Below are 72089 nucleotides of genomic sequence, written 5' to 3' on the forward strand. Positions count from 1 at the left end.
ATTCTCCTTAAGCATAGAAATCGGAAGCTGTCCATTGTCTTTTTTTCTTCCATTTTTGTCACTTTTCAGCTTGCACATCCATTGAATAATAAAGGTCAGACGAGTGTCTTGAACAGCTTCATTTTGCAGATTATACCTTGGCTTCTCCATATACCATTGTTAGATTGTAGAATGTTCTCTGAACTTTGGATATTCCCTTCCTTATATCTTCCCTTTCCCCTCTGTCTTTCTTGACTGTCATCCCAAGGTAAACAAATTCTTCAATATCTTCCACTTCATTGTTGCCAATTCTTACACAATCTTGCTGTCTGGCATTATTCCTTAATGTTTTACATTCTTCTGGGTTGAGTTTAAGGCTAATTCTGTCAACGTTCTCTGCCAGTCTGTGTGTCTTGCTATAAATGCATTTGTAGGTGGATGATAGCAATGCCATGTCATCCACGAAGTTGAGATCTTTGAGCGTGCTCATCAGGTTCCATCTAAAGCCATTTGTACGTCTTTCTGTTGTTCTTTGCATAACCCAGTCTGTTGCCATGAGAAACAGGAAGCCTGATATAACACAGCCTTGCTTGACTCCAGTTGCAACCTTAAACCAGCTTGTCTTTAGTGTGCACTGGTGCTTTCTTCATGCCCCTGACGCTAGTGATGTCAGCTTGTAACTTGCAAGACAAGAAAAAAAATATAAGAAAAATGTATGAGAAAAGAAACCCTGTTTTACCGTAAGTCAGGAATTAAAACTTGAAACCTTTAGCTCCAAATGTTTAGACTCTAAACATACAAATATGAGAAGAGGCATATTTGGCTGTTGTTTTAGCAGTGTCAATACTCTTACACAACAGATTCCTTCATTGCCTTTGGTGACGTTATACTGGAAAGGTCAGCTGGTGTGAAGTCATGACACATCCACTTTACCTTCAGCTCTGATGTAGACACAAACACACTTCTCACTCTTTGCCAAATATTAATACAAACAGAGCGTATAACATCATTGCACTTGTCTCTACAATTGAGGGAACATCTGGGTGGTCTGTAAATGTGCTGGAAACAGCAGCCAGATTTCCATTAAGTTACATCCTACTGTCCTAAATAAAGACAGCACACATTGGATATTATAGTCCTACTTAATCTAAAAAGATGAGGTGTTCATGGCTGGATTGTCTCTTGGGCTGAACTGGGTTAAACAGCAACAATTACTTATAGTGATAGGTCAATTCCACTTCCTAGAATTGCAGAAATGATTTTAAGGAAGTCAAAGTGGAATCAAGAACAAAGACAATGGTGCAGCATTGAAAGATCTTCTCCCAACATGTGACTCTGTATCATGAACCAAGAATAATCACAACAGGAAACATGTTAAGACTCCTGAACACACAGACATGTCTGTACTCTATTGAATCCTCATCATCATCATCATTTAACATCCATTGTCCATGCTGGCATGGGTTGGATGGTTTGACCAGGGATAGCAAGCTGGAAGGCTGCACCAAACTCCAGTCTGATTTGGCATAGTTTTCTATGTCTGGATGCCCTTCCTAATGCCAACCACTCCAAGAATGTAATGGGTGCTTTTATGTGCCACTGGCACAGGTGCCAGTTTGTATGACACCAGTTGCTTCCACGACTGCGATTTTGCTCAGCTTGATGGGTCTTCTTCTCAAGCATGACATAATGCCAAAGGTCTCGGTCATTGTCTCTGTGAGACCCAACGCCTGAAAGGAACTCAGCCACTTTGCCTCCGTGAGGCCCAATGCTTGAAAGGAACTCAGCCACTTTGCTTTCGTGAGGCTCAACACATGACAGGAATTCAGCCATTTTACCTCCACGAGGCCCAACGCTTGAAAAGGTGTTCCTTATGTACCACCAGCATGGGTGCACTCGGCTTGATGGGTCCTCTCAAGCACAGCACATCACCAAAGGTCTCGGTCACCAGTCATTGCCCCTGTGAGACTCAATCAGTTTATCAAATTTATCTTTTGATGCAGAATCATGGTTCATCTCTTAAACACGGTTCTGGGTTCATTCCACTGCATGACATCTTGACCAAATATTTTCTACTATACCCAAGGGTTGACCAGAAGCCCATTGTGTATATATGTGTGTGTGTGTGTGTGTGTGTGTGTGTGTGTGTGTGTGTGTCGTTCCCGACCACTACTTGACAACCAGGGTTGGTTTCATTGATTGTTATGTTCAGGAAGTTGGGCCACAACACACCAGTTACATTTAGATGTAATATCATACCCCATCATCATCATCATCATCATCATCATCATTTAACGTCTGTTGTCCATGCTGGCATGGGTTGGATGGTTTGACAGGAACTAGCAAGGCCAGGGCCCGCACCATGTTTTCTAGTCTGTTTTGGCTTGATTTCTACTGTAGGCACAAGGCGTGAAATTTTGGGGGAGGGGGCCAGTCAATTAGATCGACTTCAATATGCAACTGGTACTTAATTTATTGACCTTGAAAGGATGTAAGGCAAAGTTGATCTCGGCGCAATTTGAACTCAGAACACGAAGACAGACGAAATACCACTAGCACACTGGACGAAATGCTTAGAAGTATTTCGTCTGTCTTTATGTTCTGAGTTCAAATTGCGCCAAGATCAAATTTGCCTTACATCCTTTCAAGGTCGATAAATTAAGTACCAGTTGCATATTGGGGTCGATCTAATTGACTGGCCCCCTCCCCAAAAATTTCAGGCCTTGTGCCTACAGTAGAAAAGAATATACACATACTGCTGTAATAACATTGCAGCACAGCATATATATATACCTTCAGGTCTAGCTTCATATCACGACGACACACACACACACACACACCTTTTTGTCCTGAACCATACAAATGTTACCCGACATGTAGTTTGCTAGATTTTTATCTTCTACATTGTTACATTAGTCAATGTCTAAGTGTACCTAATATAGGTTCATGTTTGATACATTATTTGTTCGTTGGTTCTGCACATGTTTCACACTTCACACACACACACACACACACAAACAAACACACACACAGACACACATATGTGTAGTGTGTTGTGTTGTGTTGTCCCACTTAACTCATGAGTTGTATACATACTGCTTGTTGAAACACTATACACACACCCTTATATGTGGGTGTGCATGTGTGTATAAATAAATAAATAAATAGATATATATATATATATATATATATAAATAACTATATATAAATAACTATATATACTAAGCCTGAACGAGCTGGGTTTCAGTTAAAAGCCTGCAAAACGTTAAGCTGTTTGGAGCTGAAACAAACTGCTTTAAACAACAATACATGTAACTCTGACTAAATGTGTTGAGTGCCTGTTTGTTTTGTTTGTCCAGTCACTCATGTGTGTGTGTGTGTGTGTGTGTGTGTGTGTGTTTATTAAGAGAGAGAAAAAGAGAGACAGAGAATGTTGCCCACAGAACCAGCTTGTACATCCATTAGACAAACACAAATATATAAAGAGAGAAAGAGAGAAAACGAGAGAGGAAGTGATAGACAGACTGACAGACAGTATATTGTATCACAGACAGAGTGGTTATACACACAGAGCCTGTGGAACCACTACACACAGACACACAGAGTTTGTTTAATGCTCTCGTTAACACTAATCACTCAACTATAAATGAATTGAAATATTTCCTATTTTCAGCCAGTTTTGACTAAGGTAGACAGATTAATATCTTTTAATGAGAAGCAAATCCCAAATATCTGTGCCTGTCATTGCTCTAATGACATACATTCAGTAATCCAGAATTTTATGTTTCTTAACTCTTGTAGAATTTACTAGAAATAAATAACAATCATGTCTCCCTTTTTGACCCCTGAAGGTTTATTACAATAAAAAGGGCAACATATCGTCATCGTCGTCGTCGTCATTATCATCATCACGACCGTCATCATTTGATGCCAGTTTTCCATGCTGGCATGAGTTGGGCAGTTTGACAGGACCCAGCAAACCAGAGGAATGCATCAAGCCGCAGATGTGCAGCAAGCTGCCGTGACTTGCATCAAGCTGCAATGTCTGCTTTGCCATGGTTTCTACAGCTGGATGCCTTTCCTAAAACTGACCACTTCACAGAGTGGACTGGTTGCTCCTGTCTTGCCCTTGGCACCAGTAACATTGGTCCCCTAATCAGCATTTCACACCCTGATGTCAGATGATGTTGGTATTGGGTCAGTATAAAAACATTATGCAAAGGCACATGGCCCAGTGGCTGGGCATGTTGCACTCACAATCTCTAGGTCACGAGTTTGATTCCCAGACCATGTGGTGCATTGTGTTCTTGAGCATAACACTTTATTTCACATTGCTCCAGTCCACTTGGCTGTAAATGGGTACACCCTTCAACGAACCAACCTTCCAACCAGGGGGGGAATGTGGGCCTGGCTCCGCCTAGCCAGTGGGGTGGCATCATTTGAAAGCTAAAACAATGCAAAGCGCATTGTGACCAGCGATGTTTAACAACATCCAATAGTCTGGTCGATCACATGATCATGTGATAAAAATATTATGAAATAAACAAAAAATATTGATTCAGATACATGGCCCAGTGGTTTATTATTGTATAAGATCATGGGTTCAATTTCAGGACCAGGCAGTACATTGTATCCTTAATCAAGGCTCTTCACTTAACGTTGCAGAAGTCTATTCATGCGACATAAGTACCAGGTGAGTTCTGGTACAAGCTTCTCATTCCCTCACTCTCTCTCCCCTCTCCTTCCCTAGCTATCACTCCATGGATGTTGAGCTGGGTGAAGGCAGAGAGGACCAATTTGATGTCTATGTTCGCTTGTGACTGCATGGCAACCTCAAAACAATTAGTGGAAGTTCGGTGACAGCTGTGATTATTTTGTTTTTTGTTTTTATTTTAATGAAAATATACCCTCAAAGGTGACAATAACAATCATTACAAGGTTGGTCAGATATATCTTATAAATCAATATAAAAGTTATAAAAATATAGAAGCAACAGTAACTAGAAAAGAATTATATATTTTAGCTCTTCTTCAACCATAACAAACGATATATATATATACATACATATATATACACATATACATACATATATATATATATATATATATATATATATATATATATATACATATACATATATATATATATACACATATATATACATATATATATATACATATATATATATGTAAATATATATATATATATATATATATATATATATACACATACACATATATATACATACACATATATATACATACATATATATATATATGTATGAAGATAAATTAAATATAGACATATTCTATTGACAATCCAATAATTTATTTATATTACAATATTACATTAAATACTATGAATATAATATATAACATAATATTGTATAAATAATTATAATAACCATAAAAGGCCAACAATTGTTTCGACATATATATGTGTATATATATATATATATATATATATATATATATATATATATATCATCATCATCATCATTTAATGTCCGCTTTCCATGCTGGCATGGATTGGATGGTTTCACTGAGGATGGTGAGCTGCACGAGGCTCAATCTGATCTGGCAAAGTTTCTACAGCTGGATGCCCCTTCTAATGCTAACCACTCTGAGAGTGTAGTGGGTGCTAAGGGCCAGTCAGGCGGTTCTGGCAACGGCCATGCTCATAGATGTTTTTACATGCTACCTGCACGGGAGCCAGTCCGGCGGCACTGGCAATGACCACACTCGAATGTTGTTTTCCACGTGCCACCAGCACATGTGCCGGTACGGTAACGCTGGTAATGACGAATGGTGCTTTTCATATTTTCCGATATACATAATCACAGTTCCATTATATATACAGGTCACTTCAGGGACATTGGTTCAGAAATACCAAATTCCGTGTGAAAGGACAGCGGGATTGTAAAAATTAATTCAAATGTCCATGTTATGAGCATGATTATGTATATTGGGAAAATATATATATATATGTCGAAACAATTTGTTGGCCTTTTACGGTTTTTATAATTATTTGTATATTATTATGTTATATATTATATTCATAGTATTTAATGTAATATTGTAATATATATAGATTATTGGATTGTCAATAGAATATCTCTGTATTTAATTTATCTTTATAATTGAAATATACCAATATTTATATGGTATCCAACTGAAGTACCAGTGAATTGGATGTTTAACACATCCCTTTCAAGGATTTCTTTACTTCAGTTTGTTACTTTATTTATATATATATATATATATATATATATATATATATATATGTATATAGATGAGAGACAAATATTCTCTGTATAGAATACACTTCGTAGTGCTCAAGAGATTTAAACTTGAATGGGTAGAGGAGTAAATGTAAGGATAGGCAAATTAGGCAGGTTGCTATACAAAAACTATTCTTTTTTTGGGGGAGGGTGCCAGTCGATTAGATCGACCTCAGTATACAACTGGTACTTAATTTATCGACTCCGAGAGGATAAAAGGCAAAGTTGACCTTGGTGGAATTTGAACTCAGAATGTAAAGACAGACAAAATACCGCTAAGCATTTTGCCCGGTGTGCTAACATTTCTGTCAGAAAAATATTAAAAACATTTAATACAAAAAAATGTACATATTGCTTACATATAAAAAGGTCTGACTTACAAAGAATAGAAATGTTATCAGGAATTTAAAGGGGTCGAGTAAGGGTTTTACAGGTTTTACCCCTTTAATTCCTGATATTTCTACTCTGTGTAAGTCGGACCCTTTTATATGCAAACATATGACTATATTAAATGTATTTAATATTTTTGAATACCGACTTTCCTGACTTGCTTATCCTTACATTTACTCCTATATATATATATATATCATCATCATCATCATTTAGCATCTGCTTTCCTTGTTGGCATGGGTTGGACAGTTTGACTGGAACTGGTAAGCTGGGGAGCTGCACTAGGCTCCCATCTGATTTGGTATGGCTTCTATGGTTGGATGCCCTTCCTAATGCCAAATATATATATATATATATATATATATATATATATATTGGAACAGAACAGTTGATAACTGGAAAGAATAAAACACACAGCCTTATTTCATATTAAAATACACATACATTGTAACACTTGCACACACACACACACACATACACAAAGCACAGAGATTGTCACTGGTCAGAGGAGATCTTTTCTGAAAAAAGCGATTCCTTTTCATCACTGTCATAGAGTTTAGCTGTAGACTGGGCCATATTCTCGGCTACCAAAGAGAAAGGAATGCCTGCTTCGGTTGATGCAATGTCTGAGACTGAATCCAAGGCAGATATAGTTTGGCGCAGTTGTTCATAGTTCCACTGCAACTGTTGGACTTCTCCCTGGTGGCGTTGCTTATTTTCTTCAACTTCTTGTAGAAGATGATTATTGGTTTGAATCAGGGACCTGTAAATATATCATAGAAAACATATAAGTAATACCCACAGTAGTATATGTATGTATATTTACACAATGTTGTATATATATATATGTATGTATGTATGTATATAAGTCAAAACAATTTGTTGGCCTTTTACGGTTATTATAATTATTTATATTATATCATGTTATGTTATATATTATATTCAAAGTATTTAATGTAATATTGTAATATAAATAAATTATTGGATTGAAGCTTGATTTACGCATTTTCCACCATAACCTCATTTAGGCTTAGCAGCCCTTCCTGTTTGTTTTCCCTGTCCTGTTTGTGTTATCAATTTTGACCCTCTGCAAAATCCTAAATTTTATGTAATTTGCTTTGCAGGAGCAACTGTTTTATCGAAGGCGTATATTGTTGTTAAATGCTAGAAATACAAGAGTAGAAAAACAGCCAACAATTGATGAAGGGTCGTTCTTTATGTTGCTTATTTTGTTTTCCATTTGTGTCTTTCATTGTTCGAAAGAATATTTCATGTTCCATGTACTCGTGCTTCGTATTTTTTGTTGTACACATTTCGTGCCGTCTTATCTTTATCTTTTGTTTTTGACTTGTTTCATTCATTAGACTGTGGCCATACAGGAGCAGTCCTTTGAAGGGTTTAGTGAAACAATCAACCCCAGGACTTGATTTCTAAAGTCTGCTACTCACGCTATCAGTCACTTTCACTGAACTGATAAGTTATAGGGACATAAACAAACCAACACCTGTTGTCAAATGGTGGACGGAGGAAAACAAACACAAACACAAAGACGCACATAGACATATGTACATGACTGGAAATGAATGACACCACCTGTATGGTGGTGATGCTCATTTACAACTATCACAAGATGTCAAGACAAGGACACACACAAACACACGTGAGCATGCATGCACTCACACATATGTGTGCATGCACCATCATGCACACACACACACACACACACACACACACACACACACACACATTCATATGTACATGCACACACACACATATATATGATGGGCTTCCACACAGTTTTCATCTACCAAGTCCACTCACAATGCTTTGGTCAGCCCGAAGCTACAGTAAAGGACATTTGCCCAAGGTGCCATGCAATAGGTTTGAACCCGAAACCATGTGGTTGGGAAGCAAGCATCTTAACCACATCACCATGTATAAAAGAATTAATACAAAGTTCTTACTTGTGACTTTCTTGAAGCATGTCTGCCAGAGTCTGGATCTGATAATACTGTTCCAATTTGGATTCTAACAATTCAACATCTTTTTTCAGCTGAAGATTTTGGTCTTTCAGTTCTTCTGAATAAAATGAAGAAAAAAAAAATGTAAAAATTATTTTTAAAAATGGAGAAAAAAGTATAAACAAATATCACTATTGTCATCATTAGCAGCAGCAACAGTGGGAGCAGCAACAGAAGTAGGGACAGCAGCAGCGGCAACAGCTGCAGTAACCCTTTTGTTACCATATTTCTGTTGAGATGCTCTGTGTTTCTTTCAATTAATTTTAAATATAACCAAGAATTTAGTAAAATAACTTCGTTATCATTCAGCTAGTGTTAGGAGCATAAATTGTGACTAAGGTTTGGTGGAAGATTTTAATTCAGAACTTATGAAAACAAGACATTTGTACTACAGAGTGAGAAGCAGTTTCAGCTGGGTCGGTACCAAAAGGGTTAAGAATTGTTTTCCATGTTGGTACGGATTGGACAGCTTGACAGAAGCTACAGGATTGTATTGAGCTCCAATGTCAGCTTTGGCATGGTTCTTCTATGACTGGATGCCTTTCTTAACACCAGCCACTTTACAGGGTGTTCTGGGTGCTTTTCTTCATGACACTGGCACTAATGAGGTGGCCAAGTAACTTGGAGGGCAAAACGGCCCCTTGACTGAATGGAGGGTGTATTTGTGTTTCTAGGACAAAGAAGGGGAGTGAGGAATATAACCCCGCCTCCCTTTTAAAAATGGTAGGCTGTAATTTTAGTGACTTGGTTGTAATTTCTAGCAGGCTAATCAACCACAAACAGGTTCCCTTACTGGCTTGAGGATACAAGTGTTGACTGACTTTGTGTCAAAGAACTGAATGCCATAAAGAATATTTAAAGTTCCAACTCTGTACCAATTCCACAGCATTAATATCGAGTTGTGGATGTGACTGCGTGGTCTTGGGTTCGATCCCACTGCATTGCACTTTGGGTGTCTTCTACAACAGCCATGGATTGACCAAAGCTTTGTGTGTGGGTTTGAGAGATGGAAACTGAAAGAAGCCTATTATATATGAGTTTAATCATCCATCTATACATACATACATACATACATATTAGTTCGTTTTTGTATTTGGTTTGCAAGATATTTGATGCAAATCTTGTGTCTTGGGTGGATCATTACACCAATAACAATAAACACACACACTGGTTCAATATCACTTCTTTATTGTTAGTCAATCGGTTAAATATCTAATTCGCTAATTGAATAACTAATCGAGCATTTCTTTAATGTATTGATTAAACAAATCAATTAGTTGTTTGTTCGTCAAAGTCCTTCCATCACTATTCATGACCCTTTCAATGATTTGGTTTCTCTCTACAAGGTCTGCTGTGAGTCTGTCCAAGAACTGGTCTCATGCCTGTAATGTGTATATGTACATGTGTTTACTTAGAAGATAAGCTAAGGGCGAGAGTAAATGAAGAGTGTATGTGCATGCAGGTGTGTGTGTGTGTGTGTGCAAGTGTGATTATGTGTGTATGTGGGTGTATGCACACATGTACAAGCACACACACACACACACACACACACTTACCTCCTCTTGTAAATAAACACACATCTATATACATACACACTCTCACGCCATAGTACCACAGAGTGGGATTGAACTCACCACCACTGCCAAATCATGTGGTTATGAAGCAAACATTTTAATCACTTGTGTGTGTGTGCGTGTGTGTGTGCATGCGTGTGTGTGTGTCTCTCTCTCTCTGTCCCTTTGACTCAGGATTACGTGATGGCTGTAAATAAGCACCACCATCATACAGGTGACGTTGTTTGCTTCAAGTCTTCTGTGGAAAACATGTCTGATCACAAGGAAGAGTTGGTGACAGGAAAGGCATCCGGCTGTAGAAAATCTGCCTCAGCAAATTCCGTCTGACCCATGCAAGCATGGAGAAGTGGACACTAAAGTGATGATAATGATGGTGACTGTCAAAGCAGAAGTCATAAAGAAACTGTGATATTTAATGAAGAAAGTATAACGGAGATATACGAGGTTAAAAGATATAAATAAACCTCAACTTGTTAGAACAAGACAATTTACAAGAGAAACAGAGAAACGAAGAAACTTAACAAAGGCCTTTATGGAATATGAGAATTTGAAGAGATTCAACACAGTTGTTTTCTTTTTAAGGACTTAAATCTGAATTGAATGGCAAAACCGTGGCAAAAGTAATAAACACAGAGGTGTGATGGTGGTGGTGGTGATGATGATGGTGGTGCTTGTGGCGGTAGTAATAGCGACGGTAATACTGAAAGTGGTGGTGGTGGTGGTGGTGGTGGTGGTGGTGGTGGTGGTGGTTATAAAATAAAACACAAACTGAATGGTCGAAATATAAGAAAAGCTATTGATACAGTAAACACAATAGGGAGGGACTGCCTGCTACAATGGAAGACATGTTTAATGACAAGGTAGCAAAGGGTCTGCTAGAAATAGCAGCAAAACTCCTTCAAACCCTGCCCTACCAAATTGGAGAAACAAAAAACAGACACGTGAAAGTGTAGCCCTACGTAAACTGTGTCTGAAGAGAAAAGACAGGGTGGCCATGGCTGGATTGTCTTCGACTCTAAGTCTACGTGGTGAGGGTAGAGTTTTGTCTACACAGCAACATATGTTGATATCAGTGAAGATATTTTGACCTTTTAAATTTTACTTGTTTCAGTCATTAGATTGCGACCATGCTGGGGCAACACCTTGAAGAACTTCAGTTGAATGAAGCTCAGGACTTACCATTTTTTTAAAGCCAGGTACTTATTCTATCAATCCCTTTTGTCAAACTACTAAGTTACAGGGACATAAACACACCAACACCAGTTGTCATGTGGTGGTCGGGACAAACACCGACACACACACACATATCATCATCATCCAGTGTTTTAAATCTGGGTTTTGTCCCCGTTAACAGGGGTGGCCAGATCTACCTCAATGCCATAGTAACTGAGGTAGGCAGGTGCAGCCCACCCCACCCTTTGGGCTGGCTGGTGCCCATTCTCCTTTGCTTCTCCATTCTCCTTTTGGAGCTGGATTTTCTACGGGGAGCATGCCCCTGCTTACCCCCAACTTCGATTTCTAGACATGAGTGGTCCCGAGACCAAGGCCTCTATCACGATTTTTAAGAAATGTGGTGGAAAACTAGCTCAGGAAGGCAGGGACACTACTCCCTGAGACCCCTTTTGGATCCCCCCCTACCTACACACACACACACATATATATATATATATATACATGCAAAAGGCTTCTTTCAGTTTCCGTCAACCAAATTCACTAACAAGGCTTTGGTTGGCCTGAGGCTCTTGCCCAATGTGCCCTGCTGTGGGACTGAACTCAGAGCCATGCAGTTGGGAAGCAAGCTTCTTACCATACAGCCATGCCTCTGCCTTATGATTTTTTTTACTTTTTTAAGACTGGTACTTATTCTATCAGTTTCTTATGCTGAACTGCTAAGTTATCAAGTAGTTGTGGGTGTGGGGGGCCAACACAGCCCCAGGCATGGCAATAGGTGCAAGTATGGCTGTGTGATAAGAAGTCTGCTTTCCAACCATATGGTTCCAGGTTCAGATCTACTGTGTGGATGGAGACTGAGAGAAGCCTCTTGTGTATGTGTGTAGTCATGGCCGATGTCAGTGCTATCTGACTGGAACCCATGCTGGTGGCATGTAAAATGCATTGCTCGAGCGTTGGGCCTCATGGAGGCAGGTACAGGCGACCAAGACCCTTGTGTTGACCTGTCAAGCCAAGTGAGACCATAGTCATGGCCAATGCCAGTGTCAGGTCAATAGCACTCGTGCTGGTGGCACATACAAAGCACCCCCTACTATCTTGGAGTGGTTGGCATAAGGAAGGGCATCCACACATAGAAACCTTGCCAAATCAGACTGGAACCTGGTGCAGCTCCTCAGCTTACCAGTTTACAGCATGGAAAGCAGACGTTAAATGATGATGATGATGATACACACACACACACCCAGGCATCAAGAACAGCATATCGCTGTAGGAAACCTGGCTCTACAAATTCCACTCGACCCATGCAAGCATGGAAAAGTGGATGTTAAATAATGGTGATGATCATGAACATATGCATGTTGTTTTATGTCAAATGAATGAGAAAGTAGTACTCAATACATGTAGTAGAAGATATGGTTTCTTTTTACTGAAACTGAAGCTAATCATCATCATCATCATTGTAGGCATGGGTCGGATGTTTTGACAAGGAGCTGGCAAGTCAGAGGGCTGCACCAGGCTCCAGTTGTCATGGTTTCTTCAGTTGGATGCCCTACCTAATGCTAATCACTTTACAGATTGTCATCATCATCATCATCATTTAACATCCACCTTCCATGCTGGCATGGGTGGGACGGTTTGACAGGAGCCAGCCAGGCAGAAGCCTACACCAGCCTTCTGTGGCTGTTTCAGCAGGATTTTTACAGCTGGATACCCATCCTAGCACCAACCACTCAGCTGAGTGGACTGAGTGCTTTTTATGTGGTACCAGCACAGGATGTGGTACCAAAACATGTGGTGTTTAAACATGGTATTGGTGCAGGCATGGCTTGCTTTGTAATCAATTGTCCACCAAACAGTGGTAGAAGTAGAAGGAAGAGTAAAATCATGAATGAGTAGTGTGTTAGTTTATAAGATTAAAGACTAAAGAATAAACCACTGAACTGCATTGAGTTGTGTCAGCGACAAATTCCTCAGTTCCTGACTTTGATTTCTTGATCAATAACCATTGTAGATCCTCTCTCAGTTTCTTGTTTTCTTCCAAACATTGTTCCAACTGAGTTTTCAGACAAACCTACACAACAAAAAGAAAATCAAAACTGACATTAAACAGGCACTTAACTAAAAAGAAATAATTAAAGAAAATTGAAGAAGAAATTGTGCTAGAGTTTAGACAAGGGTCAGTAAAATGGCCCAATATTGATCCCTCATCTAGAAGTCCTAGGTGTTGTTAAACAACAGAAACAATTTTGAGTATTAACCCTTTCGTTACTGTATTTATTTTGAGATGTTCTGTGTTTCTTTTAATTAATTTTAAATATAACAAAGAATTTAGCAAAATCACTTCGTTATCATTAAGCTAGAAGCCACCCGGAATATTCTGTAAAATGGTTAATGTTAGGAAGATCATCTAGTCATAAAAACACCCGATAAAGCAGACACTAGTGTTTGGTATTGTCCTCAGCTCCTGTCAAACTGGCCAACCCATGCCAGAGTAGAAAATGGGCATTAAATGGTGGTCGTAGTGGTGATGATAATGATGATTAATTCAGCATTCCTACCCTCCCAGACAGGCTAAAGGATCATGTTTCATTCAAAACATTCTAATTTTAGTATAGTTTCCATGGCTGGATGCCTTTCCTATCACCAACCATTTTGCAGAATCTACTGTGAATATTTCATCATGACACTAGAGATGCAGTCTTGTCTTTGCACCAGATTAAATGGTCCCCTTAATCCTAAGTCGTTTCTGATTGTTCACTTGGTATTTTTTAATCACACTGTAAAAATATAATTTCTATTTAATAATAGCTGATATAAATGTTTGTTGGTCGGTTGGTTGGTTGAATTCTGCAGTCAAGTTTTACACTGTATAGAGAGAGGTGGGGGAGAGAGTAAAAGAGAGAAGCAGAGAGAGTAAAAGAGAGAAACAGAGAGAGTTAACAGAAGGGGTGCAGGATGAGTGTCTTCTTGAAAAATAAACATCTTTTTGTGCTGAAATTTTGCAGAGATAGCTTTTCAATGGAGTAGATTGTGATTTTACTGATGAAATTTATTAAAACAATTAATATTTATTGCAAATATATCAAATGAGAAACTTGCTTTATTTAATTCTGTTTCATATTATTAGTGACGTCTAACAGGGTAATCCTTCTAAGGTGCTGTGGCTCATAACAGGACCATCAGAGTGGCTAGTTTGACAACTTCCTACAAGAGGCCCCTTTTATGTTACTGCAGGGCTGTGTAGAGCTCCAACGGTATGGTTTTTACGATTGGATGCCCTTCCTAACACCAACCACTTTACAAAGTGTAATGAATGCTTCTTTTTTTTTTTGCTACTGACACGAGCAGGGTCGCTAAATAACCTGCTTGATGAGAAAAGAACATAGAAAGTTCCCTTGACTAAGTAGTGAGGAAGTATTTGAAGCAAGGAGATGGCTTAATACCAGGTGTTAAGAGGCTAAAGTATGACAGGAGGCAGGGGCGGACTGGCCAGGTTGCCAGCTTGCCTGATGGCAAGTGGGCCCCTGCGCCATTAGAATCTATATATGGGGGCCCATGTTAGTATCTAAGGGGCCCATTCCCTCAAGTTTGAGAATTTTTTATTCACTCCTGGAAGAATGCATTAATTATTTCAGCCTGGCTGTGTTTGTAGACAGTTGGAAAGAATACTTTTAACAAAAAAAAAAAAGAAGATAGCATTGTAGTTGTGAGTGCCCCCCCCCCTTGTAGTTGCGGGTGGGCCCCCTTGTAGTTGTAGGTGCGCCCCCTTGTGGTTGCAGGTGGGCCCCCTTGTAGTTGCGGGTGGGCCCCCTTAGTCCCCTGGCAACCAATATTTTTAGACCCAGTCCACCACTGAGTAGAGGTGTTGTGCTATAGAAGAGATACATGACTACTACCCCTATTATATAAGGGTGGATAGGAGTACTTGCTTGCTAGCTTACTTGTACTTGTGGTGGCATTCACCCGGGGTGGGTTAAGCAAGCTCTGACCAACAAGCTCACCATGTCACTCACGAATGCTGACCACATCTGATGGTCAGCGGCAGTTGAGGCTGTAGTTGATATAAAGTAATGTTTTTGATTATTGTCTGAAAGTCCAACTTGAAAGTTTGGCAAATGCCCCACCGGGAGAGCAAGCATGATGATTAACGAGAACCCTGTTGCTGTAGTAGTCCTTCACTGTTGTGGTGTAGAGTCCATGGATTAGTGTTGTGGTGTAGAGTCCAGTCTGGATTAGTGTAATCCATAGCAGTTCATCTTGACGTCAACTGTTGACCATCACAGAGGATTTGCTGACCAAATCACCACTGAGTATCCAGCATGGATTTGAAGTGAGTACAGACTTGTAAGCAGAGGTCAGCATTACCAGGTTCCAGTGGATGCCACTGTGGGTAGGAGTAGCTGGAGTAGTGATGGGGGTAGCAGAGTAAACCCTCAGGGGACAAGAAAGTAAGTATGAGAGAGAATATGGACAGTGGATCAGTGGAGAGTAGCCAATGATTAAAGATGGGGGTCAGAGGTAAATGTAGTGAGTGATGAACAAGGGTGGAGGTGTAGCCTGATGGGACATGAAAGAAATAATTCTGATGACATTTCATATTTCTAAAGAAATGATTTTACCACGTCAGGGTGTGTTGCTTGGCCGGGTCTACATTCTAGACTTCTTTCAACAGTTCTTGCTTTGTCTGGTGCCGTGGATTTACCAAAAAGGTCTGATGAAAACTGAGGATGCATTACAGATTCTTTATCACACTGAGCCATGTGTTTCTCTATCAAATTCTTTGCTATGGCTGAAATAATCAGAAATAAACACATTAGTTTCAAGTACTGAATGATTAAATAAATGTGGCTAAAGGGAGATTTGCCTGCTATTTCAAGGGATCTAATGAACCATTTGGAGACCACAGATGGTTGCTGTTCTGGGGAAGAAAGATTATGAATAGGGGTTTGTGCAGGTAAAGGAAGGGATTGGAGGGCACAAGGGCAATAAGAAGTGAAGACATGAGTAGGCCAGAGTGCCGACTCATGTTTTTAAGGCCAGAAAATATTTCAGTCCCCAATAGTTAACAATACTCAGCAAGGCTCAAGTGAAGCCCACAATGGAGTGCTACTCCTACATCAATGCTGGTGCTACACATAGCAACATCTTTAAAATAAAATCAAGTACTAGAGATCAGTCCATTAGACTAAAACTTCAAGGCGGTGCCCCAGCATGGCCAGACTCTAATGACTGACACAAATAAAAGATAAAAGATTAAGAATAAAGTTTATACATCAAAGAAATGAGGAAGAGAAATTGTTTTTTTTTCTCTTGAGAGGAGATAGAATAATAATTAGAGAGTCTATTAATATGTTGGGATTAAAAATACATTTATGACTTCTTTCCTGATGAAACATTTCTGTCAGTTAATTCATATGACACACAAATATAGAAGAGGTTGTTTTGTTGGTATATCCTCACCGATTCATGTCATTGACAGATTAACAAGTGTAGCTGTTACATATTTATTTACCGTGTCTATGAATGGAGGGTGATGTGGACTCCTTGCAAGACACAGTGCACACAAGGGAAACCCGCCCCCACCACCCGTCTAGAGGGGGGGGGGCGTCAATACTGAATAAAAACTGATGTAGGGTAGGGAAGACTCTTCAGTTCTACTTCCGACTTCAGACAGTCCCTCTCTCTCTCTCTCTCTCTCTCTCTCTCTCTCTCTCTCTCGCTTTCTCTCTCGCTTTCTCTCTCTCATGCTTGTAACACGATAAAATGAATCACTCCGTCGTGGCTGAAAAAATATGAGAAAAATATGAGACATGCAGGTTTTCTCTCTACCAGCTTGGGCTGGTAGAGAGAAAAGAGAGGAGCGATGGCAGAGGGGGAGGCAGAGGGGGGAGAGGAGAAGGCAGAAGTAGAATAGGATGGAGAGGAGGAGGAGGGGGGGAGGAAGAGGGGAAGGAGGTTAGCTTCACAGGTAACTCTATCAAACTTTAGGGAGCATATATTATTACAAAACTGATTGCAATAAATCTGCCAAGTACAAAGATAAATATCAAAATGAACAATAATAACAACAACAATAATAATAAGGAGGAAATATTAGCACTGGATAGAAGGACAAGAAAGTTGATGATGCTGCATGGGGCGCCACACCGTAAAGCAAACATAAACAAAATATATATATGAAAAGAAAGAATGGTGGCAGAGGACTAATTAGTATAGAATATTGTATAAGGAGTGAAAGAAGAGAACGCTTGCCGAGTGTCTGATAAATAGTGATGAAGACCTGCTGCAATATTCCGTGAAAGATATGGGTGTAAATGCAGACGAAATGTTGGGCAAGGAAGAGTTTAACCAAAGAGCTGAGGAGAAGAGAAAAGAAGACCTTCTTGAAATGAGAATGCATGAACAGTTTGAAAGGAATACACAGGATGTTAAGGATAATACAGCATCGTGGGCATGGCTTGAGTGAGGGGATTTGAAGCGTACCACTGAGAGCCTGATCATTACTGCACAATTCAGTGAAGTATGACATTTATAAAACTTCTGACACCCAGAAATGCTGACTGTGGAAAGAGTGTGGAAAGTGTGACCCACTTGGGAAGTGGATGTGAGAACCTTGCACAAGAAGAATACAAACACTGCCATGATAAAATGTGTGTGTATCTTCATTGGCTCTTATACCATAAATACCAATATGAAATAACAGAGAACTGGTATGAGCATGTACCAAGTGAAGTTATGCAGGAGGATGGAACAGTAACGATACTCTGGGACTATGATTTTTAGGCAGTTCGTGTAATCGAAATCCGTCGGCCGGATATTGGTATATTGAATGAGAGAGACAAATACTGTCAGATCATTGATGTAGCCATAGCAAATGACATGAATGTTGTGAGTAAAGAGGTTGGAAAAATCACCAAGGACTCCGAACTGAAAGTGGAAATGGCAAGACTGTTTGGAATGCGAGAGGGTAATGTAAAAGTGATACCAGTGGTGATTGGAGCATTGGGTTCAATCCCATTAAAACTTCAAAACTTCTTAAGGCAACTGGAAATTCCATGCAAGGTTGATGTCTTGCAAAAACCAGCCTTATAAGGCACAGCGCATATCCTAAGGAAAGTATTATCTGTCTGAGGTCCATATTGTGATTTGACAGAAGACTAAAGACTCCGGTGCATTTTTACCTACACTGTGTTATGAAGGAATAATAATAAAGAAAAATGAGCTCCAAATCAATTCAGCCAGACTGTAGCAAGGATGAAAGGCAAAGTCAACCTTGGTGAAAATTGAACTCAGAACGTAATGGCAGACGAAATACCGTTAAGCATTTTGCCCAGCAGGGTAACGTTTCTGCCAGCTCGCCGCCTTAACAACAGCAATAATTACATACAGGAAAAGAGATTCTGCTTGGAGTTTATGGCAAGCTGTTGATAGGGCAATCTGTCGCGCACATATGGTTGTGATGCATGTGCCTGGTGTACCCTTATCAGACGGGTAGTCATGATGGGTATACTGGGCTTCGTATGTCACTTTGATGGCATGCGCTGCTCTCTCACTCAATAATAATAATAATACACATATACATATATAGGTTGGTAGGTAGGCAGGTAGGTAGGTAGATAGATAGATAGAGAGAGAGAGAGAGAGAGAGAGAGAGAGAGAGAGAGAGAGAGAGTCAGTTTGGTAGATAGACAGCTAGATAGAGAGAGAGAGAGAGAGATAGTCAGTTTGGTAGATAGATAGATAGATAGACAGACAGACAGACAAACAGACAAATAGATAGATGACTTCTTGCTAGACAAATCTGTCTCTTTCTATGTGTCTCTCTGCTGTGTCTCTTCCCCCACCTCTCTCTCCCTGCTTTAATTCTGTTCTTTCACACACACACACCCTACTACACACAATAATAACAATACTCAACTGCTAACTTTCCCAGCCAACCACCACCCCAACCACCACCACAACCAGCCACACCCATTTTCTTATTTCAACTTTTAATCACAAAAAGAAAGAAAATGAATTTTTACAAATTTACACTAAAGAAACCAAAATACTTCATTTAATACAAGAGGAACCAATCAGAAATTTACCTGTATTTTTATCTATAACACAACAGGTATGATCTGACACTAACCAATATTACACACCCTTGTCCTGCACACAATACAACCAACAACTCCTCTAATATTCTCACACTCCACCATACCTGGTTTACCATGTCATTCTAATCAACGATGGACCGTGATAGAGTCACTTTCATTACATTCAATACAATGTGCTCCAAAGTTAATTCCTATCTTTTACCAAATCCTTCACACTTTCTTTCTCTGGAACAATCCCTCTGGTCATCCTCTCTTCCTACATCTCTGTGACCATTGTTAGACTTTTTAGGGAGCAACATATGATGGAAAATTCTCTTACGTGACACATTCACACCCCAAAGGTCACTAAAAAAAATGTTGCATTTGATATCAGCAAATATACCAACATGGTTTGACATGAAAGCCTTCATCATCATCATCATCATCATCTGTAGCCAGTGCCCCCAGACTGGCTCCTGTGCCAGTGGCAAGTTAAAAGCACCATCCGAACATGGCTGATGCCAGTAACCCCTGGCTGACCCCTGTGCCGGTGGCACGTAATAAGCACTATCTGAATGTGATTGATGCCAGTGCCACCTGACTGGCTCCTGTGCCGGTGGCACATAAAAAGCACCCACTACACTCACGGAGTGGTTGGCATTAGGAAGGGCTTCCAGCTGTAGAAACATTGTCAGATCAGATTGGAGACTGGTGCAACCTTCTGGCTCTCCAGACCTCAGTCAAACCGTCCAACCCATGCCAGCAAGGAAAGCAGACGTTAAACGATGATGATGATGATGATGATGTCCATGGGCTGGACGGTTTGACCAGGGCTGGTAAGCTGGAAGGCTGCACCAGACTCCAATCTGATTTGGCATGGTTTTCTACAGCTGGATGCCCTTCCTAACACCAACCACTCCAAGAGTGTAATGGGAGTTTTTACATGCACTGGCACAGGTGCCATTTCATGACACTGCTGTCTGCCACGACTGCCACATAATGCCAAAAGTCTCAGTCATTGCCTCCATGAGGCCCAACACTTAAAAAGAATTGGTCCTCAAGCTACTAATCCACAACATTTGTCTCTCAACTCTTGTTGCCCACCATCCTTTAATCTTTATCTTTTTATCTTTTCCTTGTTTCAGTCATTAGACTGTGGCCATGCTGGGGCCACTGCCTTGAAGAATTTTTTTGTTGAATGAATCGATCCTAGTACTTTTTTTAAAGCCTGATACTTATTTTATCAGTCGCTTTTGCTGAACTGCTAAGTTACAGCGATGTGAACACACCAACACTGGTTGTCATACAGTGGTGGGGGACAAACACAGACAATGCACACACACACAAACACACACATATGACAGGCTTCTTTCAGTTTCCACCTACTAAATCCACTCACAAGGTTTTGGTTGACCCAAGGATACAATACAAGACACTTGCATTAGGTGACTTGCAGTGGGACTGAACCCAGAACCATGTGGTTAGGAAGCAAGCTTCTTACCACATATCCATGCCTTCACCTAACAGACAGCACATGCCTTTCTTGTAGTCAAGTTTTTACTAATGACTTAAATGTTTCTCACCTCTTGGATCAGAGGTTTTCTTATTTCTTTATTGCCCACAAGGGGCTAAGCATAAAGGAGACAAACAAGGACAGACAAAGGGATTAAGACGATTACATCGACCCCAGTGCGTAACTGGTACTTAATTTATTGACCCCGAAAGGATGAAAGGCAAAGTCGACCTCGGTGGAATTTGAACTCAGAACATAACGGCAGACGAAATACCGCTAAGCATTTCTCCCGGCATGCTAACGATTCTGCCAGCTCGCCGCCTTGGATCAGAGGTTTTCTGTCAGCCAATTCTATATGCTGACAATGCTCTCTCTCTCTCTCTTGCTATCAACTTTGATACACTGCAAGGTTCGGTTAAGTCTCCCACACTCTTCTGTATGCCAATGACCCACTTGCTCTTACTTCTAACAACATTCATTCCTATGCAGACAACACAGTCCTTCTGTAGCTTCTGCACCTTTTGAGTCATCCACACAGAACCTTAGCACTTAACGCATGACATATAGCAACACCATGGACAAAGATCTTTAAGAGCCACCTTTGATTTACGCGTGACATACACTCGATGCCATAGACAGAGACCATTGACGCAAATCCAAAGACACAATTGATATAACGCATCAAGGAATCACATTTGTACCACACCCATTACACACAAGTACAGACAAACAAACAAAAAGTTCAAAACCACCAACAAATGCTCCACCGTTCAACCTTTGATGACCTCAAAGCAACCTCACACATATAAGATTCTCAAAACTGTTTCATTACAGCTAGATTTTTGCTTCTTTTATCTTTTCCTCTTTTGCTTGTTTTAGCCATTAGAAGTGAACCAATGACTGGTCTTGCTGTAATCCTGTCAATCAATAATGGTTTTATTTCCAAAACTAAATATATAGCTAAAAATGAATTGCTTTAGATTTTCTATAAATGTCTATGTGGTTAAGAAGCTTGCTTTGCAGCCATGTGGCTTTGGGTTCAATCCTACTGCATGGCAATAACCCCAAGTGGACCAATGCCTTGCGAGACAAGAGGACTGTGTGGAAGCCCTTTGTGTATATATATATATATATATATATATATATATATATATTAAAAATGTGTCTGTGTCTTTGCGTTTGTGTATGTCCCTCCCCACCCTAGCTTGACAACCAGTGTTGGTTTGTTTATGGTCCCCATAACTTAGAGATGCAGCCCAAGAGATTGAAAGCACCAGGCCAAGGTCAATTTGTCCGAGTAAGCCCTTCAAGGCAGAGCCCCAACATGACCTCAGACCAATGGCTAAAACAAGTAAAAGAGAAAAAAAAATGAAACATTTTACTTACATTTGAATTTCACATTTCTATGAAGTGACTGGGCCCCATTCCAATATTTATCGACAAAATCCATAATCTTGAGAAGTAATCGATCTACACTGGGGCCATCAGAGGCTTTCGAAGCTTCAGATCCTTCACAAGAGATCACAGTTGATGAAGAGGACTGAGTTGAAGAGAAATATTTATACAGACTTTTGTTAATATTTACATGGCATCAATAATAATAACAATAACATATAATAATAATAAGAAGAAGAAGAAGAATAAGAATAATGGTAAGAATAATAATATATAATAATAATAAGAAGAAGAAGAATACAGTTCTAATATCTGTCAAATGTAAATGATGTAATAATAATAATAATAATAATAATAATGAAATTATTGTGTATAGTGCTCAGGTGCACTACAATTCATCAAAGGTGTGCGTACAGTACACAGAATTATGAAGAAAAGTCAGGAAAGTGACTACGGTTTCACCTGGCTTAACGAGTCTTCTTCACCTGACTTCCATAGGTGAAGAAGACTCATTAAGCCAGGTGAGCATGTCCCTTGATGGCTAACAATATGTGCATCTCTGATCATGAGCAGAAGTAGTGGGGGAGCATCATAGCCATGTGTTGAGGGGAATTCTTTGGTGTTTGGATAATTCACCTCTGGAAACATGGGTATTTTGTTCAACATCCTTAAACAAACCTTATTCAGGGACCTTTTGAGCGGGATGGGCTACTTGACTTGAAGAAAATTCTAACTGGGCCCCACCTGCGAGGTCATGCGCTGTTTATCTTGATATGAGATCACCATGCTGTGCACATATGGTTGTGATGCATGTTCCTGGTGTACCCTTATCAGACGGGTAGTCATGATGGGTATACTGGGCTTTGTACATTTTTACCTCAGTGTCACTTTGATGGCATGCACTGCTCTCTCACTCAATAATAATAATAACAAGAGCTCTCAGAGAGTGCAAACCTCCGCCAAGGCAACACCACCGTCCTTTTAACGATTAGCCAGAGATGAGTTTTCAAATGAGACTATCTGAAATAAACTGGACTGCTCTCACAAACGAGAATACTAAAAATGAACCCGACTGCTCTCAAACAGAAAAATAAACCAAAAATATATACATTGAGCGAGAGGTGAAGGGAGAGGAGATGAAATACTAATACAGTGAAGGAGAAATAGTGAGAGTAATAGCCATGACTGAGAGGGAGTAAGAGAAAGTAATGAGAGAGATGAAACGAAGCGGCAAAGAGAGCGTCGTATGAATGAGAAAGGAAGGGGTGATGGATGAATAACGAAGGAAGGAGTGAAAAAGCCGATAAACGGTGTTTGAAGTGTGTGTAAAAGAGGGGTGTGTTTGCATGTGTGTTGGGCCTCACGGAGGCAATGACCAACACCTTTGGCATTATGCTGTGCTTGCAAAGAAGACCCATCAAGTCGAGCAAAATCACAGTCGTGGCAGATGCTGGGGTCACACAAATGGCACCCATGCTGGGGGAACGTAAAAGCACCCATTACACTCTTGAAGTGGTTGACATTAGGAAGGCCATCCATAGTAGGAAACCATGTCAAATCAGACTGGATCCTGGTGCAGCCTTCCAGCTTACCAGCCCAGTCAAACTGTCCAACCCATACCAGCATGGACAACGGACACTAAATGATGATGGTGATGATGATACTTATGAACCTATATAGTACCTATATAAACAAGGATAATTAAGCTATACACACACACACACACATATGACAGGCTTCTTTCGGTTCCTATCTACTAAATCCACTCACAGGGCTATTGCCAGCCCAGGGTTATAGTAATAGATACTCGCTTATTCATTCAGTGGGACTGAACCACATTTCTTAATTACACAACCACACCCACACCAGCCATTGTTGATAAAAAAAACTTTCCTTTCAGTGGAAAGAAATGTTAGTTCTGACAGAGCAAACCATGAAATCAGAAAATAGAGCGAAGGAGGTGTTCTATGAACTCAGTGACCTTCCATTTTAACAGAATGCTCAGCTAGTGCTATTGTCAAGGTAGGAAGAATGTGTATAATAGACCTAGCAATAAACCAGGAGCCACTGTCTGTCAAATAAGTACTCAAGTTGGGGTTAGTTAACATTGAAACTGATTGGTAACAAAAGGGCATTTGTTTCGCATGGGTGAGTTTGTTGTTCTAATTGCTTGTTCGTTTAAAGGTCATCCAAGAGAAATTGAGAAATGGCTTTTTAAGTTTTAACTATTACATAATGTTGTGGTGGACACCCCCATGTGAGAAGTGGGCCGGTCCACTACTAATAAATAGTGGACTGATGCAGTCAGTAATGTCTGTCAGCGAGGTACACTGTTCAGAGCCAGTCCCGCAGAGACAACAAAATATGTCATCGTAATGTGGGACATAACATATAATAATAACATATAATAATAACAATAATAATAATAACAATAATAATAATAATAATAATAATAATAATAGTATAACATGCCCAGCTAACAACAAGATATGCGATAAGGAAGAAAGAAAAGTTGATAGATATGACAGGTTAGCTTGGGAAGTTAAACAGTTGTGATTGATGAAAAAGGTGGTAGTAGTACCAGTAATTGTTGGAGCCCTGGGAACAGTGAGTAGAAATCTTGAGAAGTACATAGAACAAATAGGGGCTGCAATAAGGGTGGAGCACTTGCAGAAAACAGCCCTGCTTGGAACCGCTCAAATACTCCAGAAGGTGCTCGAAAAATAAGGGGTGTTACCTTAGCTCACTGGTCGTGAACAGCTGACACTGTAGTACATCCCCAGCGCTAGAAGCTGTGCAAAGGCAATTATAATAATATTTTATAAAGACTGATGTGACTCTTCACAAAGGTAAATAGACAATAAGAAGAGCATGATGTAATTCGTAATAGATTGTCTATTTAAAAGTTTTAACAATATTTCAACAGATTGTCTGCCATCTTTAAGTTCAAAATGTAAAATGAAAACAACTGCAGAAACACAGAAATTCAGAATATTTGTTTAAAATGAGGAAATTTTTCTGCAATATGCTAATAACTTTCATGTAACACTTTTAAAATGCCAGCAAAATTTCGGTGCCAGTTAATCACTAAAGGAATTCTATCACAAATTTTACTTTGGTTGCTAAAATTACGCATGGAAGTTTGATCTTCCTTGCTTAATTTTAGCTATATCATTTGTGATTTCCTTTAATAGGTATAATTTATAAATGGACCCACCTACCATTTTATGTACTGCCACCTATCGCAGCTTCACCATATATCACGCCTGCATTTACATCTAATGCTATTTCTAACCATCTTTCACATTCTCACAAACCTATTCATCCACCCATCCTTGACCCTCCCCCCTGTTCCTATATCCTCTTATTCCCACCTTCTTGTACTTTGAGTGTATGCCCAGGCACCACATCTCTCTTTCTCCATTCTTTCTCCCTTTCGTTACCATGTTTTTGTTGAAACACACTGTTTTTGTTCCAATTTTGGAAATAATGAAGAATTTGGTAAAATAACTTTGTTATTATCAAGCTGGTGTTCAGAACATAAATTAACGGGAACTTTTGATGGAAGGTTTTAATTAAGAGCTCTATAAAACAAGGAATCTGTATCATAGAACCATGGGTGGTTTCATGCAAGCTGGAACCAAAAAAAGGGTTAAACAATTATAAAACATAAAAGAACAGGAAAAAAACAGTCATTTCTAAACTTTGCAATTAGTTCAGAAGAAACTTCAACAACATCATAACAAATAAATTCATATTGAGAACAACAAAGTTTGTTGTCACCAACATACTTTTAATGCCTGAGAAGAGGAATGCTTATACTTTAGATGTTGTTGTTCTTGTGCCTGTTGTTGGGTTTGCTGGTGGTGGTGGTGGTGGTTCTGATGGTCAGTGTTTTGCTGCTGTTGCAACACTAATGGTTCTTTTGGTTGGTGCAATCCATTATCAGCAGTGTGTCCTTTAAATGTAAACAATATAATCATGAAAAAATAAAAACCACAACAGATTTTCTGTAATTCAATTTGCAAAAACAAACAAATGAGATCTAAACAATGCCACTATTTTGTGCTTTAGTGTCTTCAGCCAAAGTCAGCCTAGTACCATTTCACCATTTGTTTAGCAGAAACAACAGCACAATCACCCTCAAACTACTCCTTGACATTTTAACACTAGAAAAACAATGGAAATTTCAATTCTAAAAACAAGGTACCAGAAAATATGACTGGTAAGTCACAACTGGATTGTCATCCTAACAATATTCTCCACTCACTTCTATATACCCTGCATCTTGAGGGTACACGATAAAACTTTATCACCACTATTTCTATCTCTTTCTAGCTCCAATCCAGTCTCCCTCTCCCCCCCCCCCCCCACCTACTCTCTTTCTCATCCATAATGTGAGTAGTCATGTCGTTCCTCTACATCAAGAAACCTGTTCTGTTCTGGACCCTTCTCTTACACTTCAGTCCCTTGTCCGATGGCATAAAGCCACCTTCCCCTCTCTGCTGTAACCTCACTCGGTCAAAAGGATCTTAGTCTTGCAGGAAAAAGAAGCACCCAGCACACTCTGTAGAATGACTGGCATTAAAAAGGGCATCCAGTCATAGAAACCATGCCAAAGTAGATGTTGGTGCTTGCTGCAGTCTTCAGAACCATTAAATTCTATCAAATCATCCAACCCTTGCAAGGAACATGGATGTTAAATGATGATGATGATGATGGTGATGATGATGATGATGATGATGATGGTGGTGATGATGATGATGATGATGATGATGATGATGGTGATGGTGATGATGTGATGATAATGGTGGTGGTGATGATGATGATGATGATGATAAATGACCAGTTTTATTGAAGACTCACCTGGTTGTGGTGTAAAGGTAGAACGTCCAGTGTATTTAGAATAAGCTTCAACTTCTTCCTGGTGTGAAATTGGCACTGCAAATCTAATGAAATGCTATTTTTAACTGATATCAAATTAGTAAGAGTAGTCTAAACTTTGAATTAAAATAAATTGTAAATTCATGATGAAAATATGAATTTACAATATCGGTTGTCAAGCGATGTTGGGAGGACAAACACACACACAAACACACACACACAAACACGACAGGCTTCTTTCAGTTTCCATATACCAAATCCACTCACAAAGCTTTGGTCAGCCCGAGGCTATAGTAGAAGACACTTGCCCAAGGTGCCATGCAGTGGGACTGAACCTGGAACCATGTGGTTAGCAAGCAAGCTACTTACCACACAGCCACTCCTGCACCTATAAAGCCTTTTTTTTTTAAGATAACCTCATTTTATTTTTATTAACATGTTTTTACAGGAAGAAAAGAAAGAAAAAGACATTAAAAGAATAGATCAGATTATCAAGAAAAATACCCCATAACTACCTCGCCAAAGAAACAAAGAAAAACTTTTTAAAAAGTGGGGTGTGAAGCAGCAGAAGATGGGGTGGGGGGGGGGGAGTAATAAGTTATACACCCCAAACCAAATGGCAAGTTTAGACATGCCTTGCAGATATGATAGCAAAGGTGTTGCCATGGAGAATGGCTGGCAACACTTGCTACAGCATCCACCCCCACCTCGTGGGACTCATTTCTCAAATAGGCCACAGTTATACCGATTTTGTGCAGGATCAAAGACCACGTAGCACCAACTGATGGCAGCCGGCCAGGTTCTTATATTTGTTTATTTTGCTCAAAATTATCAAGAAACTAATTTTTACAAATTTAGCAGGGCGAAGGTGGTGGTTGTGGTGGTGGTGGTTTGTAGAATTCACAGACTATTAGACAGAATGCCCTACATCATCATCATCATCATCATTTAATGTCCATTGTCCATGCTGGCATGGGTTGGATGGTTTGACTAGGGCTGGTAAGCTGGAAGGTTTCCCCAGTCCCCAGTCTGATTTGCATGGTTTTCTATGGCTGGATGCCCTTCTTAACACCAACCACTCTGAAAGTGTAATGGGTTCTTTTACATGCCACTGGCACAGGTACCATTTGCATGACACCAGGGTGCTTTATGTGCGACCAGCATGGGTGCCAATTTGTGTGACACCGGTGTCTGCCATGACTGCAATTTTGCTCAGCTTAGTGGGTCTTGTTCTGAAGCACGACATAAGACCAAAGGTCTCGGTCATTGCCTCCATGAGGCCCATCACTGAAGAGGAACTCAGCCACTTTGCCTCCCTAAGGCCCAATGCTCGTAAGGAACTTTTTACATGCCACTGGCACATATACATACATACACATATATATATATTACAACGGGCTTCTTTCAGTTTCTGCCTACCAAATCCACTCACAAGGCTTTGGTCAGCCCAAGGCTATACTGGTAGACATTTGCCCAAGGTGCCATGCAGTGGGGCTGAACCTGGAACCATGTGGTTGGTAAGCAAGCTACTTGTCATACAGCCACTCCTGCACCGATATATATATATATATATATATATATATATATATATATATATCTTTTATTTTTTATCTTTTATTTGTTTCATTCCTTAGACTGCGGTCATGCTGGGGCACTGCTCTAAGGAAGTTTTAGTTGAATGAATCTACCCCAAAACCTTTTTTTTTTAAAGCCTGGTCCTTATTCTATCAGTTTCTTTTGCCAAACTACTAAGTTACAAGGACATAAACACACCAACACCGATTGTCAAGTGATGGTGGGGAGGAACAAACACAAAGACACACTCACACACACACACACACACATACATAACAGTCTTCTTTCAGCCTGAGACCAAGGTGTCACACAGTGGAACTGAACCCAGAATCATGTGGTTGGGAAGCAAGCTTTTTACCACACAGCCATGTATGCATATGTGAGTGTGTGTGTATATGTTTGTTTGTGTACCCTTGGCTAGACATCACAGGATGGTTGTAAATGAGCCTCATTGTCATACAAGCAAGGTTGTTCATTTCCAGTCTTCTGTGAAAAATATGTCTGGCCATGGAAATGTATTACCTAGCTTGATAACAGGAAAGGTCCAGCTGTAGAAAAATCTGCCTTGACAATTGGAAAAGTGGACATTAAATGATGATAACGATGATGATGATGATGATTATGATAATGATGACGATGATGGTGATGGTTGTGGTTGTGGTTGTGGCGGTGGTGGTGGTGGTGGTGATGACGATGATGTCAGAAATCAATATTAATAGATTTAGTATCAATAAAGTATTACTAGATCAATAAATTGACATACACATTTGAAGGATAGCAGATCAATCGTTTCTTCCGCCATATTGAATGTGAGAGACATCTTGTGGTTATATCAGGAATCAATAATAAAAGATTTTGTGCCAATAACACAGTACTGAATCAATAAAATTGACAATATTCCTCTTCCATTTTCGAGGCTTTGACGTTATGTTAGAAACCAATATTCTTTTTTATTCTAGGCACAAGTCCTGAAAATTAATTTCTTTTTTTTTGGGGGGGGGGGGGAAACAGTCGATTAGATCAACCCAGTACGCAACTGGTAGTTAGTTTATCGACCCCGAAAGGATGAAAGGCAAAGTCAACCCTGGCGGAATTTGAACTCAGAACGTAAAGACAAAAAAAATCTCTTTTCTTTTCTACTCTAGGCACAAGACCTGAAATTTTTGCAGGAGGAGGCCAGTCGATTAGATAGATCCCAGTACGCAACTGGTACTTAATTTATTGACCCCAAAAGGATGAAAGGTAAAGTTGACTTTGGCAGAATTTGAACTCAGAACATAAAGATAGATAAAATACCACTAAGCATTTTGCCCAGCATGCTAACATTTCTGCCCGCTTGCCGCCTTTGTTAGAAACCAATATTAACAGTTATGGAAGCAAACTGGCAGAATCATTAGCACGCTGGGCAAGATCTTAGTGCTGTGCCATCCATCTTCATGCTCTGAACTCAAATTCTACCAACGTTGACTTTACGTTTTATCCTTTCTGGGTCAATAAAACAAGTACTAGTTGAGTACTGCGGTCAATGTAATCAACTTTCCCCTCACCAAAGTTGCTGGCCTTGTGTCACAATCTGAAACCAAAATTAACAGATTTAATCTAATTAATTTAATAATGTCTAAGATTATAACAGAGTAAAATTATTGGTCAACAAAGAATTGTTGGTTGATGGTTTTGAGTAAACTAGAAAGCATTCCTTTTGAGTGTTTGGCATTATGTCGTGCTTGAGGAGAAGACCCATCAAGCTGAGCAAAAATTGCAGTCATGGCAGATACCGCTGTCATGCAAATGACACCCGTGCCAGTGGCATGTAAAAGCAGCCATTACACTTTCAGAGTGGTTGGCATTAGGAAGGGCATCCAAACATAGAAAACCATACAAAATCAAACTGGTGCACCCTTCCAGTGTACCAGCCCAGTCAAACCATCCAACCCATGCCAGCATGGACAATAGACATTAAATGATGATGATAATGATGCTGATTTCAAAATTTTCTTTGGTGTTTCTTCAGTTTGGAGGTACAACCATTTTTTTTTTTTATATTTAAAATATTTTGCAGGTTTTCATGTTTTTTCAGATGTTGTTGTTTAATGTGCAGGTGTGGCTGTGCAGTAAGAAGTTTGCTTCCCAACCACATGGTTCCAGGTTCAGTCCCACTGCATGGCACCTTGAACACCTTGGACTGACCAAAGCATTGTGAGTGGATTTGGTAGATGGAAACTGAAAGAAGCCTGTTGTATTCATGTATGTGTGTGTGTGTCTGTGTGTGTGTGCATGTGTGTGTCTTTGTGTTTGTCCACTTACTACTACTTGATAACCGGTGTTGGTGTGTTTACATCCCTGTAACTTAGTGGTTTGGCAAAGGGCACTAACAGAATAAGTATGCAGCTTTAAAAAAAAAGGGAGTACTGGGGTTGATACATTCAACTAAAAACTTTTCATGGCGGTGCCCCAGCATGGCCTCAGTCTAATGAATAAAACAAGTAAAAAATAGAAGATAAAAGATTCTTTTTAAATGTGAAAATTATCCAGACACTTTCTGCCATGTTCGTGGTACTTTTTATAAGATTTTGTGTCTCAGTCATGTTTTCACAAAGTTATGGCACATAAAAAGCACCATTCAAACGTGATCAATGCCAGTACCCACTGACTGGCCCCTGTGCCAGTGGCACATAAAAAGCACCCACTACACTCTCGGAGGGGTTGGCGTTAGGAAGGGCATCCAGCTGTAGAAACATTGCCAGATCAGATTGGAACTTGGTGCAGCCTTCTGGCTCTCCAGAACTCAGTCAAACCGTCCGATCCATGCCAGCATGGAAAACGGACATTAAACGATGATGATGATGGTGATTGGTGAATGACTTTGGTTCTATACAACCAGCCATTATTTGCAGAGTGTATGAATTGATAACATTATTTACAATGAACAAATAGGTGTCCCCACCTTGTTTATTGTTACCACAATGTTTCCTCTAGTGTATTCTCCAGCCTTCATCAGGTGTCCTGGTGGAATTTCAAACCCAACCCTTTATTTGACTCTGTTCTCATTCCTAAGATATTAATTTTTTTTTTTTTTTTTGCTGATATTATTTTATTTTTTATCTGTTGATATTATTTCTCAAGTCCCTGCTTGGGACTGAACTCAGAATCCGAAATTTAGTAGCCAGCACTCTTATCCACTGTGCTACATGCCCAGCAGATCATCTGATGAAGGCTGGAGAGTAAATCAGCCGAAACGTTGTGGTAACAACAAACAGGGTGAGGACATCTGTCTGTCCATTGTAAATAATCTCCATAATTCCTCATCTCAAAAGTGTAGACTCGTATGGACCATGTTTTCATCGATTGCTTACGGTGATTATGTAATCATGAGCTGACACGACCATCGTCTAAGTCCCAACACTGTTCACTCAGGGGCACATTTAGGACGTAATAGCTGGAGGTAAGGAGAGCTATGCCAGCACCATCACTACCATAAACAGTAGCAGCACCACCACCACCACCACCATCATTATCATCATCATTTAACATCCGTTTTCCATGCTAGCACGAATTTGATGGTTTGACAGAAGCCGTTGTCCGTTTTGGCATGGTTTCTACAGCTGGATGTTCTCCCTAACACCAACCACATTACAGAGCCCACTGGGTGCTTTTTATGTGGCACCAGCATCGACAGGGCCACCAAGCAACTTGAAAGACAACCATCTGATAATTATTTACAACTGAGTAGACTGAAGCTATTATGAAATGAAGTTACTTGTTCAAAAAAAAAAAAACATACTGCCTATTCCAGAAATTGAACCCTGGCCCTTATGATTGCAAACAAAATACCCTAACCACTAGACCACTGGAAATAACAATGTAATTGTGAAAAATGTTAATAACCAAAGTTATTGAGGTTTACTTGGTTTGATATGTCTGAGCTTTTGGTTGTGTTTCACTGCTCCCACTGTCTAATTTTGAGTAGTCCGAGTAGATTCCATCATTCAGAGACTTGTGTTTCTCAGAGTTTGCAGCATCTTCTGATGTCACTCTGCTCTGAAAGGATAAACAAAAAATGGATTACTTTAATAAGGGACAGCAGTGACAATGTGGTCTTGGGTTCAGTCCCATTGCATGGCACCTTGAGCAAAATGGCTTTCACTATAGCCCTGAGCTGACCAAAGCCTTGTGAGTGGCTTTCGGAGAGCAAAGCTAAAAGAAAGCCATCATGTGCGTGTGCACACGTGTGAATACATATATATATATAAATATATATATACACGCACACATATAGATATATGTAAATATATATATATACATACATATAATGATATATATATATATAAATTATTAAATAATGCAATACACATATCTTCTTTTCCATTTTTACTTATTTCAGTCATAAGACAGTGGCCATGCTAGAGCACTGCCTTGAAGAATTTTTAGTCAAATGAATCGACCCCAGTAATTATATTCTTTTTAAAAGCCTAGTACTTATTCTATCAGTCTCTTTGGCCAAACCACTAAATTACGGGGATGTAAACACACCAACACTGGCTGTCAAACAGTAGAGCGGGACAACCACAGACACAAAGACACACACACACACACATGACAGGCTTCTTTCAGTTTCCATCTACTAAATCCACACAGATGGCTTTGGTTGACCTAAGGCTATAGTAGAAGACACTTACCCTAGGTACCATGCAGTGGGACTGAACCTGGAACTATGTGACTGAGAAGTAAGATTCTTACCACAAAGCCATGTGTGTGTGTGTGTGTGTGTGTGTGTGTGTGTCCGTAAGACAGTTGCTTCCCTACCACATGGATTCATCTTCAGTTCCGTTGCATGGTATTTTGGGCAAATGTCTTCCACTACAGCCTTGGGCCAAGTAGAGCTTTGTGAGTGAATGTGTAAGAGACAGAAACTGAAAGAAGCCCATAGTATATACACACGTATACACACATATTTGTGTGTGTGTGTTTGTGTGTGTGAGCTTGAGTGTGTCAGTGTGTCAGTGTCCTCATCATACAAATCATGTCCTTCATTTCCAATCTTCCATGCAAACATGCCTGGCCAACACATGTTACTTGCAAACAACACACACACACAAGCCAAAACAATAATTAATTAATTTCGAAAGTGACTGTGCTTTAGGCTTCTCATTATTATTCTATATTTCCAACCTCAACTTTAGTCTTTGTAGCCATTTTATTAAAAGTATTTATACCAGCTTGTTTATTGATCTGTTGTCTTATACATATATATATATATATATATATATATACACACACACACACACACACACACACATCAGCTGAAACAGCTGTCATTTTTTTAGTTTGTCTGTTGCAATACTAAAACTGGAAAATATAAATATGTGTTTTCTGTGGCTGGGAAATTGTGCTTAATAGTCATACCATGGAATTAAGACCAGCTGGTGGCTGGCTAAATAACACATATACAAACATACAGACTGTGTACAATATAGTGAAGAGACAGAAATACAAAATGGAAATATATGGAGTCAACTGGGCACTTAATCAATATAGAAATCAACAAACATTTCAATAAATCTCAAGTATTTAAAGATGAGGTTTTGTAATTTTAATGATAGTAGACTTATCCAAGGCATGGTTGTATGATTTAAGGAGTTCATGTTGCAACCATGTGGTGTCAATCCCACTGTATGGCACTTTAACCCTTTCGTTATTGTATTTCTTTTGAGATGTTCTGTGTTTCTTTCAATTAATTTTAAATATAACAAAGAATTTAGGATAATAACTTAGTTATCATTAAGCTTGTGCTAGGAACATAAATTGTGACTAAGGTTTCATGGGAGATTTTAATTCAAAATTCATGGAAACAAGACATTTATACTCAGAGCCAGAAGCAGTTTCGGCTGGATTGGTATAAAAGGGTTAAGAATTGTTTCTCTATTATATATTTTAACCCTTTTGTTACCATAATTCTGTTGAGATGCTCTTTGTTTCTCTCAATTACTTTAAATATAACAAAGAATTTAGTAAAATAACTTAGTTATCATTCAGCTGGTGTTAGGAACATAAATTGTGACTAAGGCTTGGTGGAAGATTTTAATTCAGAACTTATGAAAACAAGACATTTGTATTACAATGCCAGAGCTGGTTTCAGCCAGGTTGGTAATGAAAGGGTTAAAGATGAGGTTTTGTAATTCTAATAATAGTAAAGTATACAAGGTGTGGCTGTGTGATTTAAGAAGTTCACATTGCAACCATGTGGTTTCAATCCCACCGTGGCACCTTAAGCAATTGTTTTCTACTATAATCCCAAGCTGATTAATTGTCCTCTGTGTGGATTTATTAGACAGTAAATAAGTAGAAACTCATTCTATACATAAAAATCCAAATCCAAATGTGATCGTTGCCAGTACCCACTGACTGGCTCCTGTGCTGGTGGCACGTAAAAAGCACCCACTACACTCTTGGAGTGGCTGGTGTTAGGAAGGGCATCCAACTGTAAAAACTTTGCCAGATCAGATTGGAGCCTGGTGCAGCCGCTGGCTCTCCAGACCTCAGTCAAACCATCCAACCCATGCCAGCATGGAAAATGGAAGTTACATGATGATGAAGAAGATGATGATGATGGCAGACAAAATTTTCCAATTCTTTCCTTTAACTCTTTGGATTGCAATCCCCTTGAAACTATCCTTTGATCCTTTGACACAAACTTCCTGTTTTAAAGGATCTAAATTGGAATCTTCCATCAAAATTTCAGGTTCATTTATGTTCCAAACACCAGTTAAATAATGACAAAGATATTCTTCTAAATTCCTTGTCATTACTTTCAAAATTGATTTAAGCAAAAGTAATGTATTTCAACAGAAATATGGTAACAAAAGGGTTAAAGTGATCTAAATTAAAACCTTCCAAACACCAGCTTAATAATCCTTTCTGCTTTAGGCACAAGGCCTGAAATTTTGGGGGAAGGGACAAATCGATTACATCGACACCCCCCACCCCCTAATGTTTCACTGGTACTTATTTCATTGACCCCGAATGGATGAAAGGCAAAGTTGACCTCGGTGGAATTTGAACTCAGAATGTAATGACAGGCGAAATAGTGCTAAGCACTTTGTCCAGTATGCTAACGATTCTGCCAGATCACCACCTTACACCAGCTTAATAATGACAAAATATATTTTACTTAATTAAGGGAAACAAAGGTAATGGATTTCAACAGAATTATGGTAACAACAGGGTTAAACACATCAGTGCTTCTATGATTGTAAAAAAAACTGATACTTTTCATCTTCAAGCTTTCCAGAAAAACAAAATATTCTTTATAGAAAAAGAGAGACCTATGAGATCACTCACATTAGCGTCAGTGGTTTGCTTTGGGTCAGATGGTTCTTTTGATTTCATCTGTTTCAGAGCTAAAATGATACACAAACAGAGAAAATTTTAATCATAAAACCAAATACAGAGACTGTATAAACTAGAAAGTCTATGTGTGTGTGTGTGTGTGTGTGTATGTGTGTGCGTGTGGTGGGGTACTGCTAGGTTGTGAAACACAGACAATAAAAACGGAAAGAGTAGAAGGGGTTACTGAAGAGAAAGGAATTGTGCATAATCCAGGACTGGTTTAAGAACCATAGAAGCCCAAAGCACTTGAAAGATTCTGGTACTCTCATATGGGTGTAGTTCAAGATATAAACAATAATTAAGCATGAAATAAATCTCTGTTTTTCAAAATGGAACAAAACTAACGGTAAAATGGAAAATAAAGTTTATTTTTGTGCGCAGTAATCTATTGCCATATCGCAGTTCATCTATCACGGTTTATTATTTAAGCTTATGTTGATTCCTCCATGGTGTTTTTTTGCATTTCTAATAAAATAATCATCATCATCATCATCGTTTCACGTCTGTTTTCCATGCTGGCATGGGTTGGATGGTTTGACTAAGGTCTGGAGAGCCAGTGGTTGTACCAGGCTCCAATCTGATCTGGCAATGTTTCTACAGCTGGATGCCCTTCCTAATGCCAACCACTCCGAGAGTATAGTGGGTGCTTTTTACGTGCCACTGGCACAGGAGCCAGTCTGGCAGATCTGGCATAGATCACGTTCAGATGGTGCTTTTTACATGCCACCAGCATGGGGGCCATCAATGGGTACTGGCATCAGCCAAGTTTGGATGGTGCTTCTTACATGCCACCAGCACAAGAGCCAGTCAGGGGGTACTGGCATCTGCCATGTTCAGTTGGTGCTTTTTATGTGCCACCAGCACGGGAGCCAGTCAGGCGAACCTGGTGTCAACCACGTTCGGATGGTGCGTTTTACGTGCCACCAGCACAGGAGCCAGTCTGGAGGTACTGGCATCAGCCACATTCAGTTGGTACTTTTTACATGCCACTAGCATGGGAGCCAGTCAGGCAGACCTGACTTTGGTGCTTTTTACGTGCCACCAAATATATACAAATTATAAAAATAATTTGTTCTGTTTCTACTTTGCGGACTTTCACCTATCGCGGGGGGAGGGGTTGGAACATAACACCCATGATAGTCGACAGATTAATGTTCTTTCACTTTATTTATATTTGAAAAGATTTCTCCTACTTTTCTCAACTGCAAAGGCTTTGATCAGATCCTTACTACGACACCAAGAACACTTGGAAAACATTACTTTAGCAAGTTTAAAGTGATTTTATTTCATGCTGTAAACCATTTACCATTTCTTCCCTGAATGCCCGAAGCACCTGCTTATTTTGCTAAATGGCTAATCCAGCACTGCTGGTATGATCCATTGGACATGTGACGTTAACTTGATGAAATAAACAGAACAGATGAGCCGAGAGAGTAATTGGATGGTCAGTCATTACTATATGCAAGAGTAATGACTGACCGCACAGATATGGACGAGTGAGGTGAATGATGTGAGGAATTACTACCATCACATTATTTGCATTGTTTAATTTGGGTTTAAAATGGCATTGGTGAAGTGGACCTCAAAGATTTCCAGTATCCCTATAACGGTAGAAATCAATTATTTCGAGTGGTGGTTCCCAACCTTTTCACTACCAAGGACCTCTTTTATTCAAATGAGTTTTCCTACGGACCCCTAGTACTACCTTTGCGAACCACAGGTTGGGAACCAGGTTTAGAGGATAATTAAAGCACCATTCCAGCTTACCTGGCAACAATGCAAGTTTATCGATCGAGGGGAAACAACTTCTACTAACTTATAACAATTATTTCCCTTGATATTCTGTGGTGTTGGGGGGGGGGGGTCATTTTCTTTTAGTGCCTTATAATTTAACACACACACCGGTAAAATTTCCATTCATTTACTTATGTATTTTTCTAGAACTTTCGTTGCATCTTGCAACCTTTTCAATAGTTGTTAACTCTGTCCGTCATTCAAGCTGCATTCTTTTTGTTTGTGCGCATGTGTGTGGATCAGTGTGTGTGTGTGTGGATCAGTGTGTGTGTGTGTGTGTGCATAGACGTGTATGCACGTATGTGTGCGTGCGTGTGCGCGTATGTATATATGTATGTATGTGTGTACGTTTGTATGTATGTATTTTGCATACTCATGTGTTTGTGTGTTTTTACGTGTGTATGTGTTTGTTTGCATGTGTGTGTGTGTGTGTACCTGTCTCCTTGTGCATGCATATCTGAGTGTGTCTGTGTCTGTGTATGGTTTTTTTGCGACTGTATCTGTATGTGTGGATGTGTGTCTCCATATGTGTCCTTGTGTGAAGTGAAGTGTGTGTGTGTGTGTGGTCGTGTGTTTCATTCTTCCTTGTTGTATGTGTGCTAGTCTATTCCTATTACCTACGTACCTATCCGTCTGTATGTCTATCTGTTAACTTTCATATCCGTTTGCCTACATTCGCATATACACATACACACACCCACATACACACATCTATCATACATAAAGGCATTGCAGTCACCTAGGGGTTCTGAGATCAATCCCAGGCAAGGATTACCTGAAACGTGGCACCAAGTAAACATTGTATACAATGGGAGTTTACTATTTCTAGAAAGTCAAGTGACCATGTAGAATCTTCGTAAATGGCGAATTCATTAATGCTGGAGGCACTCTGTAGAGTGGCTGGCGTTATAGAAACCCTGCCACATTATTTATATTGGACAGATATGTGTCCTCGTCTTGTTTGTTGTTACCACAGCGTTTTGGCTGATTTACTCTCCAGCCCTCATCAGGTGTCCTGGTGGAATTTTGAACCCAACCCTAGTTATCTCCCCTGTTTACTCAGACTTATATCCAATTCTCATTCCTAAGGTATTATTGCTGATGTTATTATTATTATCATTATTTATTCAAGGTACTGCCTGGAATTGAACTCGGAATCATTATGCTATATGCCCGGGGACAATTATAGAGTGAATTTTAGGGCTTATAAACCTAATATCTTTATATCCTTCCTTAATACCGGTTCCCATATGGTATTCATATCTGCACTAGGTCTCCTGGTCACCAGGACACGTGATGAAGGTTGGAGGGTATATCAGCCAAAACGTTGTGTTAACAACAAACAAGATGACACATCCGTCCAATGTAAATGATGTGCAGAATTCCTCATCTCCAAAAAATACAGAACAATCTAGTCCCTGGAGTCATCAGATACTATCAAATTAACCAATCCCTGTCAGCATGGAACATGGACTTTAAATGGTGATGGCTATGATGATGATGATGATTAATCTCATACTGAATGTCTCAACAGCATTTATCTGGTTATATATGGATGCATAACACTGCAACCCCACTATTCATCAGTTACACATTTCTCTCAAGGATATCTTCTAGTTATCTCCCCTGTTTACTCAGACTTATATCCAGTGTATAGGAATGGACGATTTTCTCCGTGGTTATTAGGGAGCTGGGGTGCATTTATGCGTGAACCACTCAGAGGATTTGAGAGCTGTGAGACCTTTATGTGTCAAGGGACGTAACTGAGAGTATTCTTTCAGCCATTTGTTTCTGATGAGACAAGGATGAAGTACACGTACTGCCAAGGATAGTTATCATGGAACACTGACTTGAAGTAGTGGGAGGAAGCTTGTGTAATATGTGGATGTGTGTTGGTCAGACGATCAATTGTGGTCTGGCAGAGTGTGGATTTCCACCACAAGGTGCCATCCTTCTTGTGATGTGCCTCAATGATCCAGAGAATTATGTCAACAGAGAAAGCCTCTAATACTGGGCAGATCAAAGGATAAAGGCCAAGCTAATATGGATCACATCTTCCCAGAAGTAGAATGGGTTTGTGTGGAGCCGACACCGCTACCTTAGTGAAAGCTAAGTTACAGAAGCATGGATGACCATTTGAAACCGACAAAACCAGGGAAACATGACATGGTGCAGCAAACAGAGTTTCTTACTTCAGGTGTGGTGAGATGAGGAAAGCAGTAAAAAGATGAAGGCAAAGATGTGTCAGGGCATGGACTGGGTGAGTGGGTTGGATTGAGGGTGCCGAATATAGAAGTTCGTGGAATCTTGGGCAAGCAACTTCAACAATAGCCTTGGGCTGACCAAACCTCGTGAGTGAATTTCAGAGAAGGAAACTGAAAGAAGCATGTCGTATATACGAGTGAGTGTGTATGTGTCTTCGTGCCAGTGTTTGTACCTCCAAAACTGCTTGACAACTGGTGTTGGTGTGTTTACATCCCCTGTAACTTAGTGGTTCAGCAAAAAGAGACTATTAGAATAAGTACCAGGATTTTTAAAAAGTACAGGGGTTGATTTGGTCTAAGGTGGTGCTCCAGCATGGTCACAGTCTAAAGACTGAAACAAGTAAAAGATAAAAGAATCTAAATTCCCTTCTGGCAACTTGATATTGTTCCATGTCCTACCTCCTTTACGTCCGGAGTTCTGATTTCAAATTCCACCAAGGTCGACTTTGCCTTTCATCCTTCCGGGTCGATAAAATAAGTACCAGTTCAGAACTGGAGGTCAATGTAATCGACTTACCCCTTCCTCCAAATTTGCTGCCCATGTGCTAAAATTTGAAACTAATGTTTTGATGAAATTGTCAAAATATTTTACATTCAATCATTTTACATATATATATGTGTGTGTGTGTAAGTATGTATATATCATCATCATCATCGTTTAACGTCCGCTTTTCATGCTGGCATGGGTTGGATGGTTTGACTGAGTACCGTCAAGCCAGGAGGCTGCACCAGGCTCCAATCTGATCTGGCAAGGTTTCTAACACCAACCACTCCAAGAGTGTAGTGAGTGCTTTTTATGTACCACCAGCATGAGGGGCAATCACGCAGAACTGGCATCAACCCCAGTGTTTCACCGGTACTTAATTTATTGACCCCCAAAAGAATGAAAGGCAAAGTTGACCTCAGAGGAATTTGAACTCAGAATGTAGCTGCAGATGAAATACTGCTAAACATTTCCACCAGCATGCTAATGATTCTGACAGCTTGCCACCTATATATATATATATATATATATATATATATATATATATATATATATATATATATATATATATATATATATATATATATATATATATATATATATATATATATATATATATATATATATATATATATATATATATATATATATATATATATATATATATATATATATATATATATATATATATATTGAAAGTTGTGGTTTCTTTGGTATGTTTGTTCCCAAATAACACTTCTTTTAGTGCTGTTGACACCACCGGATTGAATAGTACTGCCCAGGTGTCGAAATCATAATGATATCCGTCGGGCAGCTGATGATGGAGGTATGTTGGATAGTTGGTATTGCGGTTTTTGTATATGTGGAACAGCATTATAACACATCCTTTTGATATATACATATATATATATATACATATATATATATATAGGGTATAAGAGGTATTCACATCAAAAGGTACAGGAAACTTATATATACACCATTCTGCTTAAATAATGGAACTGCACATACAATATCCTTACGTATCTCACGTCTGTTTTCATTCCTCCACTTCACTCTGTATTTCATATATTCTCTATAATAACTATTTACTTAAACATTTTCTCACACTGCCTCTGATGAAGGGATATATAAAATATCCCGGAAACAGCTGTAAGACTTTCTCTTTATAAATGTTCTGGAAACTATACACACCCTTGGATTTTTTATCTCATTCTGTTAATTTTATATATATATATATATGATATATACTCAATATATAATTTATATTTATTATCGAAACAGTGACGTTGTGCTAAAAAACAAATATGTATTTTGCTAGTGTTTTGGTTAGAAATGTTACAGTTTGTCATGATGTTTCTGATGAAATTTCTGAAAATATGTTTGTGATGACATCATTTTCTTCCTTTGTTCCACAACATCTAAAATACATTCACTAGCAATGCTGAAATGTTTCACATATTTATGTGTATGTAAATATTTAAACAAAAGCCATGTTTCTGGTGAAAGAGTATCAGGTGAGATATTTGGTTTAAAACAAGTCAACATATTTCAACCAGAAAATGACATAACAGAATATCGACTGTCATTCGTTCATTTAACATATTTGTTCTTCTATGATAGTCAAGGTTAGACAAGAAGGTACTTGTATTAAGATTTTAATGGCTGGATGCTCCTGTTGTCAATTCTTACAAGTTCTTTTTAAGAAAGGAAACTCTAATCTAACTCCAGAAGAATTTGAAAGCCCAAAGCTAATAGAAGATTTTAGCAGGAAATATCAACAAACGTTACCAATTGCAGCCAAACCACTAAGGGTGACATCGCCGTTTGTAGCATGGCTAAAAACTATGAAATCACTGTTTGTAATATTGCTCACCTGCAGGTTGAAAATATTTGCTCACACACCCACACACATACATACATACAAATTTACACAAAAACTTAGAAATACAAGGTTTTTTTGAAGAAAGGACAAAAGAAACTAATACGGATTCTCCAAATCCAATCTATTAGCGGCACAGTGGAGATTTCTAAGACATTCTAAAGATTCTCCATCCAAGATTCATTAGATGACTAGATGCACACACTTGGCTGATCAAAGCTTTGTGAGTGGATTAGGTAGATGGAAACTGAAAGAAGCCCATTGTACACACACACACTTTTAGTCCCTTTTTTTTTTTACATTCCCATAACTTAGTGGTTCTGCAAGAGAGAACAACATAGTAAGCACCAGGCTTTAAATTGTTCCTGGTGGTGCCCCAGCATGGCTGCAGTCTAATGACTGAAACAAGTAGAAGATAGAAAAAAAAAATGGTACTTTTTGGTTATCTCCCCCCCCCCCGCCCTAAAAAATTGCCATTAAAAAACTAGGTTTTCTTCCGACTAAAAAATTGAATTTAAGTGGCAACAAGAGATTGGATTAAAAGAGTTAGAAGATCCTTTTGATTCAATGCTTCAACACATTGTTGACTTTTGGCCTCCTTTATAGGAATGGTATGGTTTGTTACAAAAATATCAGATTCAATAAGAAGTTCTATCATTCCATTTTCCATGTTTAATAATTTTTTCAGTTTTTTTTTGTTTTGTTTCATTGAGGGTTAAACAATTTTTTCAATTGAGGGAGAGGACCAAAAGTACCAATATTTCTCATAAAACAGGGAAGATAACCCAATTTTTTAATGGGGGTGAGATAACCAAAAAGTACCAAAAAAAAATAAACGAAATAAAATGGTGTTTACCTTCAAAAGAATATACCTCAATAGAAGGTTGCTTGGCTGCTGAACCAGATAACTGTTGTGGTTGAATAAATTTAGTACGAGTGGGATCAAGGATATCAAGGACACCGATATCATCACTGAATACTTGAAAAAAAAAAGAAAGAGAACACATGGAATAAAATATAAAATAGGGAACAGACTTTATTTACATTATTGACATTTGATGGATATTTGTCCTCATCTTTACGGAGATGTACTTGCATAGCAAGTGACCTGATCTGAGATTGTTTGCTGGAACGAAAACAATTGCAGCGTGGAAGGTGTTTATAAGCTGTGTTGAAGTGAATCTAACGGTTTTTGTGTGTTTCTTAAATGGCTTATAAACACCTTCCACACTGCAATTGTCCTCATCTTGTTTGTTGTTAACATAACGTTTCAGCTGATATACCCTCCAGCCTTCATCAGGTGTCTTGGGGAAATTTCGAACCTGGTTTCTCATTTCTAAGGTAATTTTCAATGTTATTATTATTCCACTGCCTGGAATCGAACTCAGAATCTTGGGGTTAGTAACCCGCACTCTTAACCACTATGCCATATGCCCGTGGGCAATTATGGAGTGAATTTTAGGGCTTATAAATCAAATATTTTCCTATCCTTCCTTAATATTAGATTTATAAGCCCCAAAATTCACTCCATAATTGCCCACAGGCATATGGCATAGTGGTTAAGAGCGTGGGGTACTAACTCCAAGATTCCAAGTTCAATTCCAGGCAGTGACCTGAATAATGATAATAATAATAATAATAATATCAAAAAATACCTTAGGAATGAGAACCCAAGTTCAAAATTTCTCCAAGACACCTGATGAAGACTGGAGGCTATATCAGCCGAAACGTGTTAACAACAAACAAGATGAGGACAAATATCCGCCAAATGTAAATAATGTACATAATTCCTCATCTCTTAAATATAGAATTGTATTAGGGAATAGACTATTCTTCTATCTTTTATGGTAATTCTTGTGATTTTTATTAACAACATATTTTTACAGGAAGGAAAGAAAGACAGATAAACATTAAAAGTATAAACGATCAAATTATCAGGGGGAAAAACAACCATAACTGTTGCTGCTTCATGTAGAAATCTAGGCAAGTGGGGTCAGAATCACCACTGGGATAACAAAGGAGAACAATGGTTTCAATGTTTTGGAGCCATTTATTTTCTGCTCGAACGTAACATCGTGCAGGGGTACCATGTGTATATACAAATGTATGGCAAGTGTATGGTAGAAAAAAACTTTGTCAGGTCATCATTCTAGAAGCAACAGAAAATTGGTCAAACGATTCCTGCTATGATGTGTTATTGCCTGTGAAGAACACAACTGATTTGTTAACAATGCAGCAATGTCGTTCCAGCTTCAATCCCACTGCATGGAATTTTCACTCATCTGACATAACTTCAGGATGAGCAAAGCCTTGCGAATGAAATTTAATAGAGAGAAATTGTATGGAAGTCCATCAGCAGCACCATTTCTGTTCTTAGATGGCATATATAATGTGTCACTTGGCCTTTGGGTGTCATTAGTGGGGTCCACTCAGTTGCAAGAATTTAAACTTAGTCTGAGAATAAATGCCTCCCTTCCTCCCATCTATCTCAGAGACCCTTAAAAGGGTCAAGGGTCAATAAAATAAGTACTGGTTGAATACAGAGGTCAACTAGCCCCCTTCCCCAAAATTACTGGCCCTGTGCCAAAACTTAATTAACTATGGGCAGTGAGCCGGCAGAATTATTAGCACGTCTGACAAAATACTTAGCTGTATTTTGTCTGTCTTTACGTTCTGAGTTCAAATTCCACAGAGGTCAACTTTGCGTTTTGTCCTTTCAGGGTTGATAAAATAAGAACGAGTTGAATAGTGGGGTTGATGTAATTGACTAAGCCCCCTCCCCCAAACTTGCTGGCCTTGTGCCAAAATTTGAAAATGAATATTTAATTAATTGTCAATTGCTAGTTATGTATAATGGAGAGAAATAATTAAATGGTAATCACGTGCACCTAATATCTCTGCAGGAAGGCGTCTGACATGAATTAAATAAGAGCATGAATAAGTATTCAGAACCATGAGGTGTAATTCGAAGAAAAGTGAGTGAAAGAGATAAGGTGTTCTACCTTTACCACAAACAAGTGATTTTACAAACTGGGCACGGGAGTTACTAATGTCACACTCTGGTTCTGGTTTCTGCCCAAAGTCTTCAGATTCACTGAAATGAAGCTGTGCTGATTGTCGTTCTCGATCACGAATGCAGCGATCATCTGCAAATATTAAAAAAAAATTTTTTTTAATAAATAATAATAATAATAATAACATTGTTTTGTCTTGGTATAAAAGATGGCCTACAGCAAATATTCTGCTGTATATATATATAATGTAGTGGATGCTTTTACGTGCCACCGGCACGAGGGCCAGTCAGGCAGTTCTGGCAATGACCACACTCAGAAGGTGCTTTTCACGTGCTACCTGCACGGGGGCCAGTCTGGCAGCACTGGCAACAACCACACTTGAATGGTGCCACCGGCACGGTCATGATAAAAGCACTCATGACACTCTGTAAAGTGGTTGGCATTAAGAAGGGCATCTAGCTATAGAAACCAAGCCAAAACATACAGGAGAGTTCAATGCAGTCTTTTAGCTCACCAGATCTTGTCAAACCATCCAAAATGGTAGGTAGGTAGGTAAGAAAGTAGGGGTAGGTGGGTGGGTAGGTATGCAGGTAAATGGATAAGTGGGTAGGGTGGTAGATAATTGTAGCAATACATTTGTTCTCTATATACGTTATTACATCTTTAGAATAATGCTCGGATGGTGCTTGATATTTCTCGTGTGAAGGGCTGTTGAAAAGTTCCTGACTGTAAGGGTATTGTGAAAGGCCCTGTTGAAGGCCCAACCTTCTGAGTTCTTTTACAGGGCTTTGAAAAACTGAAGGGCTGCTGCAATAAGCGTGTGAATCTGAGAAGGGGAATATATTGAATGAAATCATAATTGACTGATCCTCCTGTATTTTCTTTTACCTAAAGCTAGGAACTTTTCAGCACTCCCTCGTATGTATATACACATACCTAGCCACACACACACACACACACAAAAATACACACATATCTAAACATTTAGTTATCAGTTCATATCAACACACATAGGTATACACCTGTGACCATGAAACAAAGGATAAAGTCAGGTGATTCAAGGAACCGTACCTAGTTTCTGTAAGTTAGGCAGCAGCTGAATGAGATAAAGTCGATAGTCTGGATCATTACGTGTCACTGGATTCAGGCGTAAATCTAATTCCAGCAAGTTCTGGTTCTTCTGCAACACCTTCAGCTCTTCCAAAGAAGCTATATTATTGTAATATCTGCCATCAGACTTTTAAGGATCAAATTGAAGTTCTACATCAGCTGATCTGTTTGTCTCTCTTCTCACAAACACATGTATATACAGAAGTATGTGTGTGTGTGTGTGTGTGTTGTTTGTCCTTTACTGGTTTGTCTTTAGACTGCGGTCATGCTGGGGCACCACCTTGAAGAATTTTTAGTCAAATGAATTAACCCCAGCACTTATTTTTTAAAAAACTTGGTATTTATTCTATCAGACTCTTTTGCCAAACTGCTAAGTTACTGGGATGTAAATATACCAACACCAGTTGTCAAGCAGTGGTGGAGGACAAATACAAACAGGGTGGCTCCTAAAAGTAGGTTTACAGTTATTCAACTATCTCCTTTGCATTCATATATTAACAATTTAGATCTTAATTATAGAAAAATATGAAACCATTATTCTATGCTAATTTAGTTAATTATGTCAAGCTCCATTTCGGTTTGTAAGATAGAAATTTAAATGTAATAAAATGTTTTAAAAGAAATTTAAAGTGCCTACATGATATCTGTAAACCTACTTTTGGGCCACCCTGTACATATATAAATATATATAGATATATCATCATCATCATCATTTAACGTCTGCTTTCCATGATGGTATGGGTTGGACGGTTTGACTGAAGGCTGGCGAGCCAGAAGGCTGCACCAGTCTCCAATCTGATCTGGCAAAGTTTCTACAGCTGGATGCCCTTCCTAATGCCAACCAGTTGGAGAGTGTAGTGGGTGGTTTTACATGCCACCGACACAAGGGCCAGTCAGGTGGTACTGGCATTGGCCACACTCGAATGGTGCTTTTTATGTGCCACCTGCAGAGGAGCCAGTCAGCAGCCCTAGCAATGATCACGCTCAAATGGTGCTTTTAATGTTCCACTGGCATAGGTGCCAATCAGGCGATACTGTCATTGGCCAAAACAACAGAATTCTTTCAGTTTCCATCTATCAGATCCACTCACAAGGCTTTGGTTGGCCTAAGGCTATAGTACAAGATACCTGTCCAAGGTACCATACAGTGAGACTGAATCCAGAATCAAGTGGTTGGGAAGCAAGCTTGTTACCACACAGCCACACCTGAACCTATAAAAAATGACCAGCAAGGTGTTACAGAGAATTAAACCCTGTACCTATTAAACTCCAGCTGAGCACTGCCTGTTTTATATACCACTCTCTAAAATATACCATATCAATTCAGTAAAGCAACCATGGGTTTACAAATTCAACTGGTGATGTATATCTTAGTATCTATTCAAGCACTGGTGTCACACATAATCAGTGTCACAAATAATCAGTGGGTTCATTAAAAAGTAATTAATAGCAGTGCTGAGATTTTATATATATTGTTGACGGAAGAGTTAGCTATTATCATGCTGCTGGACATCTGTGACTGAGGAACCCATAGCAGGATGAAATCAGGGGATCTGGCAGTTCCAAAGGACTGTAGCAGATGATTCTCATCAGTCAACAATATAAATACAAGGGTTTTTATGCAACATGAGTCCTTACAAGAGATCATCTCAAGCTAAATAATGCTATATTCTGTGTATTCTAATACAACCTCCATGTAAAGTTGGAGATCAAGATTACCATTTGAATTATAATGATTTTGGATCAGTAAATGGTTGAATATGACTTTTTCTAAAAAATAACAAATTAATTTCAATGCAAACAGATTATTTTCTATTCATAAAGGATACAGATTGAGTTTTTCCAACAGCTTTAAATGTTCAAGACCCTGCAACAAAAGGAATTCAGTGAGAGTCACAGAACAAGAGGAAGATTTTAAATGTTTAAACTAAAAGGAATTTTGTCTTTGCTTTGGGCCTTCAACTCTTTATGGAACCATAGGGGTGCTGCCAGGATATATGGCAGGTGTTGGGGTATTTTTTAGATCTGGGAGAGCCTGGTAGAGCGAAGGTACAATGGTTAGGATGTTGGACTCATGATCATAAGCTCATAGTTTCAATTCCTGGACTGATTGGTACGTTGTGTTCTTGAGCATGTTGCTCCAGTCCACCACCCTCCTCCTCATCATCATCATCATTTAACATCTGCTTTCCATGTTGGCATGGGTTGGACAGTTTGATTGGGGACTAGCAAGCTAGAAGGCTCCACCAGGCTCCAATCTGTTCTGGCAAGGTTCCTACAGCTGGATGCCCTTCCTAACGCCAATCACGCTGAGAGTGTAGTGAATGCTTTTTGCATGACACCGGCACGAGGGCCAGTCAGGTGGCACTGGCAATGACCACACTTGACTGGTGCTTTTTATGTGCCACCGGCATGGGAGCCAGTGAGAGGCCACTGGTGTCGACTACGTTTGGATGGCGCTTTTTGCATGCCACCGGCATGGGGGCCAGTTACACGGCACTGACACCATGCTTGAATGGTGCTTTTTGGCATGGAAGGCAGTTAGGCAGCATTCCAACAATAGCTGGGAAGTTAACCTTATGAAGGACTGGCATCCCGTTCAGATGAGTGTGTTACAATCTCAGTCACTTATATACCTGTTGAAGCTCTGTTGACCTCTAAGCTTATGAACCCTAGGGGTCATGACACCTGACCATTAAGCAAAATAAGCATATGCTTAAGGGATCAAGGGAAGGGGTTCAGTCCCACTGCATGGCACCTTGGGCAAGTGTTTTCTACCATAGTCTCAGGCTGACAAAGCCTTGTGAGTGGATTTGGTAGACAGGAACTGAAGAAAGCCTGTCATGTCTGTGTGTCTGTGTTTGTCCTCCATCAAAGCTTGACTTAACGGTTTGGCAAAAGAGACCAAGAGAATAAGTATCAGGCTTTAAAGAAAAATAATTACTGGGGTCCATTCATTTGACTAAAAATTCTTCAAGGCTGTGCCCCAGCATGGCCACAGTACAATGACTGGAACAAGTAAAAGATAAAAAGGAACCGTTTTATTCTCAACACTTAATCTCAGACCAATATCCAAACAGTTACATTTGAAAAGCTTTTATTATGAATCTAATTGTCCCAATTAAGTCATCTAATCAAAATATATGATTTAATTAGCTTTGTGGATGAGTCATAAATTGATCAGGTGTTTCTGTTAAAAGGAAATAAGCTTTGCTTTTATGAAGTACTTACAGAAAGACTTGTGAGAGAATTTCGAGATAAATCCAGCACCTTCAGACGACTGAATTTCCTCAAAGACTTTCCAACGGAAGTAATTTTATCCTGGTAGGAACCAGGTAATGACAGAGACTTGACATCTTCTGCAAAGAATAATTATGAATTAATTTCCAAATATTTGGAAGAAATTTATTAGAATATAAAAACACAAAATATTTAAGCAGTGTTAGATAAAAATCAAAAGTTATTTAGATATTTAACCTTGGATGCCACCCTCTCATTTTTTAATTTTTTATTTTTACAGCTATTTTCTCCTATTATGGTATAAATTAATTTGGTTTCATCATCATCATCGTCATCGTTTAACATCCATTTTCCATGCTAGCATCGGTTGAACGGTTTGACTGAGGTCTGGAGAGCCAGTGACTGCACCAGGCTCCAATCTGATCTGGCAATGTTTCTACAGCTGGATGCCCTTCCTAATGCCAACCACTCTGAGAGTGTAGTGGGTGCTTTTTACATGCCACCGGCACAGGAGCCCATCAGGGGGTACTGGCATTGGCCACGTTTGGATGGTGCTTTTAACATTTCAATTGTCAATTCAAGTTGTAGAGAGGTAGGTAGGTAGAATCTCAAACATTGGTTTTCCTGATGGTTATGAGGTTAAGAAGCTCATTTTGCATCCACATGGTTTCAAGTTCAGTCTCACCGCACAGCACCTTGGGCAAGTATCTTCTGCTATGGTACCAGGTTGACCAATACTTTGTAAGTATATTTAGCAGACAGAATCTGTGTGGAAGACTATCATGTATACACACACACACACACATATTTGGTTCAAAATTGAACAAAAACACAAAAAACAATAGGCAGAGACAAGTAATCTGTGTGCGTGTGCATGTGTGTGTGTGTGTGTGTGTGTGAGAGAGAGAGAGAGTTGTGTGTGTGTGTGTGTGTCATCCACCACCACTTGACAACCAGTGTTGGTGTGTTTATGAACTTAATGGTTTGACAAAAGAGACTGATAGAATAAGTAACAGGTTTTACGAAGAATAATAAACACTGGGATTGATTCATTCAACTTAACTTCTACAGGGCAGTGCCCCAGCATGGCCACAATGAAATGACTGAAACAAGTTTTTAAAAAACCATTCAAACCTATTGAAGAATGCATCTGCCATCACCAGTTGCTATTTCACTGTTTACATTCCTGGACTTTTATTCATCATGGAAATTCTCAGTGCAGGAATAATTCAGATTGCTTCTGTCAATTGTTTGTCAATTTTTAGAGAATACCTCATTTAATCAACATTGTAATTATTGTAATTATATCATTAGCGAGAGAAAGCCTAAAGTTGGTAGAATTGTTAGCACAAAATGGTTAGGCAAAGTGGCTGAGTTCCTTTCGAGCGTGGGCCGCACGGAGGGAAAGTGGCTGAGTTCCTTTCAAGTGTTGGGCTTCACAGCAGCAATGATTGAGATATTTGTCCTCATCTTGTTTGTTGTTAATACAACATTTCGGCTGATATACCCTCCAGCCTTCATCAGAGTCTTGGGGAAATTTCGAACCTGGGTTCTTATTCCTAAGGTATATTTTGATGTTATTATTATTATTATTATTATTATTATTATTATTATTATAATATTATGCCCATGGGCATATGGCGTAGTGGCTAAGAGTGCGGGCTACTAAGCCCAAGATTCCAAGTTCAATTCCAAGCAGTAACCTGAATAATAATAATAATAATAATAATAACATCGAAAAATGCCTTTGGAATGAGAACCCAGGTTCGAAATTTCCCCCCAGACACCTGATGAAGGCTGGAGGGTATATCAGCCAAAATGTTGTGTTAACAACAAACAAGATGAGGACAAATATCCGTCAAATGTAAATAATGTAAATAATGCCCACTCATATTGATAAAAAGAGGGTGGGAGTGACCAGGTGGAGCAGTAAAAAGATGAAACAATGGTGATGAGGTGTCTGGATGGACACTCATACGAGGGGAGAAAAAATGAGTCGGGACAGAGGAACTGGAGAATGTAGTTGGTGGGGGTTGCAAGAATATGTCAGGAGTGAGATTTTGAAAATTATTTTAGTTATTATTTATCACATTTTTAATTAAAGGTGGCATTGTTACTTTACTATACTCTTTCACTTGTTTCAGTCATTTGACTGTGGCCATGCTGGAGCACCACCTTTAGTCAAACAAATCGACCCCAGGACTTATTCTTTGTAAGCCTAATACTTATCCTATCATTCTCTTTTGCCGAACCGCTAAGTTATGGAGATGTAAACACACCAACATTGGTGTCAAGCGATGGTGAGGGGACAAACACAGACACACACATATATATATATAGAGAGAGAGAGACAAGGAAAGAATGAAGCAATTAATTTTTCATACAGAACAACCATGTAGTGCTTAGAATATGAGCCATATGAATAATATAGGCATTGACAGAAGACACAAAATTCAGGTAATCGATAAAGGAAAATTGTTTATATGTATATCATCATCATCATCATCATCATCGTTTAACGTCCGCTTTCCATGCTAGCATGGGTTGGACGATTTGACTGAGGACTGGTGAAACCGGATGGCAACACCAGGCTCCAATCTAATTTGGCAGAGTTTCTACAGCTGGATGCCCTTCCTAACGCCAACCACTCAGAGAGTGTAGTGGGTGCTTTTACGTGTCACCCGCACGAAAACGGCCACGCTCGAAATGGTGTCTTTTATGTGCCACTCGCACAAGCCAGTCCAGGGGCACTGGCAGCAATCTCGCTCGAAAATCCTACGGGAGCCAGTCAGGCGGTACTGGCAACGGCCACGCTCAAAATGGTGCATCTCATGTGCCACCCGCACAAGAACCAGTCCAGGGGCACTGGCAACGATCTTACTTGGCTTGCCGGGTCTTCTCACGCACAGCACATTTCCAAAGGTCTCGGTCAGTAGTCATCGCCTCGGTGAGGCCCAATGTACGAAGGTCTTGCCTCACCACCTCAGCCCAGGTCTTCCTGGGTCAACCTCTTCCACGGGCTCCCTCAACTGTTAGGGTGTGGCACTTTTTCACGCAGCTATCCTCATCCATATATATATATATATATATATATATATATATATATATATATATGATGGGCTTCTTTCAGTTTCCGTTTACCAAATCTACTCACGAGGCTTTGGTCAGCCCAAGGCTATAGTAGAAGACACCTTTACCCAAGGTGCACACAGTGGGATAGAACCTGGAGCCATGTGGTTGGTAAGCAAGCTTCTTACCACACAGCCACTCCTGCGCCTCTGTGACTATTTCCCCCAGTAAATGAGTTCGGACCAACTGAGGGCTATACAGCAACAACAAAAGGAAGTGTACATAAGAAGAGGTAGTCCTAGATACACAATGTCTGAATAACACACCTTTGATCACAGATGTGTTGGATCAGGGCTCAGCTACACTTGAACAATGATGGCAACAGCTGACACACCAACACGGTGGCTCCCTGTTCTTATTTCATCGATAACAAAAGTTCAAACAGGCAGACTTTCAAAATGAAATATCCCACACTCGGTAATATTGTTTATTTATTTATTATCTTGATGATTATAATCGTTAGTATTATTATTATTATCATTCGGTGATGAGCTGGCATGTTAGACAAGATGTTTAGTAGCATATCTTCCAACATTTTACATTCATTATAATCATCATCATCACCGTCATCATCCAGCATCTGTGGCCCATGCTGGCATCGGTTGGACGGTTTGACAGGGCTAGCATGCTAGAAGGCTGCATCAGACTCCAGTCTGTTTTGGTATGGTTTCTACAGCTGGATGCTCTTCTTAACACTAACCACTCTGAGAGTATAATGGCTGCTTTTACATGCCACCGGCACAGGTGCCATTTGTGTGACACTGGGGTGCGTTTACATGCTAACGGCATGGGTGCCAATTTGCGTGATACCGATATCTGCCACGACTGCGATTTTGCTCAGCTTGATGAGTCTTCTTCTCAAGCACGGCATAATGCCAAAGGTCTTGGTCATTGCCTCCGTGAGGCCCAACACTGAGTTCATATTCCACTCAGGTCAATTTTACCTTTTGAGGTAAATAAAGTAAGTACCAGTTGTACATTGGGTTCAATGGGATCAATTTGTTCCCTCAGAACTCAGAACGTAAAGACAGAGAAAATGTCTCTAAGCATTATATCCAGCATGCTAACAATTCTGCCAGTTTGCAACCTTAAGAATAATTATAATAATGATTTCCACAGTTGTGGTCAATGCCAGGTTTCTTCATTAAAAAAAAAAATTTTCTCAAAAACTTTTCTCTGAGTTATATGTTTTATACACAGGAGATTATCATTCTGGAAAAAAAAGTTCTCAAATTCAATTTTTTAATCACATCCCTTCTCCAACCAGCTATATAAATTTTTCATTTTTTGACATTTTTCAACAAAAAAATTCTCTAAATTATATGCTTTGGGCATAGAAGATTATGATTTTATAAAGTAGTTATGGAGGTCATTGCTTATTCTCCAAACCCTACTGGTTCAAGATTAGCTTTACCTGGTTTCTAGGCCTGCTGGAAAAAGCAGTCAAATCTCCATCAAAAATATTCTACCAATTAGAAGAAGAGAAGAACAACTTGGACAGTGTAGTCCAATGTAGACCTTAACAATAAAACAGAATGGTCACAGTTGGAGTGTCTTTCTAAAGCTGCTCAATCATGGCTGACTTGGAACTGTAGACCAGCTAATAGTTTATTTTTATCAGCTCATTTCTATAGTTTTATATTAGGTTTGTTTAGCTGTGAAAAAGCACATAATTTACAAAACAGTCAGAAAATGTAGAATGAAATTAAGCAGCAAAATAAAAGCAATGGTTTGTCATTTGCGAAAATAAAAATAAATTTAAAATTTATCGGTAAAATCAAAAAAAAAAAAAACCTATGGCAAGTACAGAAGCTTGTCAAGACATGATACTTCTAAGAAGATATGGTAGCATATCTACAGTTTAGGGCCTCACAAATTTGTTTCTTTATAATCTTCTAAAATTTTAATAAATGTATATCAGTTAAGCAAACGGTATTCCCTAAATGCATTAAAAGTGTTATAACATAATCTGATCACTACTTCAGGAAATTATTGCCATTCTCTTTGAGCATATAAAAGACAAATGTGACTGGGGCAAAATGAGTAAGGCAAGATAATGTAAATTTGGTGCTTCAGTTCTCCAGAAAACAGACTTATACACATCAATATCCATCCCTAGACATCAGAAAGATTAGAAAGGCAAAAAAAAAAAAAACATATATCTAGGTCAAATGAAAGAGGCTCAGGCAAAAGTGGTACATTTGAAATTAATGAAACTCGACTAAATAAAACAAAACTCAGCATAAAATATTCTGCACAGCTTCTTCACGATCAGCTGGATTGTCCTCTTCGTGATATATTTGCTTACCACGCAGTTAAAAAGAAAAAATTATTGATATTAGTCATTACTCATTTTGCCCCAATTTAGGCATTATTTTTTGAAACTTAAAAATTATCGAATTAGACACTAGTGTAAGAAAAAATTTACTTGGAATCTAACAGATAAAAGAATATTGATTGTTAAAGACCAAAAATTATCCAGATATTTTATTAGCAACCTCAATTACGATCGGGTCAAAGTTGAGGAAAATTTTCTTGAAAAAAAGCGGACCTGCCGCCTGACTATATTTCGGACTCAACTTCAGCAACAGCAATTATGCTGACCAGTTCTTACTCCTAAATATAATGTAGCCATACAAAAATGATGATACAATACTGGCAATATAATGATTTCAAACAGGTAGGTGAAAATAACAAAAAATCAGAAGTTATTCATTTTGCCCCGGTTACAAATTCCCCACCCCACCCCCATCCCATTTTTTCCGACACTCCAACGGTTCTGCGATCTATCATGGTAACAATAATTCTTTCTAATTTCCTTCACTTGGATTTTATATATATATATATATATATATATATATATATATATATATATATTAGTTTTATACATTTGAAACATCAGCATTATTTAATCTCCATTCGATAAAACAGTATTTTTGCAAGATGTCATTTAAAATATGTATCTTAAATAGACTTATGAGGAGGAGAAAGATCCAAAAATCACTCAAATAAAACTTTTCAACTTTATCATCATTTTAATCTCCACCTTTGAAAATATGTATCTGAAAACTTTTATTTAAAAAAAAGCGTTTTTCAGAAATTTATGAGGAAATAGATTTGGCGAGCACCAAACTGTAGTTAAGCCGGACATATGACACTGTAAAGGAGAGAGTATTAAGTAAGAAAAATGACCAAGAAAGTCGTCTGTTGATGGCAGAAGACATGTCCAGACTTGTCTTGAAGTAGAAATTCCAGTAAAATCAAGGCTAACAAACAACTATCGATTCATTGGGAAAGATATATATTTCGTATTTCCTTTATTATCAGTCAATATAAACGGACGATTGTTTCAATTTTGTTTCAATCGAGACAAGAATAAATGACATTTCACTGAAGCAGACGTAAACAAAGTTTGTCAAAACGATTCAGCGAAGAATTGGATTATTTCATGTATAAAATGTATAAAATGAAAACAAAAATTGATTGAAAAGGAAATTTATTTCATTAATAAAAATCGAGTGATCATTAATATTATTATATTTAATATCTTCATATATAAATACAGAGACTTACCCAAGTTATTATGTAGTAAATTAACTCTGGTTCGAATAATATCTTCTGTCAATACAAGCGCCATAATTTTGTATTGGATAATAAAAGTGTAGGGAAAAACAATATAAAAGGTAGAATAGTAATAAAAACGAAACGAAATTGGTTTATAAAACGGGTTGATAGAAATACAGTCGGAAAGTTTATAGAATTTCTATAAACATTGGATAGACACAAACGTAATAAATACATGGAAACACGCGGACAAAGTTTGTAGAATATACACAAATGATATATATTCATCCACAAAAAATAGAAAAATACAAAGTTGGTAGAATCATCGTCGTTTGATGTCCACTTTTCATGCTGGCATGGGTTGGACGGTTTGACTGAGGACTGATAAGCCAGAGGGCTGTACCAGGCTCCAATCTGATCTGGCAAGGTTTCTACAGCTGGATGCCCTTCCTAACGCTAACCACTCTGAGAGTGTAGTGGGTGATTTTTACATGTCACCAGCACAGGTACCAGTCAGGCGGTACTGGCAATGATCACACTCGAATGGTGCTTTTTACGTGCCATCAGTGTGAGAGCCAGTTGGGCAGCACTGGCAATAACCTTGCTCAAATGGTGCTTTTTACATTCCACCAGCATGGGACCAGTCAGGTCGCACTGGCATCGACCACGATCAAATGGTGCTTTTTATGTGCCACTGGCATGAGTGCCAGTCAGACAGTCCTGGCTGGCATTGGTGACAACAATGACTTCACCTGCCTCAACAGGTCTTCGCAAGCACAGTTTATTGCCCAGTATTGATGGGTATTCTTAAACGGGTTGGTTATGCTGCACTGGCATAGGCCACAGTTACGGTCTCACTTGGCTTGCCAGGTCTTCTCAAGCACAGCATATCTCCAAATGTCTCGGTCACTTGTCATTGCCTCCATGAGGCCCAAAGTTCAAAGGTTGTGCTTCACCACCTCATCCCAGGTCTTCCTGGGTCTACCTCTTTCATAGGTTCCCTCTACTGCTAAGGTGTGACACTTTTTCACACAGTTGTCTTCATCCTTATGCAACACATGATCATACCAGTGCAGTTGTCTCTCTTGCACACCACATCTGATGCTTCTTCTGTCCAACTTTTCTCTCAGGGCACTTACACAGTGACATGTATGCACACTGACAGTGCACAGCCAACAGAGCACACTGGCTTCTTTCCTTGCAAGCTTACTCATGTCCTCAGCAGTCACAGCTCATGTTTCATTGCTGTGTAGCATGGCTGTTCGCACACATGCATCATATAGTCTACCTTTTACTCTGAGTGAGAGGCCCTTTGTCACCAGCAGAGATAGGAGCTCTCTGAACTTTGCCCATGCTATTCTTATTCTAGCAGCTATACTCTCAGTGCATCCACTTGGTCACCTAGGTAATGGAAGTTATCAACTACTTCTAGTTTTTCCCCCTGGCATGTGACAGAAGCGGTTTTCTGCACATTCTCAGTGTTTAATGCCTCTGAGCATTTGTCACACACAAAAACTATCTTCCCAGTTAATCTTTCTTTGATATTGCTCACCTCTTAGGTGTCCATAGCTTACACCAGGTACATCTTATGGAGTTTCTACCAATGCCTTTTCTACAGATTGAGCACGGCCATCTACCTGAAGGGATTTGTGGTTTGTCTGCCTTCCAATTTATTAAGACTGGGTTTTTGCTAGATTGACTCTAAGGCCCTTCAATTCTAGACCTTCCTTCCACACCTGCAGCTTCTCCTCTAGTTCTGATAGTGACTCAGCTATTAGAGCAAGGTCATCTGCATAGAGAAGCTCCCAGGGGCATCCTGTCTTGAATTCCTCTGTTATTGCCTGGAGGACTATGATGAATAAGAGGGGCTGAGGACTGATCCTTAGTGGACCCCTACCCCTACCTGGAATTCTTCACTATACTCATTACCAACCCTCACCTTACTGACAGCATCCCTGTACATGGCTCGCACAGCTCTCACTAACCACTCATTTATCCCTAGTTTCCTCATTGACCACCAGATAAGGGATCAGGGGACCCTGTCAAAGGCTTTCTCCATGTCAATGAAAGCTAGGTACAGAGGTTTATCTTTGGTTAGGTATTTCTCCTGCAGCTGTCCTATCAGAAATATTGCATCAGGGGTGCTTTTCCCTGGCACAAACCCAAACTGCATCTCATTTAAACTAATTCTCTCCCTAATTAGTTGGGCTATGACCCTCTCCGTGACTTTCATTACCTGATCCAACAACTTGATACCTCTGTAATTATTTGTATCTAATGCATCACCTTTACTTTTGTAGCAGTTGACTGTGGTGCTGCTACTTTAGTCATTGGGTATGACTCCTTCATGTATCACCTGATTGACTATACAGGTGACTAGACTATAGCCGACACCGCCAGATGTTTTAAGCATCTCTGCAGTGATTCCTGATGGGCCGGTGGGCAGGAGTATCTCCCTGTCTTCATACCCTTAATTGCTTAAATGCACAAATTATATATATACAATAAATAAAAATTTACATGATTGGCAGAATCATCATCATCATCATTTAGCGTCCATATTCCATGTTAGCATGGGTTCGACGATTTGACTGAGGACTGGTAAACCAGATGGCTACACCAGTCTCCAATCTGATCTGGCACCCTTTACTTTTGATGGCTCTTTTAATGTTCGCTTTCCTGTGTTTTAGGCTTTTATTCTGTGTATTGTGCACGAAAATTTTGGTTTACATTGTGGCCTTTCATTACTTGGCTTGTTGCTGCTTTCAGTCTTTTCTTTGACTCTTTTCAAATGAGTTGAAGAGCATCTGAGCACTGTATACAATACGCTCACAGTCTTTTATTCTTCTTTTTGTTTGAGTCATTTGACTGCGGCCATGCTGGAGCACCACCTTTTGTCAAACAAATCAACCCCAGGACTTATTTTTTGTGAGCCTAGTACTTATTCTGTCAGTCTCTTTTTGCTGAACTGCTAATTTACAGGGACATAAGCATTACCTACATCAGTTGTCAAACTATGGCTGGGGGACAAACAGACACACAAATACATACACACACATATATATATATATATATATATATATATACGATGGCATTCTTTCAGTTTCCATCAACCAAATCCACTCACAACAAGGCTTTGGTTGACCTGAGGCTATAGTAGAAGACACTTGCCTAAGATTCCACGCAGTGGGACTGAACCCAGAACCATGTGGTTGGGAAACAAGGTTCTTCTCACACAGCTACTCCTGCACCTATATGCTCAGTCTTTTTTTAAATCAGTGCAAAATACACAATATAAACTCACACAAATAAACTGACATTCCATCGTTTATGACAATTGTTCCAGTGAATCTGATCAATGGGACCTGAAATTAACATACAAGTGGCTGAGTACTTCACAGACACACTTACCCTTCATGTAGTTCTCAGTAATTAAAGACAGTAATATCATAAACATTTTTTTTTTTTTTTTCTTAACTAGATATCACTTAGTTAGACTCAAATATACTCTGTTTGATGGTACAGAAGATGCACTTTTTTCCACCCACAAAACAATGTCATCATCATCGTTTAACGTCCGTTTTCCATGCTGGCATGGGTCTCAAAACAAAATCACCCCAACTTCTAGATGCGGTGTTGGGTTTTTATTACAGATTTTAATACTAAAAGCTTCTTTTTTCCTGAAATTGGGATGTGTCTAAATGCTTGTGTGTCTTTTTTGTAACAGATGGAGTAATTATATTGTGACAAATATTAATGAGAATGGGGCATACTATAAATTTAGCTGAAAAACTGAGGACAAGAAACCTAGGTCTGTGATTATCACATAAGGCTAGCGATGGGAGCAACGACCTCCCTTGCAAATGCTATATGGACACAGACTGGGTGTCGATAGCCAGCTGGAAAAGATGTTTTCCTGGGGCTAAACAACGTCCTTGTATAGGACTGCCACATTCTGTTGGCAAAATAAACTTTACTGTTTGGTACTGTTACTGTATATCTCTTGCTGAGAGATTTAAAACAAGTTCTTTTTCTCTATTTAAGAATTATATTACAGAAAAAGGGACATTTCTCTAAGTTCTTTCTGATTTTGGTGCAAAGTCAGCAAGTTTGACGGTGGGTGGGGGATACCAATCTTGGCACAAATTCAGCAAGTTTGATAAGAGGAGGACAGCAAGTTTCAGTCATGCTGGAGCACCACCTTTAGTTGCACAAATCGACCGCAGGACTTATTCTTTGTAAGCTAAGTACTTATTCTATTGGTCTCTTTTGCTGAACCACTAAGTTACGGGGACGTAAACACACTAGCATCGGTTGTCTAGCGATGTTGGGAGTGACAAACACAGACACACAAACATATACACACACACAGACATACATATATATATATATATATATATATATATATATATATATATATACATGCGACAGGCTTCTTTCAGTTTCCGTCTACCAAATCCACTCACAAGGCTTTGGTCTGCCCGAAGCTATAGTAGAAGACACTTGCCCAAGGTGCTGCACAGTGGGACTGAACCCAGAACTATGTGGTTGGTCAAGCTACTTACCACACAGCGACTCCTGCACCTAGAGATTTATATATTGACTATCAGAATTTGGACACAATTTGTGTGAAAAATGAATAGAAACTATTTTAATTACTGAAGAAGTCAAGAATGTGGTAAAATTTTACTACTACATGTGTGGGAAATTTTGTCTGTGGGTGTGTTTGTGGAGTTATTAGCTAACTCCTCCTACATCGTTTTATCAATTTTGATTAAACTTGACATGTGAGTAGAACTTATGTTTGGAAACTTCATGGCATACTCAGATTGTTAAAAAAAATCAATAATAGGGCCCCTGGAAGGGATCCTTATATATAATGTATTTCATTTTAACATTTGCCCAGATTTTAACAGCCAAGGGAAATAACCCATTCAATTTTTTTAATTCATTTCATATAAATCAAATTGAGTATGCTTATTTCTTAGTATTTGAACTGTTAGAGTTTTTTTCACAATTTATGCCGTACAACCCTTAAACAAGTAAATAGTATTTTCCTAAACAATAGATCCAGTTATTTCAGTTAGTGACTTATTCATGAATATACCAACACTTGTGCCGCTGAGGGTAATATTTTCTGAGAATGCACAAAAGTCCTTTTCGGAGTTATTTACTTTAAATTGTTAGTATCTCATATCTGATTAGTATGTTATTACGTAACATGCTTCATGATTTTAGTATACATACCTTATTAGTATTTCCTCCTATGTTCTATATACTCAGTGAATGCATTAAAGCCCTTTTTGGGGCTACTTTATTTGAATTCTTACTATCAGGTAGCTAATTTCATGTTATTACATAACTGACTTCACAATTTGAGTACTCATAACTCATTGGGAATTCCTAAAAGCAAGATCCAGTGTAAGACAGTTCGGCATTCTCTGTAAATGCACAAAACCCATTTTAAGGGCTACATACTTTGTATTGTTGTAATTGGATTAGTAAAACAATCATGAGAATGGAACCAAGGGATAAGCCCCGCTTTCCTGGGAATTACCGGGTACGTCAGCTAGTGAATATATAAAGTTGCACCAGGTTCCAATCATCTGTTTTGGTATGGTTTCTATGGCTGGATGCTGTCCTTGATGCCAACCGCTTTACAAAGTGTACTGGGTGCTTTTCTACATGGCACCAACATGTGTAGCTAAATTAAATGTCCTTTTCATTTATATATAAAGTTGACTTCATTGACCCCAGCATTTCACTGGAACTTAATTTATCGACCCCAAAAGAATGAAAGGCGAAGTTGACCATGATAGAATTTGAACTCAGAATGTCAGGATGGACGAAATGTCACTAAGCATTTTACCCAGCATGCTAACATTTCTGCCAGCTCTCTGCTATAATAATAATAAGGGTAGAACATGCTCAGAAAAACTGTTTTATTGAGGGCAGCAGAAAGGTTTCAGATTGGTACTTGGATGATAAGTGGAAAGGGGACCTTGTGAAACCCTTGACAACAGGTTGTTGTCCACTCTTACAGAATTAGCTGGAGGAAGTGAAATCAATTGTTGAAAAGCAAAATGGAAATTATAAAGTTATTAACTCATATATATATATATATATATATATATATATATATATGTCATCATCATCATCGTTTAACGTCCGCTTTAAATGATGATGATATATATATATATAATGAAAAATAAAAGCATTCAAGAAAAAAAAAAAAAGAAATTTACATTAAATTAGAAATAATGACAGAACAGCATCCTACAATGAAATATGATTTATTCACATGGAAAAAGAATTTTCAGAAATCAGTAGGCATACAATAATGGCTGAGACTGTCTGAAGCTAAAGTTTTACATGAATTTCTTCCTTCACAGTTATTTAAAGTGAAAAATGGGAATAGTACTGTTGCTGTTGTACTCTTCCAGCAAAGTTCCAGTGAATTTCTATGAACATAATGACTAACTAGTTGGAAACAAAGTACCAGGATGTATAGTGACTTTCATAGTGTGTATGTGTGTGTGTGTGTATGTGTGTGTGTGTGTGTGGTTTGTGTGTGTGCTTATGTATGTGCGTAAAAAATGTTTAATGATTCATCTGTGTGGATTTTAACTTAAAACAACACTCCACGAGATTGAAATAACAGTTTAATAAAGAATAGAATAGAGTTTAAGCTTTGGAAACAAAAAAAATAAAAGACTAAAACAAAGGCAAAAGATAAGGAATGAAGGAATAATAATAATATAACTCAAGAGATATCAAGAAAAAATGTGATAATTCATTTCAATTATTATACATTTGAAACTTCCTTTTTTTTTTTCTTCTTTTTTGTTGTATCATTTGTTTACAACCACAATCTCATAGAAATGTCTTTTGAAAGATTGGTTCCAACACTGCTGTGGTCTAAGGAGGTCGCAGTGCTGGAGGAATCATATGAGAGAGAGAGAGAGAAAGAGAAGGAGAGAAGTCAAGTGAAAGAAGTTTGCTGTGTGGTTCTATCATTGGTTGTTAGGTTTAAGTAAAGGACATTGACACAAGGTGACTAACAACCTAAGAAGGAAAGAAGGGAGTAAACAGGTTGAGCAATGTAACCCTAAAATAAAAGAGATGGCAGGAAGGAAAGAAGAGGTTTGTGATGAAACCAGAAGGGATTTTGTTAAAAGCTTTAATGAGGATTTTTCACTGCTTGGTAAGATGAAATCAATGAGGAAGAGAATGATGAATTACCACAGTGTTTTATGTGAAAGCCAGCCATAGATACCAGTAACAAACAACTTCTTCCAACCCATCAGAGGAGTAGTAGTAGTAGTAGTAGTAGTAGTAGAAGTAGTAGTAGCAGCACACTTGCAGCCTTCTCATGCCTCAGGCAAACTTGTAGCCTCTTCGCTCATGCTGGTAGAGTAATCTTTTTGCCTCGTAAAACTGGAAGAGGAAAATAAAAATAAAAATCCAAGAGCTGTCAAAGAGGGCAGGAGAAGGTTGTAAACGTAAAGCTTTGAAATATTTCAGAATCTTCATAGAAAAACCTATTGATTCTATTCACCATAGTTTCACCTCAAAGACCATAAGACAACTACCAAAACAAGTCATCTATTAGTATAAACGACAAAGCTTAAAAAGATTCTGGCTTTCAACCCCTTTTCTATTTTTACCAATATATAAAAAGCAAACAAAAAAAATCTAAAACCAAAATACTTTATGAGTGCAAAGAGAAAAACGAGACCCTAAAGTTAAGATCAGTAGGACCCTAGTAGTAATTAAATAAGATTAAGACAAGACAACTTTTATCACAACTAACTGTAAAATAGATATTTATGACCAACACCTAAAACAGAAATAACCAAGGATTTCTGAAATCATGAAGAATAGCAGTAAAAAAAAAAAAAAAAAAAAAGGAAAAGAAATCTGAAAATTAAGAAAATGTCTGTTTCCCCTGCTGGCATGGGTTGGATGGTCTGAGAGGGACCGACAAACCAGAGGAACATGCTGAGCTCCAGTGTCTGCCCTGGCAATATAGATGTATAATGAAATGCAGAAATAATCATAACCAATTACACATTTCTATCAATACAGGTACCGAACCTCTTATCCAGAATCCAGAGATTCGGAATTACCAGAAATCCAGCTATTTTTGAAACTGGCAAGCTTTGAATTTTGCAGGCTGTAGTAATTCACCGCCTGGCTGCTTTGTTTTGGTTTCTATGGTGTATGCATCACACAACGCCAGTTCCTGTGTGGACGCCTTTCACTCATAGCTAAATGGTTATTTGTCTTAATTTATTATAATTTTTATTTATTACCATGTCTAAAAAGCCTATGTCCAGAAATGTGGAAAATCCAGAAATCTGGACCACCTCCGATCCCAAGGTTCAGTACCTGTATAAACATTTATACATGTATATACAGTTACATATGTGTGTGTGTAAATACATATGCATATGGGTGTTTATATGTTGTGTGATTATGTGTGTGTGTGTATACTATATATCTTATGATCAACCAGACTATTGGATGTTGTTATACATTGCTGGTCACAATGCACTTTGTATTGTTTTAGTTTTCAAGTGATGCCACTCTATCAGCCAGGTGAGCAGGCCAACATTGCCCCTGGTCAGAAGGCTAGTCCATCACAGGGGTGACCCATTTACAGCTGAGTAGACTGGAGCAATGTGAAATGAAGTGTTTTGCTCAGGAACACAATGTGCTGCTCAGTTTGGAAATTGAACCCATGGTCTACTGATTATGAATGCAACACCCTAACCGCTTAGGTAATGTTCTTTCGTATGTGTGTATATGTATGTATGTATGTATGTTGGCTGGACCTTAAAAACTCCAGATACACAGGTCCTGAGGACAGCTGATATCTTGAGTATTGAGGCGATGGTGCACAAGCACCGGTTACATTGGACTGGACACCTTATTAGAATGAAGGATAGCAGGATCCTAAGCAGAGGCTACATGGGGAACTTGTGAATGGAAAGAGACCCCAGCAGAAACCAAGGCTGTGATTTAAGGACTGTGTCAAGTCCTCATTAAAGGCCTGTAAAATGCAAGACACTGACTGGGAGAACAATGCCTGTCATCACCACGGATGGAGGAAGCAGGTTAAGGAGGGGATCGACACTTTTGAGAGAGTACGTATCCAGCATGAAGAACTTAAGTGAGCCGCACGAAAGTGCACAGCTGGCGTAGTGAATGGGGAAAGCTTGGTCTGCAATGTTAGCATTTGTGTATGCTTGTCAAGAGCAGGGCTCATTAGCCTCTAATGGAGCTGCAAATGCAAAATATAAGTTAGTCCTAGAGTGCACAATGTTCCTGAGGGTCAGCTATGGTCTTCTTCAGTCACGAGTGGACGGCCATCATGTATATACATATATATATATATATATATATACACACACAAACATAAGCACACACACATATATACAAATAGAAAACCATTTGTCCATTCCTCAAATATGAACAATCAATATGTACTCTACAAAAAAAAAAAAAAAAAGTAATTATAAAACAATAGAAATACTTCTAAAAACAGAATAGAAAAATATGGAAAAGGACAAGACAAACATTTTATAAATAAAATGTTTATAACTTTCACTTCATATTTGAAAACTCAACACTAAGTAGATGTAAATATATTTCCTACATCATGAAAGCGACTTCCAATTGAAGAGAAGAAGATGTTTTGAATTTGTAATAGAGTTAAAGTTAGGTTTAATAATGCGACTGTCCTGGGCCTCCTGTGAATCCTATCCTCACTAAATACAACGAGGATTTAAAAACTGACAATGGAATAACTATTGACTAGCAAAAATAAACGTTCAATATAATATATTTGGTTTTGTTTTTGATCTACTTCTAAGTGAAACATTACAAATGTTGCATTAGAAGTGTTTGAAAACTGTAATTTAGCTCAATTACAGTGTAAGCAATTTAAAAAAAAAAATTATGTAATTCTTTTTGATGTTGGTGTAAGGGTTTCGATTTTAAGAGGAAGGGAGTCAGTTGATTACATTGACCCCCCCCCCCCCCCCCAACTATTTGACTAATATTTTTATGACCCTGTAAAAGTGAAAGCAAAGTTGACCTAGATAGCATTTGAGCTCAAAACATAAGGAGTTGACAGAAAATTTTACTAAGCATTTTATCTGACATCCTACCAATTTTGCTAGCACATTGCCTTAAGAATAAAAATAAGCAGTTCTTAGTGGCCATAATGAAGCAGCTGAAGAAGTGGCAAAGGTGACCAACTCTGCAAAGGTGAGGATGGAAGGAGAAAGAAAGAGGAAGACCACTACCAAAGAAACTGCTACAATTCTTTGATCAGCTTAAAATCAAATATGATGTCAGCACTGAACCAAAACAATGCCTTATTAGGTCCTACTTAGACCTGATGGAGAGATCTTAAAAAGCCTAATTTTAGGATCTGAAAAGCACAAGAAATAATGACAATAACAATAATAGTAATAATAATAATAATAATAATAATAATAATAATAATAATAATAATAATAATAATAATAATAATAATGGTTTCAATTTTTTGACATGAAACCAATAAGTTCAGAGTGGGGGCTTGTTGATTACATCGACCCCAGTGCGTAACTGGTACTTATTTTATCAATGTTAAAAGGATGAAAGGCAACGTCCACCTCAGCAGAATTTGAACTCAGAACGTAAGGATGGACATAATACAATTAAGCATTTTGCTCGGTGTGCTAACGATTCTGCCAGCTCGCTGCCTTATTACAATAAAAATAATCCTTTCTGTTATAGGCACAAGGCATGGAATTTGAAGGGAGGGGGATAGTTGATCACATGCTAACAATCGTGCCAGCTCACCACCGAATAGCTTCTAACATAGGCACAGGGCCACAGAACAGAAGGGAGATGTCAGCTGATCAAACCGACTTGACTAGTATTTTATTCCACCAAATCCACAGAGGGATGAAAAGGCAAAATTGACTTCAGTATAATTTGAATTTAGAAAAGTAAAGGGCCGTAATTAAATATCACAAGGCACTTTGTGCAACATTCTAACAATCCTGTCAATCTACTGCAATAATAATAATAATAATAATAATGTGGGTTATTAGCTGAAAGTGTGGCTTCAAAGTAACAGAAAAGTGTTATGAAGCTGAACCAGAAGCTGTGATAGAAAATAATTACAGGATTTTATAGGACTTCCTTACAAAGATTGACAACACTATTGAAGCAAGCAGACAAGATATGATTATTGAGGACAAAAAAAAAAAGAAAAACAAACAGAGTAAGATCAGAGAGTTTGCAATACCATAACAGAGTGGACACCAAAGAACTGGTAAAAAAAAAACTGAGAAATCTGAGGACCTAGCCAGACAGATGAAGCAATACTAAGCTGACCGTTATTCTTGTGGTAATGGATGCACTAGGCACAACACCCATAATTGCTACCTAAGAGTCTGAAAGATATTGAAATTGGGACTTGCACTGTCAACCTACAAAGTGCAATGCTGTATTCTGCAAGGACCTTTAGAAAGATTCTCAAGATTTCAGGAAATTTGTCATTACCAAATCTCAACATACCAACCTCGTTAACTAATATAGTATGTAATAATTGTTGTTATCATAATAATAATAAAAATAATAATAATCTCATTCATAGTAAAAATTTTCTTGAAAAGAATTAAATAACTAGAATTATAAGACATTTATCACAGAAAATTCTACTGGATAAAATTTACAATAATCAAGATCGAATAGATGCAAGTGGAAATGTGTAAAACTGGATTTAAAGTTTACTTCTATGAATAACATATTTGTGAATATTGAGGTTTTTTTTTTTTGTTCATAAAGATTAAAAAAATATAATACACATAATATGTATTAAATGTAATCGGAAAGAAATACAATGTATAAGAATGTATTAAATACAGCAGTGTTTGTGCAGAAGGGAGCCCTAATTTTCCCTTCTCTATGAGTATTATGATATGTTGTTTAAAAAAAAAAAAGGTGAATAAAACAGAATTAACTTTCAGAAGGCAAGTGTGGTAAAAAAAATATTAATTAATTCTGAAATATAATTATACCAAGAAATTAATTACCTAACACTCACAAAAATAGTGAATGTGTGTGGTGATACATGATCGTTACACGGTATTAGTATTCCATTAATCAAAGGCAATGCTTTGGCACAAAATAATTCTATATTTAACCATTTTCTGATTTAAGCCTCTTGTGTGGAAGACAACATGAGAAAAAGTCGATGCTTGATGTTTTCACGTCCAAAATATAGCAAATATTTCCTTCAGATATGTTTTATTAATTCTTTAAAAAAACGGAGACGGGGAGAAAATAAATAAAAATCTATGTTAAGGTGTATTCAGTTTTTAAAAATATTTTCCATATTTAAAATTTTGTAATTTTTGCAAGACATTTTCTCAAATCTGACTAGTCGTCTATCAAAATTGCAGGGAGAGAAAGAGAAGAGAGAGAGAGAGAGAGAGAGAGAGAGAGAGAGAGAGAGAGAGAGAGAGAGCTAAAATCAGTATCAAAATTAACTTTTTAAGTCATTAGAAATTATTATTCTTAATTTTGACACAAGGCCAGCAAGTTTTAAGGGAGGTAGTAAGACAATTATGTCGACCCCAATATTTGATTAGTATTATTTTAATGACCTTGAAAAGACGAAAGGCAAAGTCTACCACAGCAGAATTTGAACTCACAATGTAAAGAGATATGTAGAAATGCTGCTAAGCATTTTGTCTGACATGCTAATGTTTCTGCCAGCTTTTTGGAACAAAGCCATCAGTTTTGGGAGCTGGGGTGAGTTGAGTACTTATTTTAATTGATCCTGAAAGGATGAAAGGCGAAGTCAACTCTGGCAGAATTTGAATTTTGAATTCTTGCCCAATGTGCTAATGATTCTGCCAGCTTTTTGGAACAAAGCCATCAGTTTTGGGAGCTGGGGTGAGTTGAGTACTTATTTTAATTGATCCTGAAAGGATGAAAGGCGAAGTCAACTCTGGCAGAATTTGAATTTTGAATTCTTGCCCAATGTGCTAATGTTTCTGCCAGCTTTTTGGAACAAAGCCATCAGTTTTGGGAGCTGGGGTGAGTTGAGTACTTATTTTAATTGATCCTGAAAGGATGAAAGGCGAAGTCAACTCTGGCAGAATTTGAATTTTGAATTCTTGCCCAATGTGCTAATGTTTCTGCCAGCTTTTTGGAACAAAGCCATCAGTTTTGGGAGCTGGGGTGAGTTGAGTACTTATTTTAATTGATCCTGAAAGGATGAAAGGCGAAGTCAACTCTGGCAGAATTTGAATTTTGAATTCTTGCCCAATGTGCTAATGATTCTGCCAGCTTTTTGGAACAAAGCCATCAGTTTTGGGAGCTGGGGTGAGTTGAGTACTTATTTTAATTGATCCTGAAAGGATGAAAGGCGAAGTCAACTCTGGCAGAATTTGAATTTTGAATTCTTGCCCAATGTGCTAATGATTCTGTCAGCTTGCCACCTTAGGATGAAGAATATTAATAAATTTATAAATCAATCCTTCAAGTAAAAAAAAAATAATAATAAAAGAATTAATAGTTGTATGACTCAAAAAATATTCCTATATTGGAAATAATGGAAGTGGAAAAAAAGGGATTTCGAAAGAGCTAAAATGTAGGAAGCCACCAGAAATAGATAAATCTATAACCAAAATTGAACAGAAATTAGGCGTTATTTAAAACCCAACATTAATTAAGTATGATTAAGTCCACTGAAAATTAATCTTCATAAATATTCTGGAAGCACCATTACAGAGATTTAAACATCAAAAAAATTTAAGATATATATATATATATATATATATGTATATATATATATATATATATATATATATATATATATATAGATATATATATATATATATATATATATGTAAATAGATATGTATATATATATATATATATATATATATATATTTAGATTGAAAGAACACTGTATTAATAGAACACTGTATTAATAGAATAAATCGATATTCATTAAGTAAATGCTTAATATATTTTCATCTATTAATATTCATTGGAGAAAATGAGACAGCTTTCTTAAAAAGTAACAATTTTTTTTTTTTTTTTTGCTTGCAATTATTTTGAACTCTTAGCAAAAGATTTCTGTCTAAACAGACAATATTGTTCCAGTTTCTTTGGCAAGATCTTTGTAGTTACCTTTTGTGATATATAGATAGAAGAAGTCACAGTAAAGTATAGTCTGCACACATCCAGAAACAACAGCAATGAGATCAAAGAATCCCTCGAAGTAGTAACGATAAATCCAGTTTAGGATGTAGAGGAAGCGATAGCTTCCCAGAGCAAACAGGTAGTGGCTGGTAATACTCTCGGCTTCGCCAGTCTTGCTCACCATGAACAACTGAGGCAAAATTGCTACAGATTCCAAGTAAATAGAGAAGGTCCACAAAATCTGGAAAAAAAGGAAAAAAAAAAGAAAAGAAGAAAAGGATAAAATGAAGCATTGATAAAGGAGTTGAGGAATTCAGTATATTTATATGCAAGGTGTATAAAGATGTAGATTATTAATTTATATTGAATCATCCCATAAATAATGCAATTTTTCCAACTGCATGAAATAAAAGTTGGAGGGGGGTGGGATAAACTACCTGCATCAACTTGCTATAAAAGCAGGGAATAATTTTACCTTGTCCTTATTCTTAGTGCAAGTTTTAAAGAGTGCAGTTCGATTTTAACAGTTATTTTTCCAAACCTATAATGGAAGTAACAAAGGAGCATATTCAGCATATTTTTTGCTTTATGAGTTCAATAAGGGCAACAACGCAATGGAAAGAGCGAGGAATATCAATGCAGTATATGGGGATCGGACAATAAGCATAAGCCAGTGTCAACGGTGGTTCCAGAAATTCCGAGCCAGAAACTATAGCCTAGAAGATGAGCCTCATTCTGGAAGATCTGTAGAGCTCCACAAGGATGTCCTGCAAACCCTGGTGGAACAAAATTTTATCATAGCTTGAGGAAGTAGCAGAGAAGCTTGGATTTGCTCCTTCAATCATTCATCGAGACTTGTGCGCCATCGGAAAACTCAGTAAATTGGGTCAATGGGTTCCTCACAAACTTCCGGGTCTAATTGCGCACAGAGAGTGAACGTGTGCTCTTCTTTGCTGTCATGTCTCACGAATGAACCTTTTTTGGACCGAATAGTGACTGGTGACAAGAAATGGGTTCTCTATAAAAATGTCAAGTGCCGAAGACAGTGGGTAGGGAAAGGAGAAGCACCAGCGTCCCACGCTAAAGGTCTTCACCCACGTAAGGTATTGTTATCTGTTTGGTGGGATATGAAAGGTTTAG

General features: G+C 38.4%; 2 protein-coding genes across 2 annotated transcripts in view; both read right to left on the reverse strand.

Moving 5' to 3' along the window:
- Nucleotides 1-5424: 5424 nt before the first annotated feature.
- Nucleotides 5425-59137, reverse strand: LOC106879775 (centrosomal protein of 72 kDa). The gene is made up of 15 exons (XM_014929477.3): nucleotides 56739-59137; nucleotides 50028-50155; nucleotides 48626-48663; nucleotides 46758-46912; nucleotides 45675-45818; nucleotides 43529-43651; nucleotides 36201-36259; nucleotides 32767-32900; nucleotides 27270-27352; nucleotides 26195-26361; nucleotides 22395-22548; nucleotides 16037-16206; nucleotides 13359-13488; nucleotides 8614-8728; nucleotides 5425-7412 (listed from the first exon to the last, which is right to left on the reverse strand). The coding sequence occupies exons 1-15, from the start codon at nucleotides 56800-56802 to the stop codon at nucleotides 7145-7147; spliced, it is 1932 nt and encodes a 643-aa protein (XP_014784963.2). The 5' UTR covers nucleotides 56803-59137; the 3' UTR covers nucleotides 5425-7144.
- Nucleotides 59138-63006: 3869 nt separating this feature from the next.
- The window catches only part of LOC106879761 (ER lumen protein-retaining receptor 2), a 22422-nt gene continuing 13339 nt past the window's right edge, over nucleotides 63007-72089 (reverse strand). Inside the window, exons 3-4 of the mRNA XM_089349963.1 lie at nucleotides 70938-71190; nucleotides 63007-64166 (exon numbers count right to left, since the gene is read on the reverse strand). Of these exons, the coding sequence (XP_089206089.1) occupies nucleotides 64132-64166; nucleotides 70938-71190 (288 nt within the window). The 3' untranslated portion in view covers nucleotides 63007-64131. The remainder of the gene's footprint in view (nucleotides 64167-70937; nucleotides 71191-72089) is intronic.

This window comes from Octopus bimaculoides, chromosome 3, assembly GCF_046866305.1.
Source record: "Octopus bimaculoides isolate indiv1 chromosome 3, ASM4686630v1, whole genome shotgun sequence".
NCBI lineage: Eukaryota > Metazoa > Mollusca > Cephalopoda > Octopoda > Octopodidae > Octopus > Octopus bimaculoides.

Coding starts and splice junctions, on each gene's coding strand:
- LOC106879775 (XM_014929477.3), bottom strand. CDS start 56,802: ATGGCGCTTGTATTGACAGAAGATATTATTCGAACCAGAGTTAATTTA. Junction 36,260..43,528: donor TGAGGTATATTCTTTTGAAG/GTAAACACCATT, acceptor GTATCATTTTAG/CTCTGAAACAGATGAAATCA. Junction 16,207..22,394: donor TAGAAATGTGAAATTCAAAT/GTAAGTAAAATG, acceptor TGATTATTTCAG/CCATAGCAAAGAATTTGATA.